The 64,745-nt window shown below is 47.7% G+C and overlaps 3 protein-coding genes across 4 annotated transcripts; 2 read left to right on the top strand and 1 right to left on the bottom strand.

The window, feature by feature from the left end:
- Positions 1 to 19,069: 19,069 nt before the first annotated feature.
- On the top strand, positions 19,070 to 29,267 carry RNF215 (ring finger protein 215). The gene is made up of 10 exons (XM_083717509.1): positions 19,070 to 19,549; positions 20,960 to 21,088; positions 22,811 to 22,882; positions 23,007 to 23,092; positions 24,217 to 24,271; positions 24,501 to 24,605; positions 25,930 to 26,046; positions 26,136 to 26,273; positions 27,434 to 27,536; positions 28,659 to 29,267. Exons 1-10 carry the CDS (start codon positions 19,208 to 19,210, stop codon positions 28,679 to 28,681), a joined length of 1,170 nt encoding a protein of 389 aa, XP_083573635.1. The 5' UTR covers positions 19,070 to 19,207; the 3' UTR covers positions 28,682 to 29,267.
- Positions 29,268 to 30,363: 1,096 nt separating this feature from the next.
- On the bottom strand, positions 30,364 to 44,471 carry CCDC157 (coiled-coil domain containing 157). Of its 2 annotated transcripts, none has more exons than XM_083717183.1 (11): positions 44,317 to 44,471; positions 42,389 to 42,692; positions 40,470 to 40,641; positions 37,724 to 38,423; positions 35,619 to 35,696; positions 34,324 to 34,514; positions 33,270 to 33,446; positions 32,766 to 32,934; positions 31,979 to 32,118; positions 31,111 to 31,178; positions 30,364 to 31,023 (listed from the first exon to the last, which is right to left on the bottom strand). In XM_083717183.1, the coding sequence occupies exons 2-11, from the start codon at positions 42,634 to 42,636 to the stop codon at positions 30,738 to 30,740; spliced, it is 2,229 nt and encodes a 742-aa protein (XP_083573309.1). In that variant the 5' UTR covers positions 42,637 to 42,692; positions 44,317 to 44,471; the 3' UTR covers positions 30,364 to 30,737. The 2 variants fall into 2 exon arrangements, with proteins under 2 accessions (XP_083573309.1, XP_083573308.1); XM_083717182.1 differs by having other exon boundaries at positions 44,278 to 44,460.
- Positions 44,472 to 44,564: 93 nt separating this feature from the next.
- On the top strand, positions 44,565 to 61,103 carry SF3A1 (splicing factor 3a subunit 1). Its single transcript, XM_083717134.1, has 18 exons — positions 44,565 to 45,004; positions 45,133 to 45,420; positions 46,841 to 46,953; positions 47,192 to 47,396; positions 47,690 to 47,947; positions 48,904 to 48,978; positions 49,726 to 49,876; positions 50,697 to 50,890; positions 51,548 to 51,665; positions 51,818 to 52,003; positions 53,344 to 53,465; positions 53,603 to 53,845; positions 54,168 to 54,378; positions 55,494 to 55,523; positions 57,457 to 57,611; positions 58,132 to 58,233; positions 59,358 to 59,429; positions 60,077 to 61,103. Exons 2-18 carry the CDS (start codon positions 45,358 to 45,360, stop codon positions 60,176 to 60,178), a joined length of 2,400 nt encoding a protein of 799 aa, XP_083573260.1. The 5' UTR covers positions 44,565 to 45,004; positions 45,133 to 45,357; the 3' UTR covers positions 60,179 to 61,103.
- Positions 61,104 to 64,745: the final 3,642 nt, after the last annotated feature.

Here is a 64,745-nt window from a genome sequence, read left to right as displayed (position 1 = left end):
CTGTATATATAGGGTGCCAACATTCTGTAGGTGCAAATGGCTTTAGATACCTATTAGGTCCATGAATTACCATATAGTAGCATATATTCAACACAAAAAACAGCGACAATTTGTTGTTGACAAAGGACAGCTACCTTCAGTAGCTTACGGCCTCATCAAACCTAAATCTGGCCCTGGGTAGGGGGCTGCAGCTGAGGCCTGACCTTTCGCGCTCTGTGAAGTTATGGGGTGCTCTAAGCGCAGGCACACACAGGAAGGGAGAAGAGCTGTCAGGGTTGCCAACTGACCGGGCAGAGAAGGAGCCTAGCCTTGTTCTTGGGAGGTTGACAAGAGCATCAGGAGAGGCTGTTGGATCAGGCCAACAACTGCTCATCCGGTCCAGCATCACAGCGGACAACCAGATGGCCCAATGCGAAAACCCTTAAGGAGGGTTTCCAGCAACTGGTATTCAGAAGCGATGCTGCCTCCGACTGTGGGGGCAGAGCATAGTCATCGTGGCTAGTAGCCATTGATCGTCCGTGAATTTGTCCGTTGCTCTTTTGAAGTTATGCAATTTGGCAGCCTTCGCTGCGTCCTGAGGCAGTGAGTTCCGTAGGTTAACAGTGCTGCATGAATAAGTCCTTTATGGGATCTGCGTGGAATCTGCCAACTTTCAGCTTCATGTGATGCCCACGAGTTCTAGGGTTACAATAGAGGGAGATAAACATTCCTTTATCCATGCTCTCCATGCCATATTTTGTGAACTTCTGTCTGTCACCCCTTCCTTGCCTTTTGTTCCAAACTGAAAAGCCCCAAATGCACAGTTAGAGGTATAGAGGTAAATAAATGTGTTTTAACTGATTTTAATGTTGTGTTTTTATATTGTTGTAACCCACCCTGGGACTCCAGATAAGAAATCTAATTCCTGCTTGAAATACATCTCGATAACTTATTATATTTATTTTGATTGCACTCATATTCTGCCTTTTTCCCCCTCCCAGGAGCTCCAGGTGGCGTACTTGTTTCTCTCCCTCCTCATTCCATCCTCAAAACAACACTGTGAGGTAGGCGTAGGTTGCAGAAATCTTCCCAAGGTTACCATCCAGTGAGCTTCACATGGCTGAGTGGGGATTTGAACTCTGGCCATCCAGATCCTAGTCTGACACTCTAACCCAGGGGTTGGCAAATTAAGGTCCGTGGGCCGGATCAGGCCCAATTGCCTTCAGGATCCGGTCCGCGGACTGTCCATGGATCGGCGTGGGGATTCTGTTCATTTGGGCTGCGCCATTTCTGTTATGTACTGAAGTTCTCACCGTGGGCCAGCAGGGGGATACTGTAGATAGTTTTCACTCAGGTCCACATATGCAAATAAGGAATTGAAAGTGACGTTCAGTGATTGGATAGTTACAGAAAGTTGTTACTGTTGCGTTGTAGTGGAGCTCTATATAAGCAGGCTGGCTGAACCCTTCAGTTCAGTTCTGTTCTGGCCTGTGAATCGCTGTGTCGTCTGATATATTCACCCACAACTTAACAATTTCCCCCCGCGCCTTTCTATTTGCCCACATACACCCCCCCCCGTGGCGGCGCCTCCTCCCTCCCTCCTCCTGGCTTCTCCCCGCCCTGCCTAGAGGAGGAAGGGGGCAAGGCTGAGCTGGCGGACCGCGATTTTAAGTAGCCCCTCCCCGGAGCCAGCCCTTTTGCACTGCTCATCTTCCCTCCGCCGCTACTCTGGTGCTCCTGTGGGTCAGGTGGCGGTGGTGGCTGCAGCCCCTGGCAGTTAAGCACAGTGAATGGGGGTGGGGGTGGGGAGGAGGACTTCTTGCCCCCCTCGCCTCTTCTTCCAGCTCCCCACCCCTCCAATGCCACTTCTCTGGCCTGCCACAAGGTCTAAGGGACAGTGGACCGGCCCGTGGCCAAAAAAAAATTGCCGACCCCAGCTCTAACCACTATACCACACAGCCTCTCTTGCATCGTTTTTCAAAATATTGCAAGAGTTTGCTTGGTGCAGCCTACATTTTGGACTGCCAAGGAAGCACGTACGTGTGTGTGTGTAGCGAAAACCCAGAGATCAGCTTTGCTATCTCCTCCTGCTTGAACAGCAGGTCAATGTGCAGTAATCAGTGGCAGATGTGATAAGCACTATCATGGGATCAGTGTCTGTACACGAAACTGCGGCTCAAGGTGGGAGAGCAGAGGCAAAGTTGGCATCCTAGGAGGGGTGTTGCAAAGGTGCAGCCTGCTGTCCTTTGGCTCCCCCACCAGCCTGCAGTGACTGGCAGCTCTCACAGGCAGAACAACAGAGGGACTCTTACCCAGCTAGACAGTCCTCCTGAGCCAAACAACACCCGCCCCCTGCTTTAACCTTGGACTCTCTGGGCTTTGGCCTCCCAGATAAAAGTCACTTTCCACCTGTCACACCACACATTTCATGGATAAACTGCTTTGATCCAGGAAAGAGAGTGGGGAGAAATTCAATTTACATTCATTTATTTGCTTACATTTATATATATTTGTTATATATAAATATATATCTGCCACTGTTTCATAGGAAAAATATCCACATGCTTTAGAATAATACATAAAACCATGCATTGAAAAATATATATTAAAAAATTACAAGCAGACATCAACCATTGTGGCAGGATGTGCTCTTCTTACATGCCTGTGTAAGCTTGGCAGAACAAAATAGTTTTCAGCAGCTGTTTAAAAGTTGGCAGAGAAGGGGGCCTGCTGAATCTCTAGTGGCAGAGAGTTCCACAGGACTGGGCCAATGGAACTAAAAGTTTCTTAAATGTATAGTCACCTGTTCCTTTTTCCATCTGGCCACTAAGGATTATCCCCATGTTACAGATTCTTCCCCTTGCACCAGGTGACAAAATAGCATCCTGAATCACACCTGAGGTCAGTAGACCTAGTTTGGTGGGGGTACCATACAGGACAGGTCATGTAGCACATAGCTGTCTCTTTCCCCACCCCTCATCACCTAGCAGTGGAGCCAGCCCTGTTCATAATACAGTGGTACCTCGGTTCTCGAATCCATTCCGGAAGACCATTCGAGTTCCGAAACGTTCGAAAACCGAGGCACAAAGGGCTGGCTGCAAATGCAATAGAGAAAATTGAAAAACACACAGCGGAAACTGTTCAACTTCCGAGGTGCGTTTGAAAACGGAACCATTTATTTCTGGGTTTTTGGCGTTCGGGCTCCGAAATGTTAGTCAATGGAGACGTTCAGGAACCGAGGTACAACTGTATATCCTACAACTCTAAAACAATTCAGCTATGTCCTTTTGATCATCGTGTATCACAGTCCTTATGAATTCAAGTCTCTCTGGGGTAGCGTCCCTTGTTATGTGTTCACTGGATAAAAACTTTTAAATCAGCCAAGGGACCAGGCTTAAAAATAATTGCAGAAGCAATTACGCTGGGCTTTCTGATGGATACGCCCAAAGCTCTATAGCAGAGACTTAGGCAAATGAACAGTGTTGCAGAACAGGATGGGACAACCAGAATCGCCAACACTCCATGCCGTAACAATTTCTTGCTGTTGTCGGTGGCAGCAGTTGCCCATTTTAACACAGGGAAGGATCCACAGTGGATGGCTCAAAACCATCACGGCGTAATTAATTCGTGTAGGTGGGTGTGTTCATTTGCCTTGTTCAGCATGTTAATCTGTTGGCACGCCGCCCTTTGTTTCAGCTGTGAATATAGTTAAACATCAAAACAACCTCAGAAGGGAGTGGCGTCTTTCCTCCCCCACTCTTGCACCCGTGAACTTACTGTGATTAGCGTAAAAGAAGGAGCTCAATTTAAAGCCAGTCCAGATTGGAGTGGGTGGAGATTAGACAACGCGGGAAGATGGCGTCCTTGATTTTTTAATCAAAATGGTTTCGGAAACAACACAAAACTTTATCTCTAACCCCATAAGAGTTTCGCTTCAGTTCCACGTGCACAAAACATTGTACATGGTAGGATTTGTTGAACGGTTGGTGGTAGAGTGTCTGCTTTGCCTGAGAAGATCTGAGGTTCAGTTCCCGGCATTCGTAGAAAGGGCAGCGAAAGACTTTGCCTGAAATCCTGAATAGCTGCTGCCAGCCTGTGTGTACAAGACTGACCGAGACAGACTAATGGTCTGGCTTGATACAATGAAGGGCCACAGCTCAGTGTCAGACCATCTGACTTGCCTGCATTGGATCACCAGCATCTCCAGGTCGAATCGGGACCGACTCTTGGCACTGTGGGTTAAACCACAGAGCCTAGGACCTGCTGATCAGAAGGTCAGCGGTTCGAATCCCCGTGACGGGGTGAGCTCCCGTTGCTCGGTCCCTGCTCCTGCCAACCTAGCAATTCGAAAGCATGTCAAAGTGCAAGTAGATAAATAGGTACTGCTCTGGTGGGAAGGTGCGCTGCTCTGGTTCACCAGAAGCGGCTTAGTCATGCTGGCCACATGACCCGGAAGCTGTACGCCGGCTCCCTTGGCCAATAAAGCGAGATGAGCGCCGCAACCCCAGAGTCAGCCACGACTGGACCTAATGGTCAGGGGTACCTTTACCTTTACCTTCTCTTAAAACCCCGAAATTCCTGGCCCTGCGAATTATAATCCTAAAATTATAATGCTCACCCAGCATTAGGAGTGGCCAACATTTGTATTTCTTCATCAGAAAATATAGTAACATCACTTTTTTTTAATACAAAAAAATTGTTCTAGCTTATTATTTTACTGCCAACCCAACTTGTGCCTTTGTTACCTTGAGAATCCTGTACTCAAAAGTGACAGAAAGTATTTTAAATGAACGGAGGTGCCTGCCAGGAATTTTATCTGGAATCTTTGGCGTACAAAATGTGTATGGTGGTCCATCCCAATTTAGGAAATGAAATGTCTGAGCTGCCTTTGACAATTATACATCTTGAATCTTATTGATAATGTAATACCCTGCTGTTTACTTTTCTATCTTTCCCTCTTTACCAGGATGGGGGAACTTCAGGGCCTGGACCCAGATGTGGCCCTAGTCTAATGTTCAAAGACAAGAGTCCTTTTGGTTTCAGCCCTGTCCACCTGCCTCTTGGAAAGTGACCCAGGAGGGAATGCAGACCTCAAGCCAAGGAAGCGTAGAGAAAGGGGTAGAGAACCCAGGTCACCAACACTGGAATGCCAAATTGGTTAGAATGTGGTGCTGACAGCAGTAAGGTTGCAGGTTTGATCCCCAACCTGCCACCCTCCAGCTGTTTTGGACCACAACTCCCATCAACCCTCCAGCCAACCACATCGAGGCCCTGATAAGCAAGAAGCAATAGGAGGGGCAGAAGCTGACAGCAGGAAACATTTAACTAAAGGCGCAGGAACCCCCAAAAGCCTCATTCGTGCTTTGCCTGTCCCTACTTGAGAGAACACAGCAATCACATTCAAAAAATTTTAAAAATATCTCAAGATATCAGGATTTAGCAACAGTGTCATTGAGATACTCTGCAAAATGTGGGTGAACATTTGGGAAATATGAGTGCCACGCTAGTTTGAAAATATATTTACTAATGCATAGAAGAGCAGGCAGGATATAATCCCTAGGGCAGATCGAAGAAGCTCCAGTTCAGAATCATCTAGGAGCAGGTTTGGGGTTTTTTTGTGGGGGGTGGGGGGTTGCTGCAGTTCCAAGCAGTGTTGCTAGGCGACGAAGAAAAGGATAACCTAAAAAAAAGGGGGGGAAAGAGTGATTCAGAACCAGTTGCTAGAATTTTGTATGTGTGTGAGAGAGTAAATCCAGAATTTCTTTAGTATAAATTGGTAGTTATAAATTTAAATTTAGTATAAATTGGACACGGGTGGCGCTGTGGGTTAAACCACAGAGCCTAGGACTTGTCGATCAGAAGGTCGGCGGTTCGAATCCCTGCAACAGGGTGAGCTCCCGTTGCTCGGTCCCTACTCCTGCCAACCTAGCAGTTCAAAAGCACGTCAAAGTGCAAGTAGATAAATAGGTACCTCTCTGTTGGGAAGGTAAACGGCATTTCCGTGCCCTGCTCTGGTTTGCTAGAAGCAGCTTAGTCATGCTGGCCACATGACCTGGAAGCTGTACGCCGGCTCCCTCAGCCAATAAAGCGAGATGAGTGCCGCAACCCTAGAGTCGGCCATGACTGGACCTAAATGGTCAGGGGGTCCCTTTACCTTTTTAAAGCAGTAGGGAATCTACAGAGAGATGTTGGTGGACTATAACTCCTATCAGCCCCAGGAAACACGGCCAATGGCCAGGGATGATGGAAGGCCCACTGGTTCCTCATACTTGTCTTAAGACCGTGAAAGAACCTCGCAAACAAATATATCCTAAAATAGGCTGTTCTCTTCTATTGCTGGTACTATGATGCTACCTTTTAACCAGTCAAATTAGGTTAGCTTTTTTACATTGTTTAGTATGAGGCTCTATGGATTTATTTTATGTATTTAAAAAAAAGTTTGTATTTATACTTTTCAAGTTTATACATTGCATTAGTTTTACAATCAATTTAACATTTCAAAGTTTGACTTCCTTCCCCCTCTTTCTGCGGTTCCTTAAATTAATTTTTTAAGAACTTCTGCAGATCCAAATTCATTTAATTCACTCATTTAATTACCTATTTTAAATATATACTCTTATGAAACAGCAGGTTGTTACAATAATCTTGCCGATGTTTTTATCTGTTTGAAATTTATCTCTAAATATCAAATAAACCATTTCCATTCTTTTATAAAAAAAGTTTGTTATCTTGAGTTATTATTCCGGTAATTTTCTGCATATTTCATACAAAAACTTAATGAATACACAAACGTATGGAATATTCTCTGCACTTGTTGACCTGGTTTTTTTTTTTATCGTTTACACGTTAATTTTGTTGTTTATTTGGTAACTGTGAGGTGACTGGGGCACAATTTTGTGGAGGGGTGGCACACTGATAAACTGACTGTGAGCAGAGGTGTTGGGGTCTGGGGCTGTAGGCAGTCGAAGACCTGCAACTGTTTTTGCAGTACTGTCCCTCTCTCTCCCACATCTAGCCTTGAAAAGCTGACTTCTTGATGCCTTCCAGTGAAAGTGTGAACAGTTAAGTGGAAAGGATGCTACCAATTTAAAGGTAAAGGTAAAGGGACCCCTGACCATTAGTGCCACCTGTGTCCTTTACAGCCCTTTTAATGTGTTGGCCTGGCGGAACTCTGATAACACCCCTTCCTTGCTGGTTGGTGCAGAGAGACAGGTGTGGGTGGGTGTAAACTATCCTATGGGACAAAGGTAAAACAGACATTTATTTCTACACCTACATTTGTTTCCAGCCTCACCCACCACTAGCATATGGCCCCCAGAAGCTTGCCAAGAAGGAAATGTGGCCCTCATCTTGGAACACCTCCCTCACCTGTTTTGTTTGGCTGTATTAATTGGTTTAATGATTAGCTTGGTTATTTCAATATGAATAAATAATGGCAGAGAACGTTTACAGTTAGCTCCTGTCGGGTGACTCTCCCTTTGAAACCTGTTCAGGTATCAGAATGGTTAACATCCAGAGATGGCAGACCTACTCCCAGGGCGAAACTGCTGAGCAACCCTCATTAGCGCAACAGCACCACAAAGACTTAATTTGTTATGTTGTTGTCAGAGCATCAGACCTGCAGTCATGAGGAAATCCTTGGAAAGGAGCCCGAGAGAGACGGACAGCATTGTCTCACTCAAAATGTTTCTGACAGGGAAGGAGAAGCAGTTGGCTGGGGATGAAGAAATAGAAGTGGGTGCCCAGCAGGCCTGTCCCAACCGTTCTGTAAGCTGGCAAAGGACCGTGTTGCAAACTGTTTCTGCCCCAGTTCCAGGAACCAAAGCTGGCAGGTGAATCTCATTTCAACAGGACAGTGGGATCCTCTGAGCTAGGCATGGATTGATCCATCAGTATCAGTTCTCTATGCTTCTTGTTTTTTCTGCACTTTTCTGAACCAATTTGGATATATTTTTTTAAAAGAATCCTCAATAAAGCTTGACAGCGAATTTCCCCTAATATACAAATTTTTGCAAAGCAATTTTCTGTACAGGCAACTCCTCATTTATGCATATATTGGGAACACCACTGGATAAAGCCTTCAAACAACCCTTTGAACCTCTGGAAACCTTTGAAAACCCCTTCAGAACAAAACTCCACCAAACTCCACCACAAACCTCCTTGCTCTCCACAGGCCTCAAATGTCAGTGCAAAGGGTCCTGGGATTGCACTTGCAAAGGCTCAAGAGATTGCTAGAGCCTATTTTCATGCCACTTTTGTGCTCTTTCAGGGCCATTTTTGCCCTTTTTCATGGCACTTCCAGGTTTGTGGTGATGCACATGTGTATTTTGAACGCACGTCAGTGGGGAGTTGTCTATAATTTAATACATTAATGCAGCTTTCATTAATATATGCATTTATATGCACACAATTCCCAGGGCGGTTTAACCGTCAATCCCTCTTCCCCAGGGAAGTCTGAGAAGTTTAATCTCTCAAAAATACTGATCTCCGGCTGTATAGAGGCTGCACCCTGGAATGCCGACCCTATCAAACCTGTTTGTTGAACCCTCTTGTCGCTTTTAGTGTGTCTGACCCTACGCTTTTGTTCCAGTGTCTGAAAGGGGTGGAGAATGTCTCCTTGAATAGGAATGCAAAGTGAAGTGTGGTGTGGAATTATTTTAGTCTGGTCTCGGGGCCAAAACATAAATGTGCAGGCTTGGCTGCAGAGAGAAGTAAAAATGGCTTTCGATACCTTCAACCATGGTATCCTTCTGGAGTGGCTGTCTGAGTTGCGGGTGGGTGGCACTGTTTTGCAGATGCTCCGGTCTTACAGTGGTACCTCAGGTTAAGAACTTAATTCGTTCTGGAGGTCCATTCTTAACCTGAAACTGTTCTTAACCTGAGGTACCACTTTAGCTAATGGGGCCTCCCACTGCCGCTGCGCCACTAGAGCATGATTTCTGTTCTCATCCTGAAGCAAAGTTCCTCACCCGAGGTACTATTTCTGGGTTAGCGGAGTCTGTAACCTGAAGCATCTGTAACCTGAAGCATCTGAAACCTGAGGTACCACTATACTTGGATGGTCATCTCCAGAGGGTGATGCTTGGGGAGTGTTCTTCAGCCCCGTGTGGGGTTTGATTTTATCCCTCATGCTGTTGAACAACAACATGAAACTGTTGAAGAAGAAGAAGAAGAGTTTGGATTTGATATCCCGCCTTTCACTCCCCTTCAGGAGTCTCAAAGTGGCTAACATTCTCCTTTCCCTTCCTCCCCCACAACAAACACTCTGTGAGGTGAGTGGGGTTGAGAGACTTCAAAGAAGTGTGACTGGCCCAAAGTCACCCAGCAGCTGCATGTGGAGGAGCGGAGACGCGAACCCGGTTCCCCAGATTACGAGACTACTGCTCTTAACCACTACACCACATCAGTGGGGCCATCCGGAGTTTTGGAGGGTGGTTGTCATATGCTGATGACACACAACTCTACTTCTCCTTTACATCTGCAGGTGTGCCTGAGGATGTGCTGGACCGATATCTTGCCTGGGTAATGGACCGGATGAGAGCCAACAAACTGAAGCTCAATCCAGATGAGACAGAGACACTGTTAGTGGGTGGCTCCCTAGACCAGATGGATGGGAGGTTGCCTGCTCTTGATGGGGCTACACTCCCTCTGATGGAGCAGGTACATAACTTTGGGGTGCTTCTGAATCCTTTGCTGTCACTCAAGGCTCAGGTGGCCTTTGTAGCATGGAATGCCTTCCATCAACTGAGCTGGTGGCACAGCTCAGCCCCTACCCACACAGGGATAGCCTAACTTCTGTTGTCTAGGCTCTGGTAACCTCAAGGTTAGATTACTGCAATGGATTATACATCGGGTTGCCTCTGAAGTCAGTTCGGAAACTTCAGCTGGATTTGGTGGCCAGGTTGCCGACTGGGGAAGATGGTTTGGGAATATTACACCAATTCTGGCCTGACTTGCACTGACTGGCTGCCAGTTAGTTTCCGGACCCAATTCAGGGTGCTGGTTTTGACCTATAAAATCCTTAAACAGCTCAGGACCGCAAAACCTCAAGGTCCACCTCTTTCCATATGAACCATCCAGGACCCTGCAATCATTATCTGAGGCCCTTCTTCGTGTGCCTCCTCTATGATACACTGACAACACGAGAACGGGCCTTTTCTGCAGTGGCTTCCCATCTGTGGTCTACTCTCCCCAAGCAGGCTCACCTGGCGCCTTCATTACATATATTTTAGGTGCCAGGCAAAAATGTTCCTCTTTAACCAGGCCTTCGGCTAATTAAACATCCCATGGCCTTTTTAATGTGTTTGTGGGAGGGGGGGTTATTGGTTTGTTTTTTGTATTTTGTGTTCTCGTTTTGTATTTTTATGTTGGGCACCGCCCTGTGATCTTCAATAATAATGATGATGATTGAAATATACTCGGAGTCAAGTGTAGATTTCATGCTCTTTATTCAGCTCATAGTAGTGAGGAATGGAATTTCCCCCAAATGTCTGCTTTATATACATTATTTACACAATGGGCCCCACGTGATTGGCTAATTCTGGGATTCTCCTGTAGGCCAATCAGATTGCGGATTCACTTCCACCTGGAGTTGGATTGGGTTGCTCCTGCGGACCAATCAGACTGCTGCATTCTGGATCCTATTGTTTTAGGACCAATCAGACTGCTGCATTTTGGATCCTATTCAACTTAGTACATAACAATGTTGATGATAGTTTTGGCCAACTCAGAGCAACTGGTGGAGACAATTTTGCAGGCAGACCAAGATCTAAAGGGCCGGAGACAGTCACTGTCAGCACGGTCAAAGGCCATGGTACAAAGATGGTCAGGTTACAGAGGAGACAAGGTGTGGGGAACCTCTGGTCTTCTGGATGTTGCTCAGCTAATATTCCCATCATCACTCCTGGCCAGTTCTGACATAAGCTGAGCTCAGATCAAAGAGATGGCTCCGATGTTAGGGCTTTGTAGTTGAGGGTGGTCTTGCTTCCTACTTTGCATAGGCTAGTCCTCTGTTTGAAACGTTGTTCAGTCTGTGTCTAGTGCAAAGATTTAATGCCCCCAGTAACACCTTCACATTTGTTTGGTCATCCGTTGTGGTTTGTCTTCATTCCCCACCCTTACAAAATCTATACATCACCTGAGTGTAAGAAAACTTTTCAGTGGTTGACACCTGAACCAAGCCCATCCACCGCTCACCCGGTCAAACTCCTTCCTACCACGGTGAGGTTTAATGGACAGTAAGCCCGCAACTTATGGGACGCGGGTGGCGCTGTGGGTTAAACCACAGAGCCTAGGACTTGCTGATCAGAAGGTCGGCGGTTCGAATCCCTGCGACGGGGTGAGCTCCCGTTGCTCGGTCCCAGCTCCTGCCAACCTAGCAGTTCAAAAGCACGTCAAAGTGCAAGTAGATAAATAGGTACCGCTCCAGCGGGAAGGTAAATGGCATTTCCGTGCACTGCTCTTGTTCGCCAGAAGCGGCTTAGTCATGCTGGCCACATGACCCAGAAGCTGTACGCCGGCTCCCTCGGCCAATAAAGCGAGATGAGCACGGCAACCCCAGAGTTGTCTGCGACTGGACCTAATGGTCAGGGGTCCCTTTACCTTAAGCCCACAGCTTAACACTCACGTTTCTTAGGTGATCGCAACCTTACACAGGCAATTGAAAAATAAATAAATAAATAAATTGGAGAAACGTGGGGGTAATCAAAAGATGTAGTAGCAGAAATGTCAAAAGGAGGTGGGAGAGTGGGAACCCACAGTTGGAATTTCCATCAACCATTGCATTCATCCTGGGAGAATATTTGGGTCTCATCAGAGAGTTGAAGAGTGCGTCAGGGCCTAGAGAGACCACGGAGGTGGTCTGTGGTCTGAGAGCAACAGTGAGTGCTGGTTATTTTTACATCGGGTTTTGAATGGGTTGTTTAACGGGCTTTCCTAGATTTATGCATTTTTGCGTTTGTGCACAGTTCCCGGAAGCCAAAGCTTACTGCGTTTCTATTTAAATGGATAACACTGGTTTCTAAATTTGCATCTGCGCAAAATTTCATTTTTCCAAATCTGTGATCGTGTTTTGCAGCAGCAAGTATCCTGTTTCTGCAGGATACCAACCTCAGCAGAAGGTGCCATTTTTCAGGAGATCAAATGTCTGAGCCAGGACGGTAGGCGGAGGAGCAGCTTAAGAAAATGAGGTGCCTCCTTCTGAAAGTATGGGAGTTGGCCCCCAAACCTTAAGACCAAGGGAGATTCAAATGGGTGTTGGCTTCATTAGGCGAAACTGAGAATGACCCAAAAGCTTTTGGTGTTTCAACAGGGCTTTCCTTCCCAAGAAACCGAACTAATCGGTAGAGCTACACTTTGTGGGTGTCACTAAGCGGACAACTGACTCCGCAGGATCTATAGGGGCGTGGATTCTGCCCAGCAATAATGCAGCACGTGGAACACAACACGCAACCCATTTTAGTAGGGTCATAAACAATAATGTGCTTCTTGGAACCAATGGGGCAATTGTCAAGCAGAGTAAATAAGCATTGCTTTCCCTAATTGAATCATGTGTTATGTTTCATGATATGGTGCCCACCAGCCTCCCCCAATCTGGCATCTTGCAGATTTTTTGGGACAGCAACTCTCATCAGGCTCGAAGACCACAGCCAACTTATGATAATAATAATAATAATAATAATAATAATAATAATAATAATAATAATAATTTATTATTTTTGTACCCCGCCCATCTGGCTGGGTTTCCCCAGCCACTCTGGGCGGCTTCCAACAAAGATGAAAGATACACTAAAATGTCACATATTAAAAACTTCCCTGAACAGGGCAGCCTTCAGATGTCTTCTGAATGTCAGGTAGATGTTTATCGCTTTGACATCTGATGGGAGGGCGTTCCACAGGGCGGGCGCCACTACCGAGAAGGCCCTCTGCCTGGTTCCCTGTAACTTGGCCTCTCGCAGTGAGGGAACCGCCAGAAGGCCCTCGGAGCTGGACCTCAGTGTCCGGGCAGAACGATGGGGGAGGATACACTCCTTCAGATATACTGGACCGAGGCCGTTTAGGGCTTTAAAGGTCAGCATCAACACTTTGAATTGTGCTGAATTCTTCTGAGGTAGAATACGGATGGATCAAAGAAAGGACTTCTTCACACAGCACATAGGAGGCAGTGATGGCCACCAACCCAGATGGCTTTAAAATAGGACCTGACAAATTCACAGAGAAGGCTATCAGATGGCTTTGCTCTGCCTGCACAGTCAAAGGCAGCAACACTTCTGAATCCTAATTGCTGGAAACTACCTGCGGGAGGCAAGTGCTCTTCTGCTCAAGTCTTGCTTGCAGATTTCCCACAGGCATCTGGTTGGCCACTGTGAGAACAGGATGCTGGACTAGATGGGCCATTGGCCTGATCCAGCAAACTCTTCTTACTTTCTTGATAGACATCTTAGATTTAAGATCTGGAGAACTTGGTAGTAAAAGGAAGAAAACTCTGCTTCTAAAGAGAACTATAGCCAGGAGATAATAATAGTAATAATAATAAAATAATAATAAAATTTTATTTATATCCTGTCTTCCCCAGCCAAAGCCAGGCTCAGAGCAGCTAACAACAATAAAAGTAACACAGTTTACATAAAATCACAATAATTTAATTGAAATGCATTCTAAAATCAATTCATTCTAAAATCAATTCAGAATCAAATTAATGGCAACCATTGGGCTAGAGCTCTATGAGGATTACCAGAGGAGGGGGTCAGACTGTGCGTTGGTCAAAGGCCTTGTGGAACAGCTCTGTCTTGCAGGCCCTGCGGAAAGATGTCAAGTCCCGCAGGGCCCTAGTCTCTTGTGACAGAGCGTTCCACCAGATTGGGGCCACAGCCGAAAAAGCCCTGGCTCTGGTTGAGGCCACCCTAACCTCCCTGTGGCCTGGGACCTCCAAGATGTTTTTGTTTGAAGACTGTAAGGTCCTTCGTGGGACATACCAGGAGAGGCAGTCCCGTAGAATGATAAATTCAGGAGAATACCTTCCACACTCAGTGATACCCCACACTGATTTTTTTAATTTTTATTTTTAAGAAGGGCTGTCGCTTACTTGTGCTCAAAAAAAGTATCAGGATCAATCCTTAGGACCTCCAGCTAGGCCTGGATGGCAGGGCGGGAGGCGGGATAACATGCCTGAAACCCTGGAGAGCCATTGCCAGTCAATGTAAACAATACTGAGTGAGATGGACCTTAGGTAGACAGCAGTTTCCTGGGTTGCTAATTACAATACTCTTTTTGGGGGTGGGGGGGTGTAGCTCAGTGATAAGAGCATCTGAGGTAAGGTTACCAGACGTCCCTGTTTCAGTCCCAAGATTTTGTCCCCTGACAAAATCCCCTGAATTTGACTGAAGTTGAAAAGTGCCCTCGGATTCATTGAAAAAAAATAATATGGTAACCTTAATCTGAGGTATTCTACCGTTTGAGAACCCCTGCTCTACATTTTTCTGATTAAGACCAGGAAGATCATCCCTACAGAAATTGCAGGCTTAGCTTTTGTTCTTTGCAGTTCTGCCTCTGACTGCAATGTCCCTCCTTTATCTGACCAGCTTCAACAGTGCAAGACAGCTCCCCACTCCTCCTTTTTGTTCTTCTCCAGAACGTCTGCCTATTGGGTTACTTCTCTTCTGGGTTTCCAACACGTCCATCGTTTTCCCACCCTTCTCAAAATTCTTCCCACAATGGGGGATTTACACACCTGCATTATTTCTGTTGGCAGCTCAGTTGAGCGGCTGTAGCTGTGACCAGGTGGCCTCCAATTCAAGGTAGTAGGCCAGCCTTCGCCAACGTGGCACCCTCCGAATCGTTTGGAGTTCAGCTCCCATCATCAGCCCCTGTCAGTGTGACCCTGCTGGATGGGGATGATTGATGAGAATTGTGTAGTCCTAAAGATCTGGAGGAGACCAGGCTGCTCTCTCAAGCCTGCAGGGTGGAGAGCAATAGTGACCCACTTTGCAGGACTGTTAGGAATACAGGATGTTGCTTCATACTGGGCCAGACCATTGGTCCATCTAGCTCGGGGTTTCCCAAATGTGGGTCTCCAGCTGTTTTTTGGACTACAGCTCCCATCACCCCTAGCTAGCAGAACCAGTCGGCAGGGATGATGGGAATTGTAGTCCTAGCTGGAGATCCAAGTTTGGGAAACCTTGATCCTCCTATGAAGAGATTGCACACTAATGTTTTAATGTTGTATCCTAATCTTTTAAATTGTATTTTAATCAACTTGTTTTTATTATTGGTTGTTAGCTGCCCTGAGCCCAGTCTTGGCTAGTAGCCTAGCCATGGATAGCTGTACCAGTTTGCCTGTTTCTGTCTTTCCACTTGCTTACTTCACATGGACAGCTTATTGATTTTGCCCGCTGAGCTAAATCTCACTGGTTCCTAATGCATCATCCTGCACTGCACGCCCAAGATCAGGCTCAGATTTAATTCCCTTCCAATCCCCTACAAATCCCTCACATGACCCATCTACTACCTGACTCATTTATCCCTTCCTGAGATCGAATGGGAAGGTGGAATTGTCAAAAAGGCCCCAATAGGAAATGGGAAAACATTCTTGGAAGTCTCTCCCCAGAAAAACTCGCCGGGCACCAACACTGTCCATTTTTAGGTACCAAGCAAAAACATGCCGGTTTACCCAGCAGTCTGGATATTAATTTAATCATAACTCTGTGTGAGTGTGGGCTGGTCCACCTTTTAGTGGAGTCAGTCTTTTTTATTTTTGTTAATGGATTGATACTTTTATATTCTTATGTTTTATTTTGTGTTAGGGTTTTAAAATGTTTGAGAAGTTTTCTGTTTTAATGATCTGTAAGTCACTTTGAGGTATTTTGCAAATGATGAACAAGTATAAATAATAAGTGATGATAATTGAATCTAAAACAATTATTCAGCTTGATGGACAATTTTCAGCTCCAAGCCATGGCGGTGCATTAAGAAGTTTCTTCTGAAATTCACTGCAATTTCTTAAGATCCATGTACATAATACATAATAAAGGGTAAAGGTACCCCTGACCATTAGGTCCAGTTGCGGACGACTCTGGGGTTGCAGCGCTCATCTCGTTTTATTGGCCGAGGGAGCCAGTGTACAGCTTCCGGGTCATGTGGCCAGCATGACTAAGCTGCTTCTGGCGAACCAGAGCAGGGCACGGAAATGCCGTTTACCTTCCCACCTGAGCGGTACCTATTTATCTACTTGCACTTTGACGTGCTTTCGAACTGCTAGGTTGTCAGGAGCAGGGACTGAGCAACGGGAGCTCACCCCGTCGTGGGGATTCGAACTGCCGACCTTCTGATTGGCAAGCCCTAGGCTCTGTGGTTCAGACCACAGCACCACCTGCGTCCCGTAATACATAATACCTTTAACCAAACCCAAATGTTTTATTTATTGATAAAATATTTATATGCCGTCAAATCAAATATCTTTAATATGGTCAATGACCAGAAAGCAGTTTATAAAAATATGACATTATAAGTAGTATTGTGCTACAAATACCAGTGGAAATATGGCCAATTCACAGAATTGGTCTTATATTTATGCCAGTCATTTGTTTTAAAAAATACTAGAGTGGTTTGCAACAATAGTTCATAAAAGCCATACAATAAACCATATTAAAAAGTTAGAAACATAATCCAGCTAATTACTGCAGAAATATTGCTTGCAGAAGCATGGCAGCAGGTGTTTAAAAGTCAAATCAGAAGACACCTGCTGAATCTCTATTGGCAGAAGATTCTACAGGCCTGGGACAATGACACTGAATGATGTTCTTGCTGTTGTCAGATAGGCCTCACCAATCTGGGGAATAATAATAATAATAATAATAATAATAATAATAATAATAATAATTACTTATACCCCGCCCATCTGGCTGGGTTTCCCCAGCCACCCTGGATGGTTCCAACAGTTGATGAAAAATACAGGGCTGCCTTCAGATGTCTTCTAAACGTCATAAAGTTGTTTATTCCTTTGACATCTGATGGTTGTTCCACAGGGCAGGCGCCACTACCAAGAAGGCCACCACCTGGTTCCCTGTAACTTTGCTTCTCACAGTGCGGGAATCGCCAGAAGGCCCTTGGCACTGGACCTCAGTGTCATTGATGGGAATGGTCAATGATGCTTCTCCAGATGATCTCAGTGATGGAGCTGGGATATAATGTTATATATTCCATAAGAGATCCATAGCAGGGAGCCCCATCCTGTTAAGAATCTTATATGTTTCTATGTTAGTGGTTACCAACCTTTTTGGGCCCATGGGCCCATTTGCAAACTGAAGAAAATGTTGGGGGCACAGCACCCACACTCAACCAAGCAGTGGTACAATAGCATGCTTCTTTGAAGCCTTATTTCAGTAGGAGAACGGCTATGTGGTCATATGGACACCATGTTGGTGAGCCCTGGTATTTATCCTTCTTGATTCAGGGTAGTCCAACCTAGCTAGACTCTCTCCAACTCTCTCATTCAGAGCGTTTTAGATGATATATCAATACAGTTGAATTAATACAGTAGGGAGATTGTGTCAATTGGAACAATTGATTGATTGCTTTTGGTGGAATGGAAATATATGGGAGAAAGGGGGGCATTTAATATATATCACTGAGCTGCTGAGGCAAATTTTGAGAACAACCAAATATTGAAAGATCATCAGCATCTGCTGGTGTCTATCTGTCCCAAAGCTGGGGAAATATACATCACAAATAAAAATAAACCTCATTTGACCTAGTCAGTCCTACTCACTCAAAATTAAGTTTCACTGTAGGCCATGGGGCTTCCTCCCTAGCCAGTTTGTTGAGGTAGATGCAACCCCTATTGCTTTTAATCTATGAATTTTAAAAAAAAAAAACCTTTTTGCCCTAACGAAAGATCCCAGATAGGTTTCTAAAGCAAATAAAAGTAATACAAATTAAAAAAACAACAATCACAATTAAAATCAGAGCCAGGTAACACAAAATCAAGCAATGGGCCAGTTAAAACCCCATATACCCCCACTTCTTTAGGGATAAGTCCTGTTGAGGCTTACTTCTGAGTAGACAAAAGTATTGTGCTGTTTGGTTTTTTAATATCAAACCTTTTTATTTATTTATTTGCATTTTTAATACAGAGACAGAAAAGAAAAACAAACAAACACATCCCACACACCCCTTCCTCTCCCACCGGTTTCATATCAATCTCGACATACAACTCAATACGCGGTGACTTCCCTTCCACCTTTTCCCCGGTTCATTTTATTTTTCTGTTAAATGGCATATTCCAAATTCTTCATATTGAAGAAATATTCAAATTTCTTCATCAGTTATAAACCCCATTAACTTCTATTCTGCTGGATTTACTCAAGGCCTGCTAGGTTATTCACTTGTTTATACTGGTTCTGAAAATATTCAGCAAACATTTCCCAGTCCTCCTTTATATTCTTTATCGTCCTTTCAGCTCTCTCTCTCTCTCTCTCTCTCTCTCTCTAATTTTTAATTATTTTTTTACAATTTCAAATACCATATTCATTTAACATCCGTAAGATCTCCATCCTTCTCTTTCCATGGTTCATTTTACACATCATATAAATCCCTGCATACTTTACAAAAGCTATACCATTCAGTCTTCCATTATTGCACCCATCAAAACTTGTTTACACTGCTGAAATGATCTGAATGCTGCCAGCCTTTTCAGCTGTGATCTCTTTTTGTGCGTGCTTGTTTTATAGTTAGGCAGCTCCCAGCACTTCACCTGACAGCAAGCAAGTCGCCTAGGAAAAGGGTTGCTGCGACCAGGTCGCGCGCATGATCCTTTCCCCACGGACTTCGACGGGGCTTACTTCCGAGTAAGGCACCGTCAAGATCTGCCCCATTTTCAGGCTACCCATCCTACTCAAAGCCAACTTGGGAGTGGAGGGGGGGGGTCTTGCGCACCGTTTTGCGCTGCCAGTAGGCTGCCCGTCCCGCGCGCCCTCTTTGCTTGAGAACGCAAGCCCGGCTGAGCTCTACACCGGGCTTACTCCCGAGTAGACCTTTCCTTTGGCTGCCGGAAGTTTCTGCAACCCGTCTGGCTCCCGGGCAGACTTTGCTCGCCGTGCCCGGCCTGGGTTCCCCTTCTCGGGCCGTTGCTTCCGCGAGGGAGGCGGATTCCTCCTGCTCTTCCTCCTCCTCCTCCTCCTCCGCTCCAGGGCGAAGAAGGGCAGGAGAGGCGGGCCTGCTGCTCGACGACGCGATGATGGCGGCGGCCGCGGCGGCTTCGGGCTCGGCCGGCCGGGCGCCGGTGCTGCTCTCGTGCCTGCTAAGCCACCTGGGCGGCCTCTTGGTGGCGGCGGCGGCGGGGCAGGCGCAGGTGGAGGTGCTGCTCTTGCCGCCTCCTCCTTCTCCGCCGGCGCCCGAAGAGCAGCCGGCGCAGGCCGAGGGAAGCGGCCCCGGCGGCAGCAGTTACACTCTGCAGGGCGCGCTGCTGGGCAGGCCCGGCCTGGAGCCGGAGCCGGAGCGCGGGGAGAAGCGGCCTCAGGAAGAGGGCGAGGAGGAGGCGGCGGAGGAGGAAGCCATCCGGGGCAGCCTTGTCCTGGTGAGCGGCGGCCCCCCGACGACGCTCTCGCAGTGGGGCGATCCACTTCCCCCCCCCCCCGTCGCCCTTCTCAATGAACCCCCTTCCCCTCCCCAGATCTGTTTGGGGATCCCCCCTTCCCCGTTAAAGATCCACCCTCAGGGCTCTTGCCAACCCCTCCACTCCCTGTAAAGAATAAGAATAAGAATAATAACAGCAACAAAATACCATCCCCTTTCCCTCCCCCTCAGTAAAATGGCTGGGTAAGAACCTGCTGCTCTCTGCAATTATAATTATAATTATAACCATTGTCTCTCTCTCTCTTCCCCCCACCGCCCCACAACAAAAGGGTTAGGTAGAAACAGGCTATCTGTAAATAATAATACAGTAATAAAAACAATAACAGTAACAAATACCATTCTCTTTCGCTTTCCCATGGCTGGGTAGGAACCTGCACCCTGCAGACATTAGTAGCAGTAGTAATAATAATAATGATAGTAATAGTAGTAGTAGTAGTAATAATAATAACAACAACCATTGTCTCTTCTCCCACCCCCCAACAAAAGGACTAGGTAGAAATAGGCTCCCTGTTAACAACAGCAGCAGCAGCAACAAATACCCTTTTCTCCCCCCCCCCCATATAATGACTGGGTAGGAACCTGCTCAACATGAACAAAAACAACTGCCTCTTCCCCCCCCCCCAACAAAAGGGCTAGGTAGGAACCGGCTCCTGTTAAATAATAGTAATAATGATAATAGCAGCAACAAATACTGTCCCGTCCCCCCAACAGACCCCATGATTAGGTAGGAATCTTCTCCATGTAAATAGTAATAATAGTAATATAAGAATAATGACAGCAACTCGCCCTTCAGCATCAGGACCCCCGGGGCAGGATACCCTAATTTAAAATCCAATATTGAAAACAGTTAAAACAAGTCACAGGAATAGGGTGGGCCGTACAGCTCCCATCTCAGGTGTCAAAGGTCAGGGTGGACCCCTCTTTGCCTTCCACTCGCTCAGCTGAGTGGTGATGGTGATCCTCCAATATCTGCTGGAACCCCCCTTGGAGGTTGTCCTCTACAACTTGTCCATCAAATGCCATCCCCTTCCCTGCAGATAGGCCTGCTGGAGTCTGGACTCCCTGTCAGTAAGAGGGGTTTCTCCTGTCCCAGATGAACCCTCTATTCCCCCCCCCCTCAGTTAAGTGATAACCCTCTAATATCTACTGTGGACCCCCTGATCCCTCCCACCAAAAACCAAACAGCTGCTGCCTCGCTGGGGATTCCCCTTCCCCATCAATTAAGTGAAGACCCTCTAAGCGGTGGAGAAAGTGGCCAGTCATATCCCTTTCTTCTTGGGAGTGTTGGCAAGCTGGTCATGACCACAGGTGGCTACAGACCCTAACTTTGAGTGCTCACCTCTTTCTCTAGGTGGGGGACACTGACCCCAAGCTGAAGGATGATGACAGTTGGATTGGCGTCGTCCCAGTGGGCGAGGAGCAGGCGGATCTCCCACGAGGCAGCAAGGAAGAATCCTTTACCACTGCTGTGGTCAACAAGGTGAGTCTCCTACTTCCCCTTCTGTTGCTGTGACCCAACCTTCTTCTTTTGGGGTAGGTTCATAGGATGCTGCTTAGATGGAATCGGATGACCATTGGTCAATCCAGCTCATTATGGTTCACACAGACAGGCCGCAGCCCTCCTGGATTTCAAACAAGGGAGACTTTCCCAGCACTACTTAGAAATGCTGGGGATTGAACCTGGGCCCTTCTGCATGCCATTTTAGCTTGGTTTAGAGCAGGCATAGCCAAACTTGGCCCTCCAGCTGTTTTGAGACTACAACTCCCATCATCCCTAGCTAACAGGACCAGTGGTCAGGGATCATGGGAACTGTAGTCCCAAAACAGCTGGAGGAGGGCCAAGTTTCACCATGCCTGGTTTAGAGCATGGTTTCCCAAACTTGGGTCTTCCAGCTGCTTTTGGACTACAATTCCCATCATCCCTGACCACAGGTCCTGCTAGCTAGGGGTGATGGGAGTTGTAGTCCCATCTTGGAAAATTCAGTACAGGTGAAAGAGCAAGTGCTTTTTCATGTAGCGCATAGTAAAGAGGGTTCAACAAATTCATGGAGGAGAAAGCTATCAGTGGCTATGAAGCGTGATAGGCATGCTACAGTTGGAATACCATTTTCTGGAAACCACAGGAGGGGACAGTTCTCTTGTGCTCAGGTCCTGCCTGCGGGCTTCTTGAAGAGGCATCTGGTTGGCCACTGTGGGAATAGGATGCTGGTCTAGATGGGCCATTGGCTTTATCCAACAGGCTCTTCTTACATTCTTATTTGAGTGAGGGAAATTTGCTGTTTCTCAAGACAGGGTCGGCGTTGAACATTTAACTACAGTGGTACCTCGGGTTAAGTACTTAATTCGTTCCGGAGGTCCATTCTTAACCTGAAACTGTTCTTAACCTGAAGCACCACTTTAGCTAATGGGGCCTCCTGCTGCCGCTGCGTCGCTGGAGCACAATTTCTGTTCTCATCCTGAAGCAAAGTTCTTAACCTGAAGCACTATTTCTGGGTTAGCGGAGTCTGTAACCTGAAGCGTATGTAACCTGAGATACCACACCCTGTCAGTAGTGAGGTGTTACGTAACACATTCCTCTGATGTGTCCCCAGAATTGAGTGCTTCTCAGATTGCTGGAGTTTTAAACGTTCTTGTGTTTTGAGATACATTTTCTCGTGCATTGCAAAGGCGGCAAGAGACTATCAGTATAAGGCACAGGTGAGGAACCTCAGGCCTGGGGGGCCAAATGTGGCCCTCCGGGTCTCTCCAACTGGCCCTCAGGACTTCACAAGGCCACACCCCTCACTGGCCCCATGTCACACCCTCCAGAAGTGCTTTTGCCAAGCTGGAATTTGCCCTTGAGCTCTGATCATGCTTCTTGCTTGGCTGGGTTGAGTATAGTACCCTATTAGCCTGAATATAAGCCGCACCCGAATATAAGCCACACTGTTAAAATTCAAGGGGGAGGAAGAAAAGAAAAAGACAATACCTGAATACAAGCCACTCCCTTAAAATTCCGCAGGCACTCACACCCGTTCCGTTATACCATGTGTCTGTTTCAGCAGCGATAGCGTAAAAAAGCCAGTTTTTGTAAGGTTACGAATTTAAGCCGCGCTTTACCTTTTCATGGTTGGAATTTGGAAAAAAAAGTGTGGTTTATATTCAGGCCAATACGGTATATAAAAACTAGCCTACTGTATCTCTGCGATTTCTCCCTTTGTAGATGAAGCGCGCCCTTGTCTTGGGGGCCTCGGCTTTGCTCATCCTCGCACTGAATCAGAATGCCATCCGTGAGGTGAGCAGCACCCCTCCCTCTCCTTTGTCCTTCTGGCTGGAGGCTGGACCTCAGTTGGCCTGAAGGAGCCACCAGCCCTACTAGCGACCCCTTTAACCTCTCGCTTTCCTCTTCCCCGCTGCAGCTGGATGTCTCCCAGGTCCTCTCCAAGCCTGTGATTGTTGTCCAGACTTCAGAAAACGTTACCAAGCTCCTCGGAGCATTGCTACGGTGAGACTGGTTGGGTTTTGGGGAGGGCAGGAGATCCTGCATGAGGTTCCCATTGCTGGCTCGGGCAGGCAGGTCAACATTGGTTTGTTTTACAGTGGTACCTCGGGTTAAGTACTTAATTCGTTCTGGAGGTCCATACTTAACCTGAAACTGTTCTTAACCTGAAGCACCACTTTAGCTAATGGGGCCTCCTGCTGCTGCCACGCCGCTGGAGCCCAATTTCTGTTCTTATCCTGAAGCAAATTTCTTAATCTGAAGCACTATTTCTGGGTTAGTGGAGTGTGTAACCTGAAGCGTATGTAACCTGAGGTACCACTGTACTTTCTTGAAGGATCTGGAGCAGCTGATGAGAGCAATTTAAAAGCAATGGAGAATGTTGCTAAATTAAGAGATAAGCTGGAAATGACATCAATAGGTGCCATTATCCCTCCTCCCATCCATCCAATCACAGCAGCAGAGAAAGCAGAAACCAGCTTCCTAGAAAGCACCTGTCTTGGCCTGGCATTGCAAAATGATTAGGGATGGAGGCAGGCAGGCATCTTTGGGGAAAGGCAGCCCCATCGTCCCCACTGTGCTCTCTCACAGAGAGAAGCTCTTTGCACCTTTCCTCTGTTCTGAACAGAAGGAAGGGGTTGGTGTCTCTTACGCATTGAGGATTTTCCAGGGTATTTGTACGGAGACCTTTTGTGGGCACCCTTTGAGGTCCTGGCAGACATACAGTGGTGCCCCGCAAGACGAACGCCTCGCAAGACGGAAAACCCGCTAGACGAAAGGGTTTTCCGTTTTGGAGGCGCTTCGCTATACGAATTTCCCTATGGGCTTGCGAGTTCCTGCGGGTTTTTTTCCCTCCCCCCCTTTTCCTTAGCCGCTAAGCCGCTTATCAGCTGATCTGCTGATAAGCCGCTTAACAGCTGATCGCTAAAAGCCGCTAAACCGCTAATAGCACTAATCCGCTAAGCTGTCAATGGGCTTGCTTTGCAAGACGAAAAAACCGCTAGACGAAGAGAATCGCGGAACGGATTAATTTCGTCTTGCGAGGCACCACTGCACTGGTGCCTGCAGGGGCTGCATTGGTTACCCCTGATCTGACAATTCTTAATTTTCTTCTTAATTTTTGCCTGCAGAGGTCTTCGGGCAACAGCAAAGATAACATACCAAGCGGTGCTACTGGAAAACGTGGTATGTAATCCTCAAGGGAAATGGGAGCTTATCTTCCAGTTGGCACAGTATATATTTAAACCCCCAATTCCCTCATTGTTCAGCAGGGGAACAAGATGGGTGGGCTGGTCATCCAATGGGTTAAATATTTGCGATCTATCCTCTTGCCTGTTGGGTGCCTCCCCTTTTTCTGCTTCCATGATTGGACTTCAGCCTGAAAACTTTTCTCTGTGTGTTTTTTCTTTACAAGGGAGTGACCTTGACTTTGTGGTCAACCTGTGGCCTGTCCCGGGGCGGTCTCTATGGAGAGTGGCAAGGAGTCATCTGCACAGGAGAGAACAGCTCGAGAGTTCAGGTTGGTACCCCTTCCAGGATCGAAGGAAGCAGGCATTCTGCTTAAAACCATATTGATCCCTGCGCCATAGCCAAATTGGGCCAACTGCTCTGTGAAGGGCCTCCCTGCCCAGGAAATGAGAGCAGCAGTCGTCTCCTATAATTAAGATTAATTTGTTATACGCCAATGGCAAAAGTACTGCACAAAATGATGTGCAGGAATTTCATTTTGTGACAAGAGATGGGGTAGGGCTGTAGGTGTGTCTTTAAAAAGTACTTGCATTCAGCTCGGACTCTCCTGGGAAAAATGGTTTCCAAGAAGATAGTGAGAGCAAATCTTGTATTCCATTACTGTCTTCCCACCCCAACTCATATAGGAAACATGTAAGAGCTGTTCTTGCATCAGCTGTTGCATGCGTTCCTCTCTCTTTTTTAAACTGGTGCTTTGCAAACATGGACCAAGTGCATTTTCGGGGGTTTTTCCTTGCTAAAAGCAAAAATTGTAAAAATGAGATGCTATTAAATTAAATCAATCAATCAATGGAGGAGCAAGCTGTTATAGGTGGTTGGCAGCACACGCACAGACTGTCCATTCAAGTTAAAGTAATACTAGCTCATTTAACATCTCATAGGCTTTGCAGATGCACACCACTGATGTTACTCTGATATGAAACCTGTTTCAATATTGTGGCTCTCCTCAAAAGATCTCTAGGAACGCTATAGTTTAGCAGAAGGGCTAAAATTCTAGATTAAAGATCTCCCTTCACAGGACAAGTTCTGGGGTATGTAGACTGGGAAACTTTCAAATCTGTATTGTCTGCATTTCAATATGCTGTGTGTTTGCATAAATCGCAGCCATTTTACAGAGCTTGGGAGTCCCGTCAGCACCTCACCTGGTTGTCTTCCAGGGAACTGCTGTATCTGAACAGCATTCCAGTACCTGGAAGCGCATTGCACGGCTATTCTTTTTAACTATCAATAGGTGGAGTTTTTCTTGCTATGCTGTTAAGAAATGCCCTCGTATTTACTGGTGGTTCTGGTGCAACCCCCTTAAAATGAAAATGATGTGCCCCTCTGCAACATCGCTATAAGAATGTAAGAAGATCCTCCTGGAATCAGGCCAATGGTGCAACTTAATCCAGCGTCCTGTCCTCACTGTTGTCAACCAGATGCCCATGGAAAACATCTTGAGCTGTATAAATTGCATTGGTAGACCTGGTGCTGGGGTCAGTCCACCAACCCTTGTAATAAACAACAGCCAGCTACTTCCTTTCTCTCCTGACCTAGAACCGTAGTACGTGATGGGGCCATACTTCTTAGGCAGTGTGTGTGTGTCCTCCTTGCAGAAGTATCTCCAACAGCTGTGGAACGCCATCTTGCTCATTGCCTTGATCCTGTGCACAGGCGTGATCATGCAGGCACAGCGACAGTCTCGGCACAGCCGGCTTGACCAGGACTCCGAGGTGAGCTTGCTGTCTGCCCTGCTCACCCCTGGCAGAAAGCTCCCATCTGGGTTTCAGGCTGAGGCTCACCCTGGCCTTTCCTCCTGCAGCTTGATCTCAAGCAGCACATTGTGCAGAGACTCTCGGCGCTGAAGACTCGGCGCTACCACCCTGGGAAGCTGCCCCGGAGCTGGGCTCACGAGATCGACAGCTGCGCCATCTGCTTGGACCGATTCCACAAGAACCAGGTAGCGCTTGCCGAAAGGCCGGCGCATCTCAGTGCCTCGCAGGATGCAGCAGGGTTTCTGTGGGAGGGATTCTGCATCCTCTGTGTTTTTAAAGTCTGTATCTAGAAGCCATGAGTGGAGTTGGAAGCCTATGGTGTATCTAGTCAGACGCAGCCACAGCCCTGCATGCGCAAACTCTCACACATCACCACCTCCCAACTTGTGTGTCTTAATATTGCGGCTGCAACCTTTCATAGACTTCACCGCCACGTAGATTAATAGATTAAAAGGTTATTTTAGCCACTAAAAATGAACACAAGAACATTGGAAGGGTCCTGCTGGATCAAGCCAAATAACAGTCTGATCCCAGATTCTTTTCTCACATATGTCAACCAGCTGTCTGTGGCAAGCCTGCAAGCAGGACCTGAGCACAACAGCAGAAGATAGCCATCGTGGCTAGTAGTTAGATAGACGGATATCCTCCATGAAATTGTCTAAACCTCTTTTAAGGCCATCCAGCTTGATGGCCATCGCTCCCTCTTGCAGGAGCGAGTTCCATAGTTCAACTATGCGCTGTGTGAAGAAAGAAGTGGTCTGTCCTCAATCAGGTACCTGAGATACCTGAGGTTTCAGGGATGCATTTATAAAACCTTCAGGCCGCAAGCCTTCCGCAATGGTGCTTGCTAGAACTCAGTGCCTGCTTAAGGTAACAGCAAAAGAAGGGTGCTGCCCGATAAAGTCTCTTCCACCCCCCTCTAGCCCTGAGCAAATTTGAAAGAGACATAAGACGGGGAACAGATCAGACTATTGGTCCATCATGTCCCCATCTTTGACAGAGAGCATTAAGTTGTCAAAGGCTATCTGACCACTTAAATCGGGTCTGCTGGGAAGTGAACCCAGACCTTCTGCATTCAACGTTTGTGCTCTCTTACTAAGTTACAGCTATTCCCTTAGAGTAGTCGACAAGCCCACACAATTAACCGACTTAAGATTTCTTTAATCAGGTAATGGGCCCTGCTTAATGTGCATTACATTGTAGTTTCTCCATATGGTGATCTTTCCCTTTTTCAAATGGGAGCCGGGGTGGGGTGGGGTGGTGAGACTCTTTCCTTCTTCCCTGCCCCGCAGCCTCTTCAAAGTGGGACATGCCGCTCTTGAAACTGTCTCAATCTGCCCAACAGTGTCTCCGGGTGCTGCCATGCCTGCATGAGTTTCACCGGGACTGTGTGGATCCGTGGCTCCTCTTGCAGCAGACCTGCCCCCTCTGCAAACACAATATTTTAGGTAAGCCCCCTTTCCCACCCACCACAGAACCAGCTGCTGCCCAGATCTTCCCACTTCTGCTTTTCACCAGCCACTTCTGCAGACGTGGGGCCTGGAAGGTTAAATAAACTTGGGAGCTGAAGCACCATATGTAGACCTAGCTGGCTGCCCTCTCCCTTTCCAGTGCCCCGCCTTGGCGCTGACGGGCAGCAGAGAATTGCCCCGTCTTGAGTCTTGTCTGGAAGTCGCATCCTCTAATCCTGGCTGCATGGAGGCTGACATACTTGGCAGCAAGGGAAAGGCACTCTGCATATCCTCAGAGGCGGTCTTTATTATTGCTTTACAATCCCAGCATCACAACCTGGGTTGAGCCCCAAATGCCAACCCATAATTTGTATTTTCAATTCATGCTCTCCTGTGAGTTCACAATGGCCAGAGATTACTGCAGCTAGAAGAGCAACCTAGAATTGGCTTTGGTGATCTAGTTGCCGAGGTGGGAGCCCCACTCTGCCCTAACTACCAAGCCCAGAATTTCATTTTCCCATTCAGCCGCCGGAACAGGAGGATGGAAAGCCATAATGATGTTTGCTGTTACTTCCTCATTTCTTAAGTGCGTGTCCCTTAAAAGGGGGACGTGGCCTCTTTTCTCGGGTGGAGGAAACAAATGCACTGAGCCTTTGTATTGGTCTGTCTGTCTTTCTTTTCTTTAAAACAGCTTTCTCTCTGAAGGCTCAGGCCTTTTGCTCTTGGGTCTTTTTAAAAAGAACAGCAAGCAAGCAATCGAATTCTCCATTTGGGGAGTTTTGCTCTTTCTCAGAGGCACTCTTCTTCTATTTTGTTTTCCGCTGCCCATGCCAGCCGTTCATCCACTTCCCCTCCTGGCATCCATGTTGCACATCCCCCTCTTACCTCCCCCAACCCTGTGGCCCTTAGAGCAAGGTTGGGGAACTTGCAGCCCTTGAGATGCTGGGACTCTGTACTCCCAGCCAGCATGACCCCAGTGGTCACGACACCCGACACCACAAGGACCACAACTTCGCAATAGCGGCCGGAGCGCTGTCTCACCAACAGGCCTCATGACCTGGGGGATCTCTGCCTTTCTAGTAAAATACCCCCTTCTCTTTTATTTCCTTCCCTGCCTAGGAAACTGCTGTCAAGACAGTTAGCACGACGATTGCCCGCCTTTATGGATCAATCTGCTTGTATTTCAAGGGAGAGAGCAATTTTCCCCAGAGCGTCTGGACGCCGTAGCAGCTGCTCGGGACATGGAGGAAATGACTCTCTTGGAACTTGGGGCTCCTTTGAGATGGGAAGCGTGTGTGTGTGTAAAAATAATAATGTGTTTGTTCTCTGGCCTTTTCTGTGCTGGGCTAAATCAATTGCACCATTGGTGGAGCATCTGTGCAGTATGAACCCGGGGAGGAGGGTGTATGTGTGTGCTGAGGTTTTTTTGAAACTCTGTACCTTGTTTTGCCACCTTCCAAGTCCCCCCCCCCCCCCCGCTTCCCAGCTTGCACTGTTCCTGATGGGAGGAGGCTTCGCTTGCTTAGGGTTGGGGAGGGTTGGGAATTTGAAATGCTTGCTTTATTTATACTAACTTATTAGAGAGAAGGGGCTGGGCAAGACTGCAGGGGGTTATGGAGGGGCCGCAGAGCCCTCTCCGGAGAGTGTCATGGCACCCGAGGCACCGCTGGGGTGTGTAAAGAGCCACCTGTACTAATAAAAAGAAGGGGGGAAATCTAAGCCACAAAACACTTGACTCAGCAGCATTCCATTGCAATCCCGTCTTTTCCCCTGCCTAGAACATTCCCCTTGGCGATGGAAGGGATGCAGGTGGGGCAGTCTGACCCCCCACTTGCCTTGCAGGGGCCTCTGTCAACAGGGGGAGGAGACAGCAGGGATCCCTTGGTGGGACAGAGGACAGTCCCGAGTACATCCCAGGGCTTCAATTAAGTTGAGATTCTGTTTGGGATGGTTCTTGGTTTTTTTTAAACACTTTTTAGAATATGATCCCCCTGCATGAACCCCCCAGGTTTAGTTGTCTCATACCGATTGATTGATGTCATAATTTTATTGCACATGGTATTATTTTAATTATGTCCACAACTGTAATTAATGGAAGCTACTTTGTTCTTGTGAAGCACGAGTTATAAGGTTCAGAAATACTGTAAAATAATTCTAGGAAGCCTCAATCAAGGGGGAACTGGAAGGCAGTGGGGCTTAGAAGGCCTGTACTTGCAGCAAACAGGTTTAGAAACATGCTTTTAAAAACGACAACATTGAGATTCTCCAAACGTTGAACTCCGTTTACTCTGCTTTTTTGCTGTGTGTTCTTGTCTAGAATCCACACACAGCCTTTAGCAGGAAAGAGTTCTTGGCCTTTTCCACCCAAGTTAAGACGAAGAGCATCTGGCTTTACCCCCCTAGGTCAGAAAAGGAGCTAAGAAAAATTGGACACCTGCGTTACAGTGATCTGCTTCTTTTCTGCAGGGGATCCTTGACTGGGTCACTTCCCCTCTGAGGATCCCCTCCACCACTGCATTTCCTGTTGGAAGATGCGGGAGAGCTAAACACACAAATTACTTTAACTAGGGAGAAGTTTCCCTGGCCGCAGCCCCTCCTGGCCATCACAGTTGTGACATGCATATTGTTGAGGTTCTTACTCCCACCTTCCCAGTCTGCTTTTGGTCCAGTCACACTTGGAGAACCTTCCTCACCCTGCCAAAGAATGCCAGTTCTGTGCTCAGGTGACTGTCCTACCACAATGGACTGGATTTCAGGGGAAAGAAGCTAATATCCTCTCTTTCTCACCTCTCAGTCATTTACAAACTGTAATTGATTTTTTGGGGGGAGGGAGGTTGATTTTTTAAAATGGAAGCCAAATCCCCCACGCTACTGTGGGTTTGTTTGGTTTTTTTGCAGGGAGGTTACTACACCTGGCAACTCAGAGCAGGGCAAAAGACTTAGAAAGATGGTTCCTGCATCCTTGCCTCAATGAACTCATCAATTACCTATAAAGACTTTGGTGAGGCTCACCTGGAGGGGTCACCATTGCAAAGGTACATGACCACCTGAGCACAGGAACAGCATTGCACCGGTGATTCTTTGCGGCCTGGGAGAGGTCCAGCCATTTGGTCTCCCTTTGCTGCCGCCCCCCCTCCCCCGCTTTGCTTTGGAAATGTTGGCAACCTTCTGAACTTGCTCTGCAGGGCCTTTTTATTGTTATTTCTGGTGTTTCCTGTTGCAACGGGCCGAGTGGCCTGGGGTCCTGCTTTTCCCTTTCCCCCGGGCGTGGGCTCGGATGGCTTGTTCCTCAGAGGCGAAGATGAACGCTGCTTTCCGGGCGGCCTCTCCCGCAGACGGCTTTGACTGCTGGCTTCGGAAGGGGGAGCCGTTCTTTGAGGCATTGCGGGTGCTCTTAAATCTGTGTGGGGTCGGGCTCCCTGGGCTCTTGGGGCTGGCAGGAGGCCTCAGCGCTGCTCCCTGGGCACTCGTATGTGTGGGATGCCTGCAGAAGGAACGGAAGCAAAGAGGGGGCTGAGGAAGGGCCTTTCTTTGTTCATGGTCGGAAGATGCTTCAAACCAGAACGCTCACCTGGTTGGCGTGTGCATCCCGCTGTCTTGGGGAGAGGACAGATTCCACAGCTGGGTTGGAGGAACAAGCTGCAGCGAGGGGAGTTCCATATTAAATTCAGGTATGGGTGACACCTCTGGTTTACTTATTTATACAGTGGTACCTCTGGTTAATTGGGACGTGGGTGGCGCTGTAGGTTAAACCACAGAGCTTAGGGCTTGCTGATCAGAAGGTCGGCAGTTCAAATCCGCGCGACAGGGTAAGCTCCCGTTGCTCGGTCCCTGCTCCTGCCAACCTAGCAGTTCAAAAGCACGTCAAAGTGCAAGTAGATAAATAGGTACCGCTCCGGCAGGAAGGTAAACGGCGTTTCCGTGCGCTTCTCTGGTTCGCCAGAAGCGGCTTAGTCATGCTGGCCACATGACCCGGAAGCTGTACGCTGGCTCTCTTGGCCAATAAAGCGAGATAAGCGCTGCAACCCAGAATCGGCCACGACTGGACCCAGGGTCCAGTCAGGGGTCAGGGGTCCCTTTACCTCTGGTTAAGAACTTAATTCATTCTGGAGGTCCATTCTTAACCTGAAACTGTTCTTAACCTGCAAGAGGAGCCACGGATCCACACAGTCCCGGTGAAACTCATGCAGGCATGGCAGCACCCGGAGACACTGTTCTTAACCTGAAGCACCACTTTAACTAATGGGGCCTCCCGTTGCCGCTGCACGATTTCTGTTCTCATCTTGAAGCAAAGTTCTTAACCCGAGGTACTATTTCTGGGTTAGCGGAGTCTGTAACCTGAAGTGTCTGTAACCCGAGGTACCACTGTAAAGCAATTTATATACAACCAACCCCGCAATTTGCGCCCATTGCAATGACTCCTCCCATTTTGGTGCTACCTTAGGCCCTTCCTGCTGCGCTGCCTCCCTCATTTTGGCCACTGCGGTTCGGAGGCGCGAGTTCTCTTCCTCCAAGATGCTGATACGAATGTTGTTGGCCTGCAGCTGCTTGCCCATGTCCTCCATGACGTCCCCAGTGCCTGTGACAGAGCCAGCGAGGACAGACTGGGCATCACAGCATTGAAAAGGGGGATGGGGGTGGGTCAAGGCTGGACCCTCAACTCAGCAATCTCTTTCTCTTCCCTAAACTATCCCTTTCAGATTACTAAGGAGGCCTTGGCCTGCAACAGGAGCACATCTGGACACAGGAAGGTTCCTCTTAGTGAGTCAGACCATTCCCCAATCTTACTCAATATTGCCTACTCAGGCCTGCAGCAGCTCTCCAGGGTTTCAGGCAGGAGACCCCTGGAAACTGAACCTGGGACCTTCTGCCACTGAGCCTGTTATTTGCTTATGTGCTTGTTTAGGGAAACAGTTTTTGCTAAACGATAGGAGATGTTACCTAATGGTGAGAGGTATTAGCCATGACAGCTGTGGTCTGCCTCTGAATGCCAGTGACTGGGAATCACAGATAGGGAGAGATGCTCATGTCCTCCTTGCAGGGTTCCCTTGGGGGCATTTGGTTGGGCTCTGCGAAATCAGGATGTTGGGACCAGATAGGTCCCCTTTGGCCAGATCCAGCACCCAGACTGATGATGTTCTTAGGTGCAACTTTGAAGCCCCTCCCCTTCCTCCTACTAGCTCCTCCCCCTGGCACAGGGGACCTCCCCTCCCTTGGCCTCCTTACCTTCATACTGTGCCTCAACAGGGATGTGAAGGTCTGGGAAGAGGACCAGCAGCCTCTCCCTGTCCTTCAGCTCCTCAATCAGCTCTTTCAGCTCAGAGACGGTTGTCTGCAGCTCCGACACACGCTGCTCCAGGCTCAGCTTTTCCTTCTGCGCTCGCTCTGTCTGCTTCTGCAGCGAGGCAGATGGGAAAGGATGCTCACTTTTCTTTGGACTACGACTCCCATCAGCCCCAGCCAACACAGCCATAGGATGCTGGGGCTGTCAGGAGCACAGCTGATGGGAGTTGTAGTCCAAAACAGCCGGAGGCTACCGGCTTGGCAAAAGCTGGCATAGATTATGGCGTATAGAAGTTTAACACGGCAAAACGGCTAGAAATTTTTTTGCCGCAGTTTGATGAGAATTCTCATCCTTCTCTGTGCAATTTGTCCTGCGCTGGGGAAACATGGCCTGGGTCTCACCAGAGGAGCCTAACCCTAACCCTACCCTGCCCACCTCCTACAGACCTGCTGGGCTGCCAGCTGGTGCTGGATCTCCCACTTCTCCTCCTGCATCTCCTTCAGCCTCTCCTTCAAGATGTACTGGTCCTCCTCCCTGTCAGCCAGGCTGGTCTTCAGCTGCTCACACTCCTGGTCCAAATTATCCAGCTGCTTCATCAGAGTCATTTGCTTGGTCTGCAGGGACTTCAGCACGAGAGGGAGAGATCTTGTTAGTTTGGACTCAACAGATGCAAGGTGGAAAGCCAATGATTGGCCGATTGGTCACGTTGAAGGGGCGGGTTGTAAATGGTGGGGGGTGACAGGTTAAAGGTATTCTGCAATGCTCAGCAGTAGAGCACCTGCTTCACCTGCAGAAGGTCCCAGGTTCAACCCCCAAGTAGGCCTGGGAAAGATTACCTGCGTGAAACCCTGGAGAGCCGCTGCCAGTCAGTGCAGACAGCACTGAGCTATATGGACCAGTGGTTTCACTCTGGGATAGCTTCACTGGTAGAGCATGAGACTTCATCTCAGGGTTGTGGGTTCGAGCACCAACCTTGGTCAAAGGATTCCTGCACTGCAGGGGGTTGGACTAGATCAGTGTTTCCCAAAGTTGGGTCTCCAGCTGTTTTTGGACTACAACTCCCATCATCCCTAGCTAGCAGGACCAGTGGGCAAGGCTGATGGGAACGGTAGTCAAAAAAAACAGCTGGAGGCCCAAGTGTGGGAAACCCTGAACTTCCCTTCCGGCTCTATGATTCTGTAATTCTAAGAAGATTCCTATGCGCTGCAATGGGGAATGAGATCCGACCCGCCTCCTCCGCCATGGGGCTGCTGGGAGTTAGAGTCAGGGTGGTGTATTGGTTAGAGTGTTGGACTAGGACCTGGGAGACCAGGTTTCACACCTCCACTTGGCCATGAAGCTCACTGGGTGACCTTGGGCCAGTCCTATCTACTTTGTAGGTTGGTTGTGGGGAGGAGAACTAATATGCAACTTGAGCCCCTTATAGGAAAAGGTGGGAGATAAATGAAATCAATAACAGCATCAAGAATAGGTTGCCCACCCTGATGCCCCCAGCCACACCTCTTTGTGCCGGAGCACGCTCTCAGCTTTGGCCTTCTCCTTCTCCAGCTCAGTGATGGCCCCGTTCAGCTGCTGCTTGGTACTCTCCAGTTGGCTCGTGAGGACCCCAAGCTGGTCCTTCAGCTTGTCCACCTCTGCTTTGCACACCTTCATCTCCCTTAACTCCTGCAACAGCTCGCGCTTCGCTCGCTCTGGGGAATGCACAATAGCTCAAGAGCAGCATGTCGCACACTAGTGGTTTGCAATTTCAGATTTCAGGCAAGGAAGCAAGAGTCAGACTGGTCCTTAAATACAGTGGTACCTTAGCTCTTGAACTTAATCCATTCCGGGAGTCCGTTCGACTCCTGAAATGGTTCAAAAACCAAGGCGCAGCTTCCGATTGGCTGCAGGAGCTTCCTGCACTCAATTGGAAGCTGCGGAAACCGTGTCGGGTGTTCGGCTTCCAAAAAACGTTTACAAACCAGAACACTCACTTCTGGGTTTGTGCCGTTCGGAAGGGAACCGCCAGAAAGCCCTCAGTGCTAGATCTCAGAGTCGGGGCTGAATGACGGATGTGGTGGCGCTCCTACAGGTATTCACCTGAGGCTGGGGGGGGCGCTGGTCACCCTCTCTCAGCCTCCACGTGGAAGAGGAAGCAAGCTCACTTTCTGCTGCTCCAGAGGGTAGGATCTGAACCACCAGATTCAAATGACAAGAAGTTTCCGACGAAACATTCGGAAGAACTTCTCGATGGCAAAAGGACAGTGGAACAGACTCCCTTGGAAGGTGGCAGCCTCTCATTCACAGGGCATTTTTAACAAGGTTTGATGGCCATAATAATAATCATCATTTATTATTTGTACCCCGCCCATCTGGCTGGGTTTCCCCAGCTACTCTGGGCGGCTTCCAACAAAGATTAAAAATACATTAAAATGTCACACATTAATAACTTCCCTGAACAGGGCAGCCTTCAGATGTCTTCTAAATGTAAGGTAGTTGTTTATCTCTTTGACATCTCTTTGGACAGCTGCCCAGCTTTATTTAACTGTGATTCTTACATCACAGGGGCATGGAATAGATTACCCTTGGGACCCCTCTCAACTTTACAGTTCTATACCTCTATGATCCTCTTTCCTCCATCTGCAGTACAGAGAAAATGACACTGGTTTATTATTTGGGACAGTTAGCAGGTCTGCAACAAGATACCGGTTTGTTTGTTTTTACAGTCAAGCAGTGTATTTTGTGAAATAAATTACATGAAATGTTCTGAGTCTTGAGAATGGCCTGTATGAAGTGCTGCCTGGTGTTCCTCTTACCCAGCCCTTGGATGGTGTCTTCCTGCCGTTGGAGCTTCTCTTTCAAAGTGGAAACGTTCTGCTCCAAGGCAGCGGCTTCTGGAAGTAGTCAAACAATGTCACCGGTCAGCATGGACCGTAGAGGAAGACAAGAAGCTGCCTTATGCTGAGCCAGACCCATCGATCCATGTAGCTCGGTGTGTCTGCACTGACAGCCCGTTGCTGAGACAGAAATGCAGGAGCCCTTCGGAATCAAAGGTTTGGGACAGACTGGGGTCACATCCATACCATACATTTAAAGGACGTGGTTCCCTCAAAGACTCATGGGAACTATAGTTTGCTGAGGGAGTGTAGCTCTCTGAGGGGTAAATTATAGTTCCCAGGATTCTTTGGGGGAAGCCATGTGCTCTAAAGATACGTATGCGCAGCCACAGCCTGGCAGGTATCGGAATGGAGAACGGGCAACCTGTTGCCCTCCGGATGCTGTTGCACACCTAAATTGCAGGTTCAATCCCCGTAAGGGATAGCTGCACATTCCTGTATTTGCAGGGGGTTGGACGCAATGATCCACAGGGTCCCTTCCGTCATGATTCTATGATTCCCATCTTTCCGGACAACTGGCTGTGATGGCTGTAGCTGTTGACAGTCACAGTCCTTGGGGTCTCAAATTTCAGCGGTGCCCTGTGCAATGCCAACATTTAGCGCGCGCACACACACACACACACACACACCTTGCACTTTCCTGTCTACAATATATTTGTGGCACTCCCAAAGCTCCACACCCAGTGCGACTCAACCGAACCAGTCGCGCTCCCTTACAGTTGGAGTCCAAAAAACATCCACAGGACAGGTTTCGAGATAGGACTAACTATACACTTCTACCTCGAAAGTTGAACCGAATCCATTCTGGAAGTCTGTTCGACTTTCAAAATATTCGGAGAGCAAGGAACAGCTTCCGATTGGTTTCCGATTTTGCAGGTGCACCAGAAACAATAGCCGGACATTTGGCTTCCAAAAAAATGTTTGGAAACTAGAACACTCACTTCTGGTTTTCGATTGTTCAGGAGCCAGAACATTTGAATCCTAAGGCATTCGGGAGCCGAGGTACGACACAAGTGAGAAGTGCTAGAATTTTTCTCCCGCTCCTCTCCAGCTTCTGCTTCTGCTTCTGCCTCTGATGCTGGACTTCTCTCTGCCACAGACTCCTCCTGCTCACTAAACCCTGTTGCCTCTTTGGTTTTTGACACCCCCCCCCCGTCTGCTCCCTCTTCTCCATCTGACCACTCACCCTACTCCAATCCCCTGGGGGTTCCCTTGGGGATTCCCCAGATGCTGCCTCCCACCACTCCTCAGCATCCAGCTAGTCTCTGTGACCTAGAATTTCACTTCTGAGAGGGAGGAGGAGGAGGAGGAGGAGGAGGAGGAGGAGGAGTCTGGATTTGATATCCCGCTTTATCACTACCCTAAAGAGTCTCAGGGCCTAGGGCTAAACCACAGAGCCTAGGACTTGCCGATCAGAAGGTTGGCGGTTTGAATCCCCGCGATGGGGTGAGCTCCTGTTGCTCAGACCCTGCTCCTGCCAACCTAGCAGTTCGAAAGCAAGTGCAAGTAGATAAATAGGTACCGCTCCGGCGGGAAGGTAAATGGCGTTTCCGTGCACTGCTCTGGTTTCGCCAGAAGCGGCTCAGTCATGCTGGCCACATGACCCGGAAGCTGTCTGCGGACAAATGCTGGCTCCCTCGGCCTATAGAGATGAGCGTGCAATCCCAGAGTCGTCTGCGACTGGACCTAATGGTCAGGGGTCCCTTTACCTTTAAGGAGTCTCAAAGCAGCTAACAATCTCCTTTCCCTTCCTCCCCCACGACAAACACTCTGTGAGGTGAGTGGGGCTGAGGGACTTCAGAGAATTGTGACTTGCCCAAGGTCACCCAGCAGCTGCAGGTGGAGGAGCGGGGAATCGAACCCAGTTCACCAGATTACGAGACCCCGCTCTTAACCGCTACACCACACTGGCTCCCAGGGATTCCCTGGGAGAAGCCATGGCTATGAAAATGGTACAAACTTACTTTAAATACATGGTGTGGATGTGAGCTGGCTGAAAGAAAGAGACGGGAAAGGATGCTCACTTTTCTGGAGGTCCTCCTTGCCCATCCTCAGGGTGGCCATCATCTGCAGGTTCTCCGTATTCCTTCTTTCAAACGCCTGCTCTGCCTCCTTCCTCTTCTGCTCCTGCTCCTCTCTTTCCTTCTGAAGGCGGCTGTCAAAAGTCTCCAGCTGCCTCTTGAGCTCACCCTTCTCCTTCTCAGACTCTTCCAGCTCCCCCTTCAGAGGGTTGATGAGTTCCATCAGCTTCCGGAGGTGCTTGTTGATCCGGGAGAGGTCCTTGCTTTGCTCGGACGCCCAGTAGCTGATGTCCACAGCCGTGAGTGGTTTGCGGCCCAGGGTCTCCTCCACCATCTCCAGGAACCTGCTCAGAGACGATGGGAGGTTCTGGCTGTTGCAGATGCCGATGATGGCGCTGCCCACTTCCCGGAGGCTGAGCTGTGCCCTCTCGCACGCGTCGCAAGGCACCAGGGATGACTCGATGGTCTGACAGTGGGTGCTGCAGATGGGCTTGGCGGCCCTCTGGGCTGGCGGTGCCTCTGAGGAGGTGGCGGGGCAACCGTCCAGCAGCCTGCTGCTGGCCGATGAGGTCAAAGGGGAGGACCGGAAGCTGGGCAAAGTCACATCTGACTCCGAGAAGCAGATTTTTAAAGACTCGTTCTCAGCTTTCACCTCCTGGAAGGAACCATTTGTGCCAACAGCATCCTCTCTGCTGCGTTTTTTCTAGGTATAAAAGAGAAAGGGTGGCATTAACTTTCCAGGTTTTTATTTTATTTCGGGAGGATCACATGAGAGGTTTGGGGGGGGAAAGGAAATTTGGGCATGTGCTGTGATCAGACATAAAGGTAAAGGTAAAGGTAATGGTAAGGTACCCCTAACCAGTAAGGTCCAGTCACGGATGACTCTGGGGTTGCGGCGCTCATCTTGCTCTATAGGCTGAGGGAGCCAGCCAGCCAGCTTCCGGGTCCTGTGACCAGCATGACTAAGTCGCTTCTGGCGAACCAAAGCAGCGCACGGAAACGCCGTTTACCTTCCCGCTGGAGCGGTACCTATTTATCTACTTGCACTTTGACATGCTTTCGAACTGCTAGGTTGGCAGGAGTTCACCCCGTCACGGGGATTTGAACTGCTGACCTTCAGATCGGCAAGTCCTAGGCTCTGTGGTTTAGACCACAGCGCCACCTGTGTCCCGTGATCAGACATAGTTTGATACTAAGAACATAAGAAATATAAGAACGTAAAAGGAGACCTGCTAGATCTTGTTTGGCATCCATGGCCAACTAGATGCCCGCAATGTGAAGCATGAATGCAGGATGCATGTGGAAGAGCCCCCTCCCTACTTGCAATTCCTGGCAACTGACATTCAGAGGCGTACTGACTCAGACACTGGAGGGAGAGCATAGCCATTGTGGCTAGCAGCTACCGACAGCCTGATGATCCACCATAAATTGGTCAAACCCTCTTTTAAAGCCATCCATGTTGGCAGTCATTACCACATGCCCTTGGGACTGTGACTTTTAACTCTTCCCAAGGATTCAAATGATGGCAGCTTGTCCTGTGCTGATAGCAGAAATGGTTGACCCCATTTTTCCACCCGTAGAAGTGCTCAAGGAGCTTTTCCAGCACTGAGCGTATGATGAAAGATCATTTGTATCTTGCCTGCCTGTTTGGATACCTGCAATGCTTTATGGTGCTGTAGTGTGATCAACGCAACAAGGCATGGATGGGGCCCTGCGACCTTCCAGGTGTCAATGGAAGTCCAGCTCCCATCAGCCCCAGCCAGCAAGGCTACTGGTTGACTCAGGGATAATGGGAGTTGTAGTTCGGAAACATCCAGAGAACCACACATTCTCCACCCCTGCTGTAAAGGGCAATCCTGCAGCCTTTGAAACATCAAACCCTCCCTGTCAATGATTTTGGCAGCCTGGGACTACAGCCTAAGTGCGTGATTTATGTTGACAGGTGGGTATCGCCACCTCCAACTCCTCGAAAGATTCCATCAACGGTGTCTACAAAAAATTATACACATCACATGGGGAAACAAGTGAACTAATGCTAGTATACTGGAAAAATCAAAGCTCACCAGTGTTGAAGCAATGATTCTTCAACATCAACTACATTGGACTGGTGATGCCTGATTATTGTCTTTCAAAGAAACTACTTTATTCCGAACTTTAAAATGGAAAGCGTAATGCTGGCAGTCAACAAAAGAGGTTTAAAGACTCTCTCAAGGCGAATCTAAAAATATGTTGTATAAACACCGACAACGGGGAAACACTGGCCTGCGAGTGCTCCAATTGGAAAACAGCCTTTACCAAAGGTGTCTTGGACTTTGAAGACGCTTGAACTCAGGACGAAAGGGAGAAACCAGCTAAGAGGAAGGCACACTTGGCAAACCCTCACCATGGTCAACTCCCACTCAGAAACCAATGTCCCCACTGTGGAAGGATGTGTGGATCCAGAATTGGCCTCCACAGTCACTTACAGACTCACTGTTAAAACAGTGTTTATGGAAGACAATCTTACTTGGCTACAAGTGATCGCCAAAGAAGAAAGAAGAAGATCGGATTGGAACCTCAAGCACCTGTACAGCCAGCCCTGCATTTCCTGGGGATCTTTCAGACCTCACTGGTGCTTTCAGATTTGCATGGAAATATTCTTGGTACTTTCCCACTGCTTGGAGAAGGGAGATAAACCATACCTATCTGGCCAGAGGAACGTTTGGTCAGTGTGCTTGCAGAAGCAGACCAGCCCACCGGGGCAGCCTACCTCAGAAGCCAGCTGCTGGTAGAGGGATCCCAATTTCAGCATGCTGTTCCAGTACTTCTTCACAGCCAGCCCGATAGACATGCATGGTCCTGTTGTTCTGGATGGGGGCACAGCTTGTTCACTGATAAGGTTCTCCGTGTATCTGGTGAAGCTTTGGAGCAGCAGCAGCAACCTTCAGAGGACAGAAAGGACATCCTGCTTCAGTTTTGTAGTTTGTGTTTGAACCCCAATTTTCTTTCCAAAAGGAAGCCCAAAGCAGCTACAGGCAGCAAACCAAAAAATGTTCTCAAAACCAACCACCACACCCTCCAATGTGTTCTGGGCCAGCTGAAGTTTCCAGACAGGATTGTAGGAAGCTGTCATTGGTCCATCTAGCTCAGTACTGTCTACACTGACTGGCAGCAGCTCTCCAGGGTTTTCAGACAGCGGTCTCTCCCAGCCCTACCTGGAGGTGCTAGAGATGGAACCTGGCACTGCTCTGCCACTGAGCTACAGCCCCTTTTCTTTAAAGAATACCCCATATATTGTGGGATATAACATAAGCAGTCAAGTACAACACTTCCTGTTTGCCTAGAGTGGACACAGACGGGGACGTTGATCCAGCCAGTTGAACTTCCTGTTACACCTGGTCTGGAGCATCCTCCCCCTGCATGTGACCAGGTAGGTGGGCGTAACCCTTGGAGATCTCACAAAAGGTAAGTCACGCAGCTACCTTCCTCTCTTGATGCCTTTTCTTCTCTTGGACTGCAGCCAGCAGCACATGGGCCCATCCTTACAAGGATGTGAGCCACATTGTATCTGTAACTGCAAGCTAAAGCCTGCCTTCAGGGATCCAACTGTGAACTGAATGTGAGTAAACTTCTTGTTACTTTTAAAAGAAGCTTCTTGTGTCTTTATTCTTTTTAGGAGGGATAAAAGGGATCTTACCAGGAATATACTCCAATCTGAACAAAGCCAGATTGGATTGCTTAAGTAAACAGATTCAAACGAATCTACCAACCAGCTTTCTACTGTGTTAAGGGGAATGAGCTTTGCTATATATACCGTATTTTTCGCCCTATAGGACGCACCGTCCCATAAGGCGCACCTAGTTTTTTGGGGGGGAAATAAAGGGGGGGAAATTATTTCCCCCCCAGGCGCGGGGCTGGGGCGGGGGAGGCCCGCCGGAGCTTCCCCTGACCCCAGCCCCCAAACAGGCAGCTCTCTGCAAGCCGTGGGAGCCCAGGGCTGGCTCCCGCCGCTTGCGGAGAGGTCCGCGAAGCCTGGACGTGCTGAGCTCAGCGCGCGCAGGCTTCGGCATGCAGGCACCTCTCCACAAGCGGCGGGAGCACTCCCCCCGCTTGTGGAGAGGTGCGCGAAGCTTGGACGCGCTGAGCTCAGCGCGCCCAGGCTTCCGCATGCAGGCACCTCTCCGCAAGCAGCGGGAGCGCTCCCCCCGCTTGCGGAGAGGTCCGCGAAGCTTGGACACGCTGAGCTCAGCGCGCCCAGGCTTCCGCATGCAGGCACCTCTCCGCAAGCAGCGGGAGCGCTCCCCCCGCTTGCGGAAAGGTCCGCGAAGCCTGGAGAGCGACAGGGGTCTGTTCGCACCGACCCCTCTCGCTCTCCAGGCTTCAGCGAAAGCCTGCATTCGCCCCATAGGACGCACACACATTTCCCCTTCATTTTTTGAGGGGAAAAAGTGCGTCCTATAGGGCGAAAAATACGGGATGTTTGTGTGTGTGTGTGTGACTCACTAGCCTGAGTTAGGAAGGATAACATTTAATCAATATATTCTCTCCTAGTATCCACAACATTCCCATATATATAATGGATGCAGTAATCTAATTCAAAACCTGGCGCATTCATTGGGGTTTACTTCCGTTCCAAGTTAAGAGTGGCTCAACAAGGAATCATTGCAGAACTGCCGGACCTACCCTCACCTGTCAATCACTAGTTCCAGAAGAACCACGTGGGAATGATGGGTAAACTCAGGGTCATTCTGTGCAAAGTCGTAGTGCTCAAGCAAAGCAACCAAGTCCAGGTCACAGGACAACTTATCAGGAAACTTCCAGGACGGGTAGCGAACAGCCCCGGCTCGGGTGAAGACGCTGAGGACGGTTCCCTGCAGATCCGTGATGTCCTTCCGCAGACTCTCCATGTAGTTTTGGTTAACCAGCAAGGTCACCATGTTGCCACGCTGGTGTCATTCCACCAACCACCAACCGGCTCTTAGGGCAGATGTTCCTGGGAAAGGTACAAGCAAGACCACCTACCTTCATCAGGCTAGTCAAGGCAGGGGGAAAGTCGCAAGAGGGGAAAGGTTAAGTTTCCTTCCTGTAAAGGTAAAGGTACCCCTGCCCGTACGGGCCAGTCTTGACAGACTCTGGGGTTGTGCGCCCATCTCACTTAAGAGGCCAGGGGCCAGCGCTGTCCGGAGACACTTCCGGGTCATGTGGCCAGCGTGACAAAGCTGCATCTGGCAAGCCAGAGCCGCACACGGAAACGCCGTTTACCTTCCCGCTGGTAAGCGGTCCCTATTTATCTACTTGCACCCGGAGGTGCTTTCGAACTGCTAGGTTGGCAGGCGCTGGGACCGAGCAGCGGGAGCGCACCCCGCCGCAGGGATTCGAACCGCCGACCTTTCGATCGGCAAGTCCTAGGCGCTGAGGCTTTAACCCACAGCGCCACCTGCGTTCCTTCCTGAGTTCCCTACAAATCATGCCCCAACCATATTACAAGCATGGGGAACCTCAGGTGTGAATGTAGCCTTTCTGTCACCCCTTATCCAGCTCTCAAAACATTCCCCAGGCCACATTCCTCCCTAACCCTGATTTCACTAGACTGTACAACCAGAAAAATTGTGAGCCATTAGAGTTTGCAGCAGCATAAATTTCCCCCAAAACACTATTTTTCTCCATTACTTTAAAGCAGTGTACAAAACACATTGTCTTGTCGGCAGTCTCAAAAACTGCCTTGCAAAGTAGGCATGATTAACTTAATTTGCTGCCTGCTTGCTAAATTTGTGCTACGTCCTGCAACCTGAAGATACGGCCTCTTAAAACTAGCATTTGGCAGGTAGGCTACTGCATAAAATGGGATACAATCCTCCAACACACGTTTTATTAGGAAGCAACCTTCACACAAGGTAACCAACTCCCAGGACATTGTGCATACTAAAGGTAAAGGACCCCTGGACGTTTAAGTCCAGTCAAAGGCAACTAAGGAGTTGGGGCGTTCATTTTGCTTTCAGGCCTAGGGAGTCGGCATTTGCCCACAGACAGCTTTCTGGGTCATGTGGCCAGCAGGACACTGTGACGGAAACCAGAGCACACGGAAACGCCGTTTACTTTCCCGCCACTGCAGTACCTATTTATCTACTTGCACTGGTGTGCTTTCAAATTGCTAGGTAAGCAGAAGGTGGGGCAGAGCAATGGGAGCTAGCTCCGTCGTGGGGATTTGAACCACCGACCTTCCGATTGGCAAGCCCAAGAGGCTCAGTGGTTTAGACCACAGTGTCCCTTGTGCCTTGTATACCTTGCATACTAGGTTAGCATTTCCTATAAATGCTAAATATAATTTATTTGGGTTGTTAACAGCACCCCTGGAGGTAGGAGGAGGTGGAAGGAAGGAAGGCACTCTGCACATGCTCAGACACATGAAGTGCCTTAAAGGGTCCCTATTGCGGGGTGTGTGGGGTGTGGAGTGGATCTCCACCAAGGAGGGTTGATGGGAGGAGGGTCCTGACTGGAGTGCAGTGCCAGGCTAGCTAGCAGGCAGCCACGAGTAGCCCAGGCTGGCGAGAATCCCTGTTGCCAATAGATTTCCTCACCTTCCCGCCCAAAGGAGGGACGAGGTGGGCAAGACCCACCTGCCAAACAGCCGCCGCCGCCGCAGCCAGGCTCTTCCGCTCTTCCCAAGCCTCCGCTGCCATGGCAACCCCGAGAGCTTCTTAGGCGCGCCCTCTTTGCTACTCGGCCGATAAGCCCCGCCCTCTTTGCTACTCGGCCGATAAGCCCCGCCCTCCCGCCTTCTCTATAGAGATATAGGAAAACCTGCGTTTCACAAAACGTTCGGTTCGCGTTTGACCAGTCGCTCTATGCAGAGCGGAGCCATGTTAGGGCAGGGGGATGTCCAAGCGTCTTCCGACACGTCGAAGACCCAAGATTTTTATTGTGGCACTTAGATCTCCTTTAGAGACCTTAGAGACCTAAGGGATATACATACTGCGATAGCAGTTTCCTTGACCACATGCATTAAAGTTGGATAATTGGGCTGTTAGATCAGAAGGAAATCCCGGTGGGAGGGGAGGGATGTGAGGAAGAGAATGCGAAAACAGGAAAAGTCTGACAAACTGTTTTTAAAAATCAGATGCACGCAATAATAATAATAATAATAATCGCACTTGCCCCCGCTCACAACGATATTGGCCAGAATTGGGTGGAATTAGGTGTTCCCTTGACATCCCTCAGGGTGAAACTCATCTATACTGTGCTTGATATTAGAACAGGATTGAACAAGATGAGATTTACTTTCGAGTAAACATGCATAGGTCAGGTGTATCCTTTATCCTTTATTTTATTTCAAAATCATGTTTTCATTTGCAAGGACATAAAGAAATAATGCGCTCGGGTCTGGAAGTGAAGGTTAAAGGCTCTGCAAGTATTTGCCTTAACTTTATGTGAAGAATCAGGGGAGCCGCAGACTCTCATCGTCTCCGGTGCCTCAAATGGGCTCGAAGAGGACAACGCGCATGCGCCAAATAGCTCCCCCATACTTATACCGCTCCTCCTTCTTTTGACGTGGCCGCTCTGCATGCGCGCGCAGCCACAGCTGACGGCGACGCCATTTTGTCGCCGAGCTCGGTGTTTTGTTGAGCGCCGCGCGTCTAACGTCGGAGCGAAGAGCCGCCATGCCGGCCGGGCCTGTGCAGGCGATGGCGCCTGCCCAGCCAGCGCCCCCTGAAGCGAAACAGGTAATTTTCGGCCTAGTCCGTTTATCAGAAGCCCAGTCTCTGAGGTTCCTTCATCTTTCCACCCCCCCACCCCGGTTAATGTCCAAGGCCTCCTGAAGGGGGAGGTCCTCCTCCCAGGATGCCTTGCGGGACGAGAGCGGTGCATGCTGGGGGGCGTAGTTTGCAGCTCGTGGATGTATGGGAATTTTCTAAAGTGGGGAATCGGGAACTTATGCCCCCCACAGTTTGCGTGACTGCCAGCTCTTCTCAACCCTAAACGGCCGCGGCCCAGTATACCTGAAGGAGCGTCTCCATCCCCATCGTTCAGCTCGGACACTGAGGTCCAGCTCCGAGGGCCTTCTGGCAGTTCTCTCCCTGCGAGAAGTGAGGTTACAGGGAACCAGACAGAGGGCCTTCTCGGTGGTGGCGCCCGCCCTGTGGAATGGCTTCCCATCAGATGTCAAGGAAATAAGCAGCTATCCTATTTTTAAAAGACATCTGAAGACAGCCCTGTTTAAGGAAGTTTATAATATTTAATGCTGTATTGTTTTTAACACTCGATTGGGAGCCACCCAGAGTGGCTGGGGAAACTCAGCCAGATGGGCAGGGTATAAATAATATTAACATCCCTGGCTATTAGCAGTTTTGGCTGGTGATGATGGGAAATGTGGTTATTCATTTATTAAATTTATACGCTGCTTATTTTTGCCATGACGGCTCAAAGTAACTTACAAAAACAGGTTAAAAACAAAATTTCTGCACACATTAAAACCGGTTCATTAAAACATCCTACCCACTCTAAAAGGCCATAGATTATTAAAAGCCAATGGCCTGCTTTAAGAAGGAAGGTTTTTGCCTGGCGTCTGAAGATCTATAACAATGGTGCTGCCATCCTCCAATTATTATTATTGTTGTTGTTATATTTATCCACACACACAAACACAGAGCATTCTTTCCCAGACCAGGACTCAAGGCAGTGTGAACAATACAGATAAAATGCAGAAGATTAACAACATATAAAATAAAATACTTAAAATAATAGTTTAAAAGTAATTAAACTATAAAATAATTAAAACAATATAAAAGCAGATCCATTGAAGACATAGTGAAAACAACACAGCACTATTTTTTTAAAAAAATCAGTTGCTTTAAAAACCACCCCCCAAAGCATGCTGGAATAAAACAGTCTTCATCTGCTGGCAGAAAGATAACAAAGGGTGGGATGGGGGGCCTGAAACTGAGGTGATAGATACATTTCTAAGGCCATCCCACTAAGGAGATTTAAACAAGGGGCGTTGATGTTTAGCTCAGTCTTTCACAACAGAACAATCCTGCAATAAAAACTATTGCTTTGAGGTAATACTTGATTTTTTTCCTCAGCAATCTGGTTTTTGAAAGATCCTTGGTCTTCTTTTTATGCCATATTCACTTCTAATTGCAGCCAGAAGATGAACCGAAAGAAGAAGCAACACCAGCCAAGCCCGTGGTGGGAATTATTTATCCTCCTCCAGAGGTTCGGAATATTGTGGACAAGACAGCCAGCTTTGTAGCCAGGTAGGTCACCCTAGACTGGACTCTTGGAATATCAGCTTCTTGCAGAGATAAGCTAAGAGGGTGGTTGAGGCAGCCTCAGCATGCATAGCTAATCAAATGTGTTAAGGGACAAAGGCAGTGAGGACTCAGGCTTGGCAGTATTTTTTTGTGTGGGTTGGATACTGTGCCTGTCCTTGGTGCCTTTTGAGGAATTTTAAATTTTGGTTTGGTGCTGATTTTTGCTCTATAACTTTTCTAGAAATGGTCCTGAGTTTGAAGCCCGCATCAGGCAGAATGAAATCAACAATCCCAAATTTAACTTCTTGAACCCCAACGATCCTTACCATGCCTACTATCGCCACAAAGTCAATGAGTTCAAGGAAGGGAAGGCACAGGAGCCCTCGGCAGCCATTCCCAAAGTTATGCAGGCACAGCAGAGTGCACAACAGCAGCTTCCCCAAAAGGTAAGCGGTTCCTCTCTTGTCTTCGTCTGTCTCTTATCTTTCATGGTGCTGCAGGAGGGAAGGCCAACTGCCAATAAGTTTCTCTTAGCCTTTTCCTTCCATTCATACCTCACTGGCAGAAGTGAGGAACGTTTGGCCCCTCTAGATGTTGCTTACCTACAGCACCCATCAGCCCTAGCAAGCAGGGTCAGTGGCCAAGGGCATTGTAGTTCAGCGACATTTGGAGGGCCACAGGTTCCCCACACCAGCTGGTTGGGTATAAGTGGTGATCCATTTCTGTGTTCCTTCTGCAGGTACAAGCCCAGGTGATTCAAGAGACCGTGGTTCCGAAAGAGCCTCCTCCGGAATTTGAGTTCATTGCAGACCCTCCCTCGATCTCAGCCTTTGACTTGGACGTGGTAAAGCTGACAGCCCAGTTTGTTGCTCGGAACGGCAGGCAGTTCCTCACCCAGTTGATGCAGAAAGAGCAGAGGAATTACCAATTTGACTTCCTGCGCCCGCAGCACAGTCTCTTCAACTACTTCACCAAACTGGTTGAACAGTACACTAAGGTAACAAATTTCAGATGCCAGGAGCATTCATTTGAACAAGCTTGAGGATAGTGCTATTTATGCAGAGCGACACGTGCATTTCAAAGTGACACACTTTGAAGACTTCCTGTCTAGGTTGAAAAGAAATGCTTGCAAGGATCCTGGATGAAAAAGTAGGGACACCCCAGGCATTAAGGTGCCCTAATACTGATTTCACATTTTTTGTATGAATATGGCAAGATAAAAACAAAATTTGTTCCATAGCAAACAAGAGAAGCAGTGGAAATGATAGCAGAATTGTTCTTTTTTTGTTAAAAACATAACAATAGCCTGCTGGATCTGGCCAGTGGCCCATCTAGTCCAGCATCTTGGCCAACCAGATGCTTGTGGGAAACCAGCAAGCAGAACATTAGCATTCTCCCCTCCTTTGGTTTTTTCCAGCAACTGGCATTCAGAAACACTGCTGCCTCCAAATATGGAGGCTTTGTCTAATAGGAGCTGGCTTGCCTAAGTCATAGCTATACCCTTTGCCAATTATGGCAAATAGTTGCCATCTTCTCTGCATCCTGTGCACATGTACTGTTCCTTAAAGTGTTCCTACTTTCAGGCAAAGCTGTTCCTAGACTTGGAGGGGGGGAGCACAGAATTCAGCTTTTCTTTGAAACATTGACAACTCAACAAGCAAGTTTCTAGTCCTCATGGCTGCTAAGATATGCTTGAAAACATGTGCCGTTTCCTGCTGATATCTCAGAAGCTGAGTGGGTTGTTGAATAAGACCTCAAGTGTTGCACATACCTCCCAGCCCATTACTGTGACTTGCAAACCTGGAATAAACTATAAAATCACTGGCAAAAGTTATTTTGCATAAATTATACTTACTGCAAGCTTTTCTTAATGCAGACTATTGATTGCTTGGGCAAGAAGAAAACCCTAACTGTAACTGATGTCTCAGTAGCCTATTGAATTTTTTTCCCCAGATCTTGATTCCACCCAAGGGTTTGATCATAAAACTTAAGAAGGAGGCAGAAAACCCCAAAGAAGTATTGGATCAGGTAAGCAGTTAAAAGAGTTTTTTACATGATTGCCCTTTGCTAGGTTTAAATAATCTGAAAACACTCTTCTGAGCTAACCATCTTATATCACTTTGAATTTCTGCCAATACTCAGTGCATTCCTATACGTTACCCAGGTGTAAGCCTCACTGAGTTCAGTGGAGCTTCCTCCTAGGTGAGCAAGTGTAGGATTTCATTCTTACATCTCAGTGGCCTTATTTGTAATAAAGGCAAAGTGGACCTTTGATTCTCCTTTTGTGATTGTATCACTTCGCGTTACTACCAAACACCTTTTTATTTTATTTATTGCATTTCTATTTCACCTTTCCTGCAAAGGGGCAAACCTACCGTGAGGTAGGTTAGGCTGAGAGGTGATGGCTGACCCAGGCCACCCAGTGAATTTCATGGCTGAGTGGGGATTTAGACCCAGGACACAGTCTAGCACGCTAACCACTACACTGCCTCTCAAAATATCCCACAATGTGTAATTTTCAAATGTGTCTACCATCATCAGATTCTAAAGTGCAGTGATCCAGTTAATCTGAACTACCATTGGTAGCCAGCCAACACCTGCAATTACCACCAACCCAGCTCTTTCCATGACTGAAGTGGGAGGATATGGCCTTGTCAATTCCTTCAAGCTGAGTTTTGGGGGCACTTGAAAGCAGTTGACCTTGGTGCTTATCGAGAATGTATCCAAAAACACAGTTACTGGGTTTTTTAAAATGTTACTTGATGCTTTGTGCAGGCGTGTTACAGAGTGGAGTGGGCCAAGTTTCAGGAGCGAGAGCGGAAGAAGGAAGAGGAGGAAAAGGAGCGAGAGCGCGTTGCTTATGCCCAGATCGATTGGCATGATTTTGTGGTGGTGGAAACCGTGGACTTCCAGCCCTCTGAGCAAGGTTGGGTCATTTACTTTGCTGAAATGCATATCTTGACCTCTCTCAAAGCCTCATTGAATCCAGCATAAGTCAGGAAGGGAAAAGCCGCTTAGACTCAATGAAAATATTGAATAACTCATCTGTTATTCCTCCAAGGAAGCACTATATAGCTACTTTCCAACAAAGTCCTCCAGCAAGCGTCTGTATATTACTGTATCGTTATTAATATTATCATCATCATTATTCTAGTTAGCTGCTGGTTACTCGAAGGTCTCCAAGCTACTTACATTTAAAGACATAAATATAAACACATTATACCATAAACACAGAACACATCAACCCACAAAACAGCCGCAGGAAACTTGAGCAGGAAACTTTTTAACGTCTCAAGTTTATCAAAAGCCTGTGGGGAGTGGGGAATATACGTCTTTACGTGGTGTCAAGTAGATATCGCTAAAGGTGCCAGGTGGACCTTCTGGAGAAAACACACACAACTGAAAAGGCCCTTCTTTCAATCATCATCATCATCATCATCATCATCATCCTTTGAGCCTCCCTCCTCAGGGGGGTCCTGGAGAAGACTGTACTGTAATATACTTGAAAAGCAGGTGCAAATAAAATGGAAGCTGCGAGCAAGACCTGCATTTGAACTCTGCTTCTTGAATCCCACAAATATCAGAAAAAAGTTCAAGCTAACAGAGCCCCCAGCCCAGAAGTCCAGTCACTTCCCACTGAGGTGGACCCTTAACAAGGAGCTTGTCTAGGGAAGACACATGACCCTTTTTTCAGCTGTGTAACCTGTTTCACCAAAGGTATGATTCCGCCCCCCCCTTTTTTGCAGGGAACTTCCCACCCCCCACCACTCCCGAGGAGCTAGGTGCTCGAATTCTCATCCAGGAGCGCTATGAGAAGTTTGGCGAAAGTGAAGAAGTGGAGATGGAAGTGGAGTCAGATGATGAAGATGAGAAACAAGAAAAGACTGAGGAGGCACCATCTCAGTTGGACCAGGATACCCAAGTGCAGGACATGGATGAGGTGAGCAGTTAGTCTGCGGGAAAGTCTTTTCAGTGTGGCGAAGCTTGAAAGTAGTCTTTCTGAATCTCTTAATCCCCGTACTCAGTAAAGTAATGTTCATAAGAGTTTGTTTTTTGTATTGCATAGCTGGTGTCCTGGACCTTAATGCTCTGCTGAACTCAAATTGGGGCTCAGGTTTTAATGTCTGGTGGTGGGGGAAAGGTTCTGAAAGTTTTAGAAGATCTTTGTTTTTAGCCGTAAACCTACAAGGGATGAGAGAGGGTTCTGAAAACAGTCTAGTCCAAGCCCCGTAAGGGTCCTTTGCATAACACGCTGCACATTCGTATTCCCACAAGTCTGTTGATGGTTCGAAGTGCAGCCTTTCATAAGCTCAAGGCTTGAACAAGCCAGCCGCAAAGGTATGATAGAATCATAGAGTTCGAAGGGACTCTGTGGATCAGTAACTCCCTGTGATGCAGGAATATGCACCCATATGGGGATCAAATCCATGACCTTGGCGTTATTAGCACCATGCTCTAACCAATTGAGCTAACTGGTGCCAGCTTAAATCAAGGAAACTTGCTTAAGCCTGGTTTGTCTTCTTACTAAGAAAACTGAGTTGAGCCTTTCAAGAGAATCATGCTTCATGATTCTTCACTTAAAAATTTTTTTTTGAAGGGCTCTGATGAAGAAGATGAGAGTCAGAAAGTTCCACCACCTCCAGAAACTCCGATGCCACCACCTCTTCCTCCTACTCCAGACCAAGTCATTGTCAGGAAAGATTATGACCCTAAAGGTAAGCTTGGGATTAAGATCAGGTGGGGTTTTGTGACTGGTGAATGGGTTGCATTGCAGTTCCAGTGGTCATGTAAAACATTTCTAACTGTATCTCTCTCTCCTCTTTCTTTCTTTCTCTCCCTCCCCCCCCTCTCTCTCTCTTCTCTCCAGCATCTAAGCCTTTGCCACCAACTCCGGCCCCAGATGAGTATCTTGTCTCCCCCATCACGGGGGAGAAAATCCCTGCCAGCAAAATGCAAGAACATATGCGGATTGGGCTTCTGGATCCCCGCTGGTTGGAGCAAAGGGATCGCTCTCTCCGGGAGAAGCAGAGCGATGATGAGGTCTATGCCCCAGGTCAGTCCAGCAAGGTTTTGAGTGGTCTTTTATTGACATATTTTGTTCTTGTGTTAAAATTGATTACATGTTTATGCGTCCCTGAAGGAAACGAGTCAGATGCTAAAATGCTTTTTGAAATAATTAGAATCCTTCAGTGTTAATAAATTAATAGATAAATGAATTACCTTGGATTAACTTTTGTTTTTATAAGAGGACAGCTATCAAGCAACAGGTAGGCATCAAATTTCAAAAGGCGTTTTGGGGGCAGGTGTGTTTACTACACTGCAATTCATTTGATTCTGTAGTAAAACATTTAACGCGTTTTCCTCTCCAAACGGGGATGTTCAAAGCAGCTAATAAAGGTTTATAAAAGAAAAAATACCCAGTAATAATTCAGAATGCAATAAGTATATATTTGAAGATCAACTACCGTATTTTTCGCTCTATAGGACGCACTTTCCCCCCTCCAAAAATGAAGGGGAAATGTGTGTGCATCTTATGGAGCGAATGCAGGCTTTCGCTGAAGCCTGGAGAGCGAGAGGGGTTGCTGTGCACCGACCCCTCTCGCTCTCCAGGCTTTAGGCAGCTATCCGCAAGCCTTCTGAGCCCAGCGGGAGTTCCCGCTGGGCTCCGAAGGCTTGCAGAAAGCTGCCTGCTCTCCGCAAGACTTCTGAGCGTGGCGGGAGTTCCCGCCGGGCTTCGAAGGCTTGCGGAAAGCAGCCTGTTGTTCACAAGCCGCCTGAGCACGGCGGGAGTTCCTGCTGGGCTCCGAAGGTTTGCGGAAATCAGCCTGTTCTGGGGGCTGGGGTTTGGGAAACTCTGGCTTCCCCTGCCCAGCCCCGCAGCTAAAAACAAAGCCGTGCGCAGCTTCTCCCGGCTGGAGAGGTTGTGTGTGGCTAAAGAGGCAGCCAAGACAGCTGTCTTGGCTTCTTTGCTCTTTGGGGCTGGGGGGGGGGAGTTAATTTTTTTCTTTATCCCCCCCCCAAAAAATAGGTGCGCCCTATGGTCTGATGAGCCCTATGGAGTGAAAAGTACGGTACATGTCAGCTGCTCTTGAGTTTTTTAATGAAAGAATGGGCTTTATAAGCATAAGAAATATATAAAAACCTGTGCCTGGTTTGGGTTGTCCAGACCCCTGACAAAGTAGTGAATGGAGAAGGTAGAACACTATCTTGGCGGCCAAAATTTTCAGATGGCTAAATTTTTCAGTGCATCCCATTTCTGTTTGCCCATTTTATGGGAGTAGCGACAACAGATGGCTTAGAACCTATGAGCAGTGCCCTATCTTGAAGGACCAAAACAAAAACAACAAAAAAAACCACCATGGCAAACTCTCCCATTTTACTCATACTTTCCAGGCTTGGACATTGAAAGCAGCTTGAAACAGCTGGCTGAGCGCCGTACCGATATTTTTGGTGTTGAAGAGACAGCTATCGGCAAGAAAATTGGGGAAGAAGAGATCCAGAAACCAGAAGAGAAGGTATGGCAGGGAGCCAGGCTAAAAAGAACTCTGCTACCGGAAGTGTGAAGGAAAGAAAGCCTCCTCCTCCAGTGGCTTAACTCTAGTTAGTGTGAAAGCAAAAGGCACTAAGACTCACCTGTTTTCTGTTTTACTAGGTGACCTGGGATGGCCACTCTGGCAGCATGGCCCGAACTCAGCAGGCAGCTCAGGCCAACATTACCCTTCAGGAGCAGATTGAGGCTATCCATAAGGCCAAAGGGCTGGTGCCAGAGGATGACAGCAAGGAGAAGATTGGTCCGAGCAAACCCAATGAGATGCCCCAGCCCCCACCCCTCTCGTCGGCCCCAAACATCCAAACCAGCGCTCTGCCAATTGCATCAGTGCCTCGCCCGCCCTCGGTAAGCCCCACTTGTTCCGTAGGAAACTCCTCTGCTTAACAGGGGACGACTTCTGGCTCCTTCTGCCAAATAGGTTTTAATTTGCATCTTGCAAGCTGAATTGCCTTGCTTGGGGAAGGGTCACGTCTCAGTGGCAGAGCACAGGGTTTGCATGCAGAAGGCCTCTGGTTTGATCCCCAGTATCTCCAGGTAGAGCCAAGAGAAATTCCCTGTCTGAATCCCTGGAGAACGGCTGCCAGTCTGTGCCAGTCATACTGAGCTAGATGGACCTACATGGCATGGTTCAGCATAAAGCAACTTCCTGTATTCTTACGTCTTCTAGATGCCACCACCTGTCCGTACAACAGTTGTCAGCGCTGTTCCCGTCATGCCTCGCCCACCAATGACTTCCGTGGTCCGCTTACCTCCAGGCTCTGTCATCGCTGCTCCGATGCCACCGATCATACATGCCCCTCGGATCAACGTAGTTCCGATGCCACCTTCGGCCCCACCCATCATGGCTCCACGGCCCCCTCCCATGATTGTGCCAACAGGTCAGTGCTGAACAATCTCACCTCGGGCTAAATAAGTTTTGGGAATTGTGGAAGCCCGTCAGGATTCCTCTTGGTCTCAGAATTTGCTTCTGTTGGCGCATTTTCCTCAGTGGTCCTATAGCTACTGCATTCAGCAGTTGCACTTTACCTGCAAGTCTTTGATCAAACGTTTCTGCAGGCTTCACTGGGATTCTCCATACCGAAAAGCCATTTCTCCAATGGAATTAAGCCCTGGAGGTCAACACTGCTAAAATTTAGTCACTGCATTTGCTGAATGAATAATAACAGTTGTGTTAAAATTGGTGACATCTTTGGGTTTGATACGATGCCACAGTGACAGCCTTACCCTATGTATTGTCTTGTGATGATCACCGTGTGTGCTTTTTAAAAAATAATAATCTGTAGTTGGTAACAGTTATACAGGTGACTCCTTTCTCCCAAAAGTTTGAAGTCTAGAAAAGAAGAGGGAGGAAATGTTGGGCAGAAACAGAATTCCTCCTACTTGTTCCAAATTGGTTGTTCCCCTCTTCCAAAATGAACTTAGAATTTCATCCTCATTCTCCCTGGCCTTCCAATTCCTTTTCTCACATGAAGGGTTAAAAATTGTTGCATAGTCTATTGTTTATGCTCCATGACCTTTTCCTACCCATAGCCCCTTTTCCACAGAGAAACTGAGGCAGGCTGCTTTCAGTTTCTTCCATGGCCCAAGATCATTCTTCCCACCATCTACGGGGTTGAGGGTAGACTAGATCTTGCATTTTCAATCCTCTAGGATGCTTCACTCATGTACAAAGACTGTGGTGCTGGCTGCATTTACACAGGAGTTGGCTTGCAAGTTTTCTTTCTAAATCAGAGACCCGTTCTTCCGCATAGGTATGGAAAAGCACACACCGCCAACCCCAGTTCTTGAACCCAATAAGTTGAAAGTGTGCTCTGTGACATTACAGTATATTCGTGACCATTGTATGTGACAAAGGAGCGGCCTGGAACCTTTGTGCTTTCCTGCAGAGTTTTCCGTTTTAAATAATGAAATCTAAATAGGCACTATTTTATTATCTCATAGGTTTCAGGTGAGCTAAGCCATTGACTAATTATATTTAATTGTTACAATATAGGATACAGACAGGGACCAGTCAGCAGTCCAGGTAACTTCTTAAGTGTCATTGTGACCTCGGAGGTAACTCAGCTAATCACTAACCTTCAAGTCGAGCTCTTAATTTGCATGCCTTCACTTCTCTTGTCTGTCCAGAGTGGTACCGGGGATTCCTGGCTGTGGTGTGCGTCTCTGTGTGTCAATAGTTCTTGACCTTTTGTAGACTACTTGGCCTGATTGTCGCCGCTCTTCAAAGATTCTTGTGGCTGCATGCTAGCTTGCAGTTCTCCAGACACTGTCGTTTTGCAAGAGAAACAAAGGCAGGAATAGAGGAAGAGCCACTTTGTGCCCTTGGAAAGAGCCAGAGTCTTCTGTCTGTGTTTCAGTTGCTTCACACCCGCTATAGTTGTTGCAAAGTAGCTTTAAGCCCTGCCCCCCTCATCTCGCCTTCATGGTCTGGCTGCTTTGTGTGTGGCTCTCCCTCTTTTCAATGACCACCATCCAAGTTTGAGAAAAGTAGCTCAAGGTACATAAATAAGATGCTATCGAGTCACTTAGATCCCTGGCTGTCACGTGGAAGTGTTCTTGTCTGAAATTCTTGTAATTCTCTTAAATGCTTAATACCCCAGTCATTCCAAGCCAAAGAGTTCACAGTGGAGTTGAAAGATCTGTGATTTTTTTAAAAAACAAACAAACGTGAATGGAAAGTAGTCGCCAGGCCCAAGTATTTGAAACCCAGGGAACAGAGCAAGGGCAGATTCACATATTGCATTTTCAGCTGTACACTTCTGGTCAGGCACATTGCAGTTGCAGCCCAGGATAGTTCATGAGGACCCGTAAGGAAACAAGGGCAACTTGACCATAGCGATACTTGTGTCATAAAGCTCACGACTAGCATTAACTTCCTACACAGCTGCAGCAAAGCCTAGGAAAGGGACTTCAGCCTACTCTGGGATAGCAGATGCATCACATGTGTTTAGGTGCGTTCATCTCCCCCCCCCCCAAAGTTATTTAACCTTCATTTTATTGCTACGAAGCAGAGCTTTCTACATTCCCACATTTTCCTTACTTAGAAGCACTGAAGCTTAGACTTCCAGCAGGTGCGATGTCCTGACTTTTGCAGTGCTTGGATAGGAGAAGCTGACAACTTTCCTAGGCTTTTTAGCTCAACTAATCTCATTTTAACACAGCTTTTATGCCTTGGGAGTTTCTACTTACTCTTGCTTTTCTTTTTTCTTTTGGTCTCTTTTCTTTCCCTAAAGGCAATGGTGTCAAATGTAACTCTTTCAAGAGATTTCCATTCCACCTTCTTGTGACCAGGAAATGTATTTTAAGGATCCATACTTCTCTCTGGTGCCAGGGAGATTGCAAAGGCCACTGGTCCCTCCAGAGTCATTAAACTTTTTTTATTAAAAAAACCCCTGCTATTTTTATACCCTGCCTTTCTATAAAAATCAAGCAAAATTGTTGCTTACGTTTAAAAAAACACATATAAAACGCTTTAATATTTAAAGTAACCATAGCAGCGTTCAGAAGAATAAAAGGCATTTGATACATGAGAAGTAAAACAATTATTATTTTTTTAAAAAAGATACAACTCCACAACTTCACAGTGACTAGTACTATGCATAACCAATAACACCATTCTGAAAGTGCTTTGGTGCTTTGGTTTTTAGCATACACCAAAAACATAAAATCACCTTATTTCTAAAGGCCAGGAGGTTGGGAGCAGAGACACAAACACCCCCCCCTTCTTAGTTATTTCTTGCAAGCAAGCTCATAAGTGAGTTGTTTTGCCCTTGATTAGCATTGGAAGATGCCTCCACACATGCTTCCTGTGCTACCTTCTCAAGCAGAAATGGAGATGGGACTATACCAGGCTTTTTCTGCATTTGACACCACTGCTTTGGGGTTCTGTCCACGTCTTTTGCTCCAAACGCCACTAGTGATTTTCTTGCAGAATAAATATCCCCCCCCCCAATCAGCTTTTGTTCCAGCTCCTCCTGTGGCGCCAGTGAGTGCTCCGGCCCCTATGCCTCCTGTCCACCCTCCACCTCCCATGGATGATGAGCCGGCCTCCAAGAAGCTGAAATCTGAAGAGAACCTGATGCCGGAAGAGGAATTCCTGCGCAGAAACAAGGTGTGTGCTTAAATAAATAATGGTGTTTTGATCTTAGGCCAGAGGAATCTTCTAGCGGGTTGGGTGATCAGCGACCCTTCACATTCCGATTAAGCTGGGTTGCTAGCCCGAAGTTCTCCACTTGCAATCTGAATGGGGGAATTTGCAAGGGAAAGGAATTCAAAAGGTAGAAGGGCAGCCTTCCAGGAAGAAGCAGAGGTTTCTTTATCTATTTTATCATTGGTTCTCCCTTCTTCTCCTTTGTCAGATTTGACAAATTCATGGGGGAGATGGCTATCAATGGCTGCAAGCCACAATGGCTGTGCTCTGCCTCCACAGTCAGAGGCAGTAATGCTTCGGAATACCAGTTGCTGGAAACCACAGGACAGGAGACAGCTCGAATCCAGATTTCCTACAGGCATCTGGTTGGCCGCTGTGAGAACAGGATGCTGAAATAGGTGGGCCATTGGCCTGATCCAGCAGGCTCTTGTGTTCTTAAGCACACACACACCCTTAACACTAATTCTGCTTACTCCCTTAGGGCCCAGTCACCGTCAAAGTTCAAGTTCCTAACATGCAGGACAAGACAGAATGGAAGCTGAATGGCCAGGTGCTGGTGTTCACCCTCCCTCTCTCTGACCAGGTATGTGGCTCAAGCAATGGCTGGCTGGTTTCTCTGTTGTCAGTGTCTGCTTTGCTCTTCAGACAGTTATCTGGGGTTTGGAAAGAGTATTTTGCTGCATAAAATGATCCCCATCTTTATCAGCGGCCAGGTGCCATTAATAAAACCAGCAAAAGCTATAAATATTGTCTTACTACTTGTGGAGTGCAGGTGTTGCAGCAGAGAGTTACATATAAAAATGTTAGATTATGTGACTCTTCAGGAACTGCAGCTGTTGCAGAATGCAGTAGCCAGATTAATTGTTGCAGCCAGGTGATTGTACCTTTTAACACCTGTTCTGGCTGCGCTTTACTGGCAGGCCGTGCATTTCCAGGCCCAAATCAGTGTGCTATAAGGTTTACACAGTTCAGCACCACACTGCTTAATGGAATGTCTCTCCCAATATGAATCTACCCATGCATTAAGATCTACACCAAACTCTCTCTTCATTCTGGAGAGGTTCAGAGAGTAGCTCCCTGTTTGTGGGGGGGACGGGACTCCGCAGCAAGACCCACATGGTGCTGATACTGTCTTTTTTGGCCCCAGTTTAAAACTTTCTTCTGTTCTCAAGCATTTGATGTCATCTAATGGGCTGCTTTTCCTAATCATCAGTTTTTAATTTTGGGAGGAAAGGCTGCTTTGTATATTCTTCCAGTTTTTATATTGCTGATTTTAATGGGGTGTATGTGTTTAGTATTAAATATTCGATTGCTCTTTTACTGCTTAGTTTTAAACACTGTATATTTACATGTATTTTATATTTCTATAAGCCAGCTTATAATAATAATAATGCTAACATGTAAAGATGCACAGCAGGCATTAAAAGAGAGAACAGTGTGTGGCTGTTTATAACCATGAAGCAGCAGGCAAAGCTTTTACCATTCCTGGGTATAAAATACCTGACCAGATTTAACTGATGAGTCACCATTTGGCATCCTTGCTCCCTGATTCATTTCTCTATTGATTGATACAGCTTTCCTTTTATGACATTCATGGCAAACCTTTTCCTTTCTGTCATGTTACGTTTCCCAAGCATGTGCTGTAGAAGTCCCTTGTATAGTGCCCAATTTCATTGAAGGTGTTTGTGGGTTTCCTTTGGTTCCTAGGTTTCTGTTATCAAGGTCAAGATTCATGAGGCCACTGGAATGCCTGCTGGGAAACAAAAGCTCCAATATGAGGTGGGTGTGTGGTCCCGTTGGCCCTTAATAAGTTAGTTAGTTAGTTTGCCGTTCTTCATTCATAGATCTCAGGATTCACAACATAAAAATACAAGATACAAAAGAAATAATAAAAACAAAAACAAAAACAAACCAATAACCTCTCTCCTCTCCACCGTCTCCCACAAACACATTTAAAAGGGTATGTAGCATGTTAATCAACTAAAGCCCTGGCTGAAGAGGAACTTTTTTGCCTGGCGCATAAAGGTATATAATGAAGGCGCCAGCTGAACCTCCTTGGGGAGAGCATTCCACTTAACCCTGAGTATCTTAAGATCCCAGCCCTGTGCCTTATCTGTTCCCTTGCCTTTTTCAAGCTTAAATCGCAAATCCCATGAATCGCATTCCATGCTGAGATATGAAGGAAGGGCTATAACTCAGTGGTAGAGCGGTTGCTTTGCATGCAGGAAATCCCATATTCATTCCCCAGCATCTCCAGGTGGGGCTGCTGGTCAGTGTAGACAGTGATGAGCTAGATAGACCAATGGTGTGACTCTGTGCAAGGCAGCTTCCTGTGGTTTCCTTCTGGTGCAAAGGGTGGGTTTTGTTTTCCTTGCCAAGCACGAAGCTTAGCACTGTTGAGACCCTCTTGTGTCTTGTCTTTTCAGGGCATCTTCATCAAAGATTCCAACTCTCTGGCTTATTACAACATGACCAGCGGGTCAGTGATCCACTTAGCACTCAAAGAAAGAGGTGGTAGAAAGAAGTAGGACTCCATTGGCAAGGCAGCTGCCCCACAGTATATGGCATAAGACAAGCTGCCAGAATCTGCCAGCTCCTGAGTAACATCCACATGGCGTTCCCACATGGGCAATGCTTTGTACCTTCAGCTTGTATCTGGTAATCCCTTCAGCTGGAGAAAGTTGTTCATGCCCTTGGAGTCACTGTGAATTATTTTTCAAGTTGATGTGTGTATATTTCAGCAGCTCGTGCTATATATTCACAGTGTTATCAGAATCGCTGCTTGGCTAGCATTTCTTTTCAGTGGTCTTGTGTTTTAATTTCTTGCAACGTTTTGCCTCTGCGGCTAAGATCTCTCTTAGCTTTGATTAGATCTGACCCATGTACGTTAAACTTTTGGAAGGGGCTTGCCTGGCATATAAGAGAATGATACCTTCTGGATGAAACATTTCAGTTTAACTTCCTTATTCCAAATAACTAGTGTAATAAAAGCATTTGTGATTTTTCCATGTGAAATCTCTGAGCTCTGATGTCTTTTGCAATTACCTGGGTTTCCTGGGAATGGTCAGACAACAGAGATGGAAGAAGCTGGTAACCCAGTAAACCTGCAGCGTGAGCTCTTATTCAGAACAGTGGAATTGGTCAGGATTCCTGGAAGCGGCTTACATTAGTCCAGCATAATTTTTTACTCCCCACCCTCCTGCTTTGGAGCAACTTACCTCCTCCATTGCATTGCTTTTGAGTTGAGAGAAAAAGAAGTCACTTTGTTCTTGGCTCCTGGCCTTCTGTATTAAGTGTTTGAGCAACACATGAGCTTCAAGGGGCTTGCGCTAGATTCCTCAGAATCTTGCCAAGATTTAACCCTCTTAGTTTGGGAGATTACTCATCAAACTATATGAACCTGACAAAAGTGTAACACACTTTCACTGACTTCAATACAAAATATGGAAATGATTTTAAATCTGTGTGTCTTTTTTGCAAATCGCTGCTTGTCTTTCCACCCAAGACGTTCTAAAGGCTAAAAGAAGCCTTCAGAGGGCAGATGCTGTTCAAGTCTCTTATCTTTACCCCTTGCAGTGCAGCCACACTTGCTTATAGAGTCTGTAGGTTTTTGATAATCGAAGGCTGTAATTTTGGTGGCAGAGGCTTTTGGAGCCTTTCCTTATCACGGCTAAAGAGTTACACAATACAGTGGTACCTCTGGTTGTGAACAGGATCTGTTCCACATCCCTGTTTGCAACATGAGCAGAATGCAACCTGAACGTGCGTGGATTGTGATTCGCCGTTTCTGTGCATGTGCGTGACGTCATTTGGAGCGTCTGTGCATGCGCGAGCGGCGAAGCCCGGAAGTAACCCTTTCCGGTACAGTGGTAACTCAGGTTACATATGCTTCAGGTTACATACGCTTCAGGTCACAGACTCCACTAACCCAGAAATAGTACCTCGGGTTAAGAACTTTCCTTCAGGATGAGAAAAGAAATCGTGCTCCAGCGGTGCGGCAGCAGCGGGAGGCCCCATTAGCTAAAGTGGTCTTCAGGTTAAGAACAGTTTCAGGTTAAGAACCTCCAGAATGAATTAAGTACTTAACCCGAGGTACCACTGTACTTCTGGGTTGCTGCGGGACGCAACCTGAATAGACGTAACCTGAACCGAATGTAACGAGGTATGACTGTAGGTTCTAAATTAGCCTGTCCCAGGCTGGTGCCCTAGAGATGTTTTGACTACATCTCCCATCAGCCCCAGGCAGCATTGCTGCTCTAGCTGGGACTGATGGGAATTTGAGTCCAAATCATTTAGAAGGCGCCGTCCTAGAGAAAGCTGTTTAAATCATTGGCCTTTCAACTGTTGAGGCAGTTTACTATGCAAATAGATGGTACAAAGATTACAAAGCAAGTCCCAAAGGGCATGCTTGGGCTAATGTTGGGTGCCAGGTCTTGAAAGCCTGCTTCTCTAAATGCTGTGCTACATGCTCCAAATCCCCCCCTGCATCTTTGGCACCTATTGTTTAGGAGCTCACAGCTAGAGGCACCCCCTTCCAGCCTTTTCCTCCCATACCCCTGATCGAGTTGTTGCTTGCTTCCCTTAAGAGTGTCCAAATTAAATGGCTATCACAAAGCAGCGTTGCTTTTTCTTTCTCGGCTTCCCACAGGGCCAAAGCTTAGTGGCAGAGCTCCTGCTTTGCATGCAGAATGTGAAGAATCCTCAACACTTCAAGATAGAGCTGCGACTGCCTCCTGCCTGAAAAAGGAGTTTGGGCACTGTTGTGCTAGATCAGGGGTAGGCAACCTAAGGCCCGTGGGCCAATCGCCTTCTCAATCTGGCCCTCGGATGGTCCGGGAATCAGTGTGTTTTTACATGAGTAGAATGTGTCCTTTATGTAAAATGCATCTCTTGAGTTATTTATGGGGCAAAGGAATTCGTTCATATATTTTTTTCCAAAATATAGTCTGGCCCACCACATGTTCTGAGGAACGGTGGACTGGCCCACGGCTGAAAAAGGTTGCTGACCCCTGTGCTTGATGAACCAGTGATCTCACTTTGGTATAAGGCACCTTACTGTTTAAGTCAGCTGTTTTGTAACAATCATGAGACCTCAGATCTTTATTTTTAGAGGAATGGCCTCATTCTCTTGGCAGAGTCTCCTTTGCATGCAGAAAGTCTCCGGTTCATTCTGCAGGTAGGGCTGGGGAAATGCACCTTGCCTGAAATACTGGAAAGCTGTTGCCAGTCAGTGCAGACAGTACTGAACTAAATGGACCAATGGTCTGACTGCATTGGGTAACTTCCTGTGTTCTCAGCTCACTTCCTTGTTCTCTGCAAAATCAGCTGGACTCATACTGTAGACTGTAGATTGACTTTGCTAACTCCCTGGGTCCATGGCCCAAATGATTGTCCTTTAACTTGTCTATGCATCCCTTTTGGGGTGGCAGTTGATGTCCCAGACTTAGGGTCTCCTTGGGCTGGAAGATTTATGAATGGGCATAGGAAGGCCAGGAGGAGAGAGGTGGAAGTGGGTCTCCTAACATGGGCTGGAATGCAAGTTGCCAAGAGTGAAGACACCCCAGTTTATGGAAATCTTCAGGCTCTGCAGTCTCACAGCTTGAGTGGACCCTTGGGAACAAATATTGCTGACGTATATATGACTGTGCTGTGCCTGGGGAATGGAACAAACCCGGCTGCAATTGAGCTTTGAGAGGCAGCTGCCTGGGTTCTGCCAAAGCCACCCAGAAACCTTTTATTTGGAAGCCTTGGTGATAGATTCCAGTCTCTCAGAACAGTCTTGTAACCATGTTTGGTTCCATCTGCCCTTTTGCAGTTCTTCAGCTGATTTCAGGCAACTTAATCACTTGCAGGTCTTTTCTGAAAAACACACATTTCTCTGCTGGCTGGGATGTATGTAGCAGATTTCATTTTTAGTCAGGCTGTGGCCCATCTACCCTGCTCTGGTTGCTGTGGCTTCCCTCTGGGGCAGGTGTGGGGGACCTTTAGCTCTCCTGATGTTGATGATTTACAAATTGCGTCATCTGTGGACATTGACCATGCTTTCTTGGGCTGGTGGGAGATGTCGTTCAGCAGCATCATCTGAAAGGTCCCCCACACCTGGTCTGATGTTCCAGATGCTGCGGTCTCTCTTAAAATCTCATGGGTGGACATGTTGGGCATTGAAAGCAAGAGCCCCACTGGATCAAGTCAAAGGCTTAACTAGTCCAGCATCCTTTTCTCAAAGTGGCCAACCAGATGCGGCTAACAGATTGAGGTTGAATCCTGACAAGACAGAAGTACTGTTTTGGGGGGACAGGAGACGGACGGGTGTGGAGGACTCCCTGGTCCTGAATGGGGTAACTGTGCCCCTGAAGACCCAGGTGCGCAGCCTGGGAGTCATTCTGGACTCACATCTGTCCATGGAGGCGCAGGTCAATTCTGTGTCCAGGGCAGCTGTTTATCAGCTCCAACTGGTATGCAGGCTGAGACCCTATCTGCCCGCGGACTGTCTCACCAGAGTGGTGCATGCTCTCGTTATCTCTTGCTTGGACTACTGCAATGCGCTCTATGTGGGGCTACCTTTGAAGGTGACCTGGAAACTACAACTAATCCAGAATGCGGCAGCTAGACTGTTGACTGGGAGCAGCCGCCGAGACAATATAACACCAGTCTTGAAATACCTACACTGGCTCCCAGTACGTTTCCGAGCACAATTCATCACTCTACCTTGTAACAGCTCCAAGAGCCTTGTTGTCTCTAAGATCTATGTGTGTCTACTCCCATCTACCTACATGTGATATATGGGCATGTGTATTTATAGATACGTAAATACACACATAGGGATGCGGGTGGCGCTGTGGGTTAAAGCACAGAGCCTAGGACTTGCTGATCAGAAGGTTGGCGGTTCGAATCCCCTCGACGGGGTGAGCTTCTATTGCTTGGTCCCTGCTCCTGCTAACCTAGCAGTTCAAAAGCACATCAAAGTGCAAGTAGATAAATAGGCACCGCTCCGGCAGGAAGGTAAATGGCGTTTCCATGCGCTGCTCTGGTTCGCCAGAAGCGGCTTAGTCATGCTGGCCACATGACCCAGAAGCTGTATGCCAGCTCCCTCGG

The sequence above is a fragment of the Podarcis gaigeae genome (genome assembly GCF_964106915.1).
Source record: "Podarcis gaigeae genome assembly, chromosome: 16".
NCBI classification, from domain to species: domain Eukaryota; kingdom Metazoa; phylum Chordata; class Lepidosauria; order Squamata; family Lacertidae; genus Podarcis; species Podarcis gaigeae.
This window is presented reverse-complemented; position numbering and strand designations above follow the sequence as displayed.

Coding starts and splice junctions, on each gene's coding strand:
- SF3A1 (XM_083717134.1), top strand. CDS start 45,358: ATGCCGGCCGGGCCTGTGCAGGCGATGGCGCCTGCCCAGCCAGCGCCC. Junction 54,379..55,493: donor TCCCATGATTGTGCCAACAG/GTCAGTGCTGAA, acceptor GTTACAATATAG/GATACAGACAGGGACCAGTC. Junction 58,234..59,357: donor CCCTCCCTCTCTCTGACCAG/GTATGTGGCTCA, acceptor TTTGGTTCCTAG/GTTTCTGTTATCAAGGTCAA.
- CCDC157 (XM_083717183.1), bottom strand. CDS start 42,636: ATGGTGACCTTGCTGGTTAACCAAAACTACATGGAGAGTCTGCGGAAG. Junction 38,424..40,469: donor ACCAGCAGCTGGCTTCTGAG/GTAGGCTGCCCC, acceptor TTTTATACCTAG/AAAAAACGCAGCAGAGAGGA. Junction 35,697..37,723: donor CAAGGAGGACCTCCAGAAAA/GTGAGCATCCTT, acceptor GACTACTTCCAG/AAGCCGCTGCCTTGGAGCAG.
- RNF215 (XM_083717509.1), top strand. CDS start 19,208: ATGATGGCGGCGGCCGCGGCGGCTTCGGGCTCGGCCGGCCGGGCGCCG. Junction 22,883..23,006: donor ATCAGAATGCCATCCGTGAG/GTGAGCAGCACC, acceptor TCCCCGCTGCAG/CTGGATGTCTCCCAGGTCCT. Junction 23,093..24,216: donor CTCCTCGGAGCATTGCTACG/GTGAGACTGGTT, acceptor TTTTGCCTGCAG/AGGTCTTCGGGCAACAGCAA.